The 60,948-nt window shown below is 49.5% G+C and overlaps 1 protein-coding gene across 4 annotated transcripts; it reads left to right on the plus strand.

Moving 5' to 3' along the window:
* The first annotated feature begins 24,258 nt into the window (after window positions 1-24,258).
* Window positions 24,259-60,637, plus strand: Piwil1 (piwi like RNA-mediated gene silencing 1). Of its 4 annotated transcripts, none has more exons than XM_052755502.1 (23): window positions 24,259-24,515; window positions 41,013-41,090; window positions 41,509-41,613; window positions 42,652-42,732; window positions 43,094-43,208; window positions 44,340-44,465; window positions 44,876-45,090; window positions 45,387-45,508; window positions 46,567-46,647; window positions 47,083-47,280; window positions 47,538-47,649; window positions 48,721-48,847; window positions 48,945-49,062; window positions 49,514-49,628; window positions 50,777-50,964; window positions 51,291-51,363; window positions 54,101-54,301; window positions 54,414-54,517; window positions 55,527-55,597; window positions 55,688-55,841; window positions 57,120-57,245; window positions 59,130-59,277; window positions 59,399-60,637. In XM_052755502.1, exons 4-23 carry the CDS (start codon window positions 42,655-42,657, stop codon window positions 59,513-59,515), a joined length of 2,589 nt encoding a protein of 862 aa, XP_052611462.1. In that variant the 5' UTR covers window positions 24,259-24,515; window positions 41,013-41,090; window positions 41,509-41,613; window positions 42,652-42,654; the 3' UTR covers window positions 59,516-60,637. The 4 variants fall into 4 exon arrangements, with proteins under 4 accessions (XP_052611462.1, XP_052611460.1, XP_052611461.1 ...); XM_052755501.1 differs by lacking the exon at window positions 24,259-24,515 and adding an exon at window positions 39,726-39,874; XM_052755500.1 differs by lacking the exon at window positions 41,509-41,613.
* The last annotated feature ends 311 nt before the right edge of the window (window positions 60,638-60,948 follow it).

A 60,948-nucleotide genomic window follows, 5' to 3' on the forward strand; every position in this document is an offset into this window, starting at 1 on the left:
AAGGCAGGGCTGGCACACCATGAGCTACCCTAAACTGGGAGGAGCTGACGGACCGCTTTTAAGAATCCATCTTTGGTAGCCAGCAGCACAGCAGCACAGGCCGGGGAGCTACAGAGACAAGAAACTCATGATGACACACAGGGTTAGAGGTTCGAGGTCAAGGGCTACATCTGGTGACAGCTTTTTGCTGGCCAAGTCCTGAGGCCAGCATGGGGTATCACGTAGAAAAAGAGTATGTGTGTGTTCTTGTGTCTCTCTGTTTGTATAAAGCCACCAGGATTCAAGCTAGTGACCTTTTCTAATCCTGGTCCCCTCCCCAAGGCCCAACCTCTACACGCTATAGTTGGATTAAGTTTCCACCCTCTTAATCGCTGGGAGTGGGGATTTAATTTGAACATGTGAACCCTTGGGGATATTTGGACCACACCAAACCAAAGCATCATCAGGCTGGGGAGCAAGGGGAGGGAGAGGAGGGTGAAAAGATTTGGGATACTTCTAGCTGGCTGGGAGGGAGCTGAGAAAAGATGCACAGCTTCGAATATGGAGCATGGGTACCAGACTCTATCTAGGTAAGGGGAGTGGGGGACCTGTTGTACAGGATTATCCTCTAAGCCAAACCACCTCTATCTTGGGGGGGTGGGGGAGGACTCAGTTGTACCCGCTTGCTTGCAAAAGATTCTCCCAGCTGGGCTTGTTGACTGCCATCAGAGAGGAGAAGGGAGGGTCGGGTGGTAAGACCTCACCTGAGCATCCAGCTGTTCCAGCATCCAGCTGTTCCCTACCACCTGTTGTGTGCAAGGCTGCCCCAATTGCGCATGGCCTCTATGAGGGGCTAGAGAATATAGGCAGGAAAAGATTGGGGGAGTGAGGTTCCATCTATGCAGCTATGGGGAATCATCAGCCCTGCTGGGTAAAGACTTCCCATTGTGACCTTTTCGAAGAGGAGCACACACACTCCTGTAAGAAGCCTCATGGAGGCTTGGTAAGGAAGGCCAATATACCAATGTATGCCCCAGAACTGGTGGAATTGTACCGTGGTTTGTCGTTGGGCCCTTTGGCAGAGGGGGTCTACCTCCCCATGGGGAGGAATTTTAGCAACAGTACTGTTTACATAAGGCCCGTAAGTATCAGACCCAGGTTCAAGACCAGTGCTGGGTGGACCTAGAGGATACACAGCACGGAAGTTGAGTGCTTCGTGGGAATGACCCATGAGCTGGCCCATCCTAGTCTGAGCTATCAAATCCCAATCTGCTCCAGCGGACCAGAAGGGGGAAATCGAGGTAATCCAAGAACCCTGAATTGTCCTAACATCTCAGTCATTTCAAGGGAATTCTACAGCTCCTGGGTCTTTTCTCGTCTTGGAGTCTTGATGTCTCTCCAGGGTTTCATCTAACATGGCTTTATTGTTCATCACTGACCCACTTACAGTCCTTTGTTTGATTTCTTATTATTTATTTATTTATTACTTATTTATTTATTTGGGGGGAGTGTCAGAGCGTGCATGTGGAGGTCAGAGGACAACTGGCAGGGGCTGGTTCTCTCCTTCTGCTATGTTGAGGTCCTGGGGCTTGAACTCAGATCCTCAGGCTTGACAGCAGGTGCCTTTCCTTGCTGAGCCATCTCACCAGCCTGGATGTAGGTTTATTGATCTTTTTTTTTCTCGATCCTATTCATTTACACACTTACTTTATACTCTTCCTCTGGAGCGTGGGGGTCCAGAAATTGAGCCCCTCCAAAATGGCATGTCCCGGGCAGATTGCAGCAGATTCACCTACTTCCATCTGAAAGTCCCATTTGTTGTCGTCTGGGGATGCACACCACTGATGCATGTAGGATCGGGATAGTGGGTACTATGCCCCCACGCCTCGCACGTGGTTTCCTCCGTCCTCATTGTAGTGTCCACTTGGCAGACAAACTCCCTGTGGGCAAGCTCCTCCATCTTCAGCTCCAAGGTCTCTCTGCCCTCACTTCCTGCCTGTGAAATGCTGTAATAAGTGCGGCTACAGCACAGAGGCTGTTAAAAGGACCTAATGCGTGTAAGTGTAGATGTACAGCCATTTTTCATCTAAAGTATAGGATGCTAAACAGCTCTGTCATAAGGCTTGTTTCAAAGTCACAAACTTGTATCCAGACCTGCCAATCCAGTTACTTAGGAGGTTGAGGCAGTGGCGGGGGTGTGTGTGTGTGATAAATTCAAGGTCTACTTGGGGCTACAGAGTAAGTTCAAGCTAGCCTGGGTAACTTAATACAGGAGTGCCCTATGTGAAAATAAAAAGTATAAAGGGGGATCCAGGATGTAGCTCAGCAGTAGAGCACTTCCTAGCAGGCTCAGGGTATTAGGTATTAGCAATCCCCAGCACAGCAAAAAACAAAAATAAAAATTTGCATCGAGCATGGCAAGATGACTCAGCAGGTGGAGGGGCTTGCTGCTAAGTCTTGATAACCTGAGAGTTGATTTTTTTTTAAGAGTTTATTCTTTTCATTTATGTGGGAGGGGCATGTGCTCATGTGTATAGGTGGCTGTGGAGGCTAGAGGTGTTGGAGCCCCTGGAGCTGGAGTTATAGGCGGTTGAGAGCTGCTCAGTTTGGGTGCTGGGACTCGAACTCTGATCCTCTGGAAGAGCAGTAAATGATTTTAACTGCTGAGCCAACTCTCTAGTCCTGAGATATCCTGAGTTTGTCTCTCGGGGACCCACCATGGAAGAATAAAATGAGCCAGGTAGTGGTGGCGCACACACCTTTAATCCCAGCACTGGAGAGGCAGAGGCAGGTGGATCTCTGTGAGTTGAAGACCAGCCTGGTTTACAGAGTGAGTTTCAGAACAGCCAAGGTATACAGAAAAAAAAAAAAGTCTTATCTCAAAAAACCAAAATAAAAAAAGGAATAAAATGAACTCCTGAACTTCCCTATGTGTGCCATGCACATGGACACACACACACACACACACACACACACACACACACACACACGCAATTTAAAAATTAAACAAAATAACTTGTTTAAATACAATTGATAGAGTGGGGCATATACATTCCAATTCAATACTAGACTCATGGCTGCTTCATCTGCAGTGGCCATGGAAAGCTGCAGACAGTTCAAGAGAGCTCAACACACATGTGTGAGTGTGCGTGTGTGTGTGTGTGTGTGTGTGTGTGTGTGTGAGTGTGCGTGGGTGTGTGTGTGCAAGCCTCAGGTATCCACTAGAGACCTAAGTCACAGGTTTCCACACCACCCTCAAAGTGTGTGAGCTTGCTTGGCTTCCAGCTTCCTGCTGTTCTATCATTTTCCCAGCAACTTTCAGGCCTCCATCTTTCCAAGGTCTACCTCAAAAGCATCCTCAGGTTTTCTTCAAGGTCAAATGTCATATCCACCGGAGTTACCTCATGCCCCTCCTCATCTCTGTGAAGTTTTATAGGCCCTGGTTCTGTTATCCCTAATATTTGGCATTTCTAATCTCCCTATAACCCGTGAATTTTATAAGAATGTAATGCCAAACATCTACAAAATTGAGAGAAAAGGCCCCATAACTTTATTTTTAAAAAATGAACAAGGCAGCATTTCCTGTGGAGTAAAGTGTTTGGAAATAATAATGACTTTTCAGTCTTTTTTTAAAGGTTTATTTATTTTTTAGTGTGTGTGTGTGTGTGTGTGTGTTGCCTGTATGTATGTATATATACCACAATGTGCAGTTCCCACAGAGGCAAGAAGAGGGTGTCTGGTCCCCTGGAACTGGAGTTACAGAGGGTTATGAGCCCCTATATGGGAGCTGGTAACGGAACCCAGGTCCTCGGCAAAAACAGCAAGTGCTCTTAATCACTGAGCCATCTCTCCGGCCCTTATTGTGTTTCATTATGTTTTTCTTTGAGACAAGTTTCCATGTGACCCAGGCTAGCCCTAAATCCACTATGTAGCTGAGGCTGGTGCTGAACTTCTGATCCTCTTGCTTCTACCCCTCAAGTTCTGGTTTTACAAGCGTGCTCTGCTGTCCTTGGTCTGTTCTGGAAATAAAACCCAGGGTCTTCCTTGTGGTAGGCAAGCACTGTGCCAACTCAGCCACACTGGCAGCCCTTAAGTAGGGTTGTGCAATAAGCTACTTGCAAACCCCTGCCTGAGGAGACTTCTGAGTCGCAGTCTTCCTCTAGGCGGGCTTGTACCTGAGATGGTACAAGTTCCTGGTGGCATCGTCCCATCCTGTCCCCTCTTGCTTCAAGGGTGAGTCAGCACGGGGGACTTTTAGACACACCCTTCACCAGATACTGTGAACAATTACCCACCACCTAGGAACAGCTTTCTCATTGCCAATACAAGCACCATAAACCAGGATGCACTCAGCCCCTCAGAGCAGTTCAGACGTCTTTGTTCGTCTTTGTGCAGAGCTGGCTACAACTTCGTGGGGCCCTTGAAGCTCAAAAGACCTTTAATTTTCCAGATGGGATGAAGCATCCGTGCTCTCCTGGCATGGCTCATAAAGATAAAACCTGGAACACCCCTAAAATCTACCCCCCCCCACACCCACTTCAGGCTTCAGCAGCAACTGCTCTGATTAATCCTAAGCTGGGGCCACCAGAGGCAGTTACATATGTATTTAGGCACTGTGCTTGTAAAGCACCTTGTATTAGCGGCTTGACAAACCCATTCATGCAGCTGGGTGATTTATTAATGAATTTAGTTCTCTGCTTGTTTATCTCTATGAAGGCTCTAGCTTGCATTACTTATTCATTTGTCTGAACGTTGGGTTGGAGGAGGTAACACACACACACACACACACACACACACACACACACACACACACACACACGCACCCACAGCACAGCACAGGAGGTGAGAGGCAGAGAGGGCACACGGGAGGAAATGACTTCCTATCTAGTTAGGCTATTGTGCTCAGGCTTCCTAGGACAGTCTACAAGTTCAAGGGTATGAGCATGGGTGACAAACGGTCACACAACTTTCCAGTCAGTCATTTTCAGCTTTTGAGTAGCATTGTATCCTTCGGCAACTCCTGGATACAATGTATCCTTCGGCAACTCCTGGATACAATGTTGCTCATTGCAATTAGGGCAGGGGTAGGGATTGGGGCTACAGGCTTGTGGTAGGCAGAGATCAGGACACTGCTCACAAAGAATTACCCTCTCTAAATGTCATGGTGCTGAGGTGAAGCAGGCATGGCTTTTGTTAGCTTTTTATTTTGTTTTGTTTCCAGATTTGCTTCTTACCTCATTGAGGCTGACATTCCTCAAACCACATATCCCCAGGTTTCCTTTGAATGTGGAGGTTTCAAGGTTTCCCACAAGCCAGAGAGCCACACCGCTTTGTGGTCCCTGGCACCTGTCGGCGAACAGGACGCAGAGCATGCCCCTGTCAAGATGCTGTGATAACAAAGGTCACCTATTACTTCTGGGTGAGACCTGTAAGTAAAATGAAACACACTGCCAGCCATCCCCACTTGCTTTTGCTCAAAACAGCCTCAGCTTTCAGAAACATGGATGACAAGGGGACCCAAGAGGCCTTGCGGGGCATGGCATCGCCGTTCTTTGGACCCGGAATAGGGTAACGTAGATTCTGGAAGAAAGACATCATCATTTTGGAAACAAACACTGAAATTAGCTCTGCCTCTCCTTAGTCTCTTCACCTAACCTCGGTAAAAGGCAAATTATTAAACATAAGCAGAAAGCTTGCCTGGGCCGCACAAGCGGGACCAGCCCAACACCCCGAATAAAAGACATCAAGTGTGTGCACATCGCTGAGAAGGTCAAAGGTGTCTTAACTTCATTAAAAAGCCTCAGAAAGGGTGGATCGCTTTGTATCTGATTTCAGAAGATAATTTTTTTTTTTACTTTAGGACTGATATTTGTTTTACATCAAGGGAGAGCAAAGCGAGTTCCCTTTGTAACACGCGTGGCAGGGTCGTAGTCTTGAGTTGACCTCCACAACTCTGGGCTGGACAGGGACATGACTGTGACAGAGGGAAGGGGGGGTGCGAAATAGATCCCTTTAATCAGTTTTAAAAAAAAAAAAACCCACAGTGAACAGTCACTTCTCTTATTGAAAAGTTTCAACTTCACCTTCATCAATTTATAATCAGAGTTCCTCTGGTATGTTTGATTCCCGACAAACAAGGATAAAAGTCTGGTGCCCCCATTGCTAATGAGATGATAAAACAGCAGGGATCGAGTTTTTAATTACTACAGACGAAGCGCTGGAGAGGTGCGGGTGATATTTTCTGTTGCATGTCTGAGTTGTAACTTCGGGCTCATGACAGTCCTGCTGAGCGCTGGAGCCTTTGATGATCACTCATTTTTTTTTGTCTCCGGAGAACATACAAAAATTTCTGAGCTTGTGTCCTGGGGGGCTGGCAATTATTGGCGTAACCTGGCCCAGGTTCACTTCTCCGAGCATCGCTGCGCGGTACGGATCCGGTTTCCTGACGCCGCTGCCATTCGGGTGAGAGGGAAATTGGACGATTCGGGATGTCTGTGAACTCCCCTGTTCTGACGGTGCCGGCCTTCCCGCTGTCCATGAATAATACAACGCTTCATTGAATTGGGAGCTTTCTAGTGTACACTTTTCCATTTCTTTTTCAAAGTCACGATGCTTGAAGTTTTGTTTTTAATCCTGATTTTTATGCACATTCATAGGCATATATCATACATATCACTCCAAGCCAGTCAAAAAATGTCTCCCAAGCTATTTTCTCTGTTACTGTGGAAAGTTGGTAGGTAGATTCTTTTGAAGGCGCCATCTTAGGTCAAATGTAAAAGTCATGTTCTTGCCCTGCTTTAATGGAAACTGGGAGTAGACTCCATTATACTTGTATTCATCCCCCCTCTCCACACACACACCCCTCGTTGGATGGCTGAGAACACTCAGTCATTAAGGTTTCGTCCAAAGTCATGTTTTAGCTCTGAAAACCTGAGTGCAGAATGAGTCAACTGTGTTAGTCCGCTGTCACTGTGACAAAATCCTTGAGGATAATAACCTAAAATGAGAGATTTTATTTCAGCTCACGGTTTCAGAGATTTCCATCAATGATCTATTGGCTCCTTGCTTCTGGGCCATGGTGAGATAGAACATGATGGAGGGTAGGTTGTCGTGGGGCAGAGCTGTTCACTTCATGGTGGACAGGAGACTGAGAGAGATAGAGGAAGGGGACAGGAACAAGTTATATCCTTCACCACCCACCCTTCCAACTTCTCCATCCAATTCTGCCTCCTATAGTTTCCACCACTTCCCAACAGTCACCCAGCTACAACCCTGTCAGTGGGTTACTCACTGAAGAGATCAGAACCCTCCCGATCACTCACTTCCCACCTCTGAACACAGAAGTCCCTAGAGACAGGGCCTTCGATACCTAAGCTGTTGGAAGGACATTTCAAATCCAAACTATAATAATTCATCTGCGGGCAATGACCGCACCAATCTAAATTCAGCTACCCAGCTACCTAGCCAGCTTGTCACCGCTTTTAACACTCAAAGCATTTCTAAATGTTAGCCTGAGACCTTCCACTCAGAGGTACAAGTATAGACTCAGTCTGCATAAAAATTCTAAGACTTTGGGTCCAAAACTTGAAGATAGACTCTTAGCGTTTTATAAATAGAGAGATTTACACATGGTAAGCGTCAACAGACCCTGCTTTGCCCGATCCCCCTCCCTGCAGAATCCTAGCTTGTTAGATATTTGCACCTTTACCAGTTATGATTTGAATGAGACTGTCTCCCATTGATTGGCTCATGGATTTGAACATGTGGTCTCCAGTTGGTGGTGCTGTTTGGAGGGAGGCTTAGGAGGTATGACCTTACAGAAACATGTCCCTGAGGTGGGCTTCGAGAGTTTAAAGACCATGTCATTTCCTCTCTGCTTTGGGCTTTTGGTTTGAGACAAGCGCTGTCAGCTTACTGCTGCAGCCATCTTCCCTTCCAGCTGCCACCGCTCCCCACTCTGATGGTGATGGACTCTAACCACACTGGAACTGTAAGTCTGCATCAGCCCTTTCTCCTAGAAGTTACCTTGGTCGTGGTATTCTATTGCGTTAGTGGAAAAGTAATAAAACAGCAATGTGAATTGTCTGGTCTCTAACAGACTGCCATGTGCGGCTGACAGAGGGTTCTTGACAGAGGAAGTTGGGAGGATTTGAATGGTGGCTCTAGAACATTCTGCTTGCATGAAGAGTCAGTGTGGACAATTCAGACCCCCCGTGCTGACGGTGGTATTTGTGGGATTCTGGCTCGCAGAGTCTGGTGGGCACAGACAAAGGGGTGTGCTGCCAGCTGCTGTCCTTGGGAATCAGTTCCCTGTGATCTGGGATTCCCTGGCTCAGTGAAAGACCCATGGTTCCACCAGGCTCTGGGCAACAGAGGAATCGCCCCTTAGGAGAGCCTCCTAGAGGTCTGGCCAGCCTCTCCAGGAAGTGGCCTGCTTGCCTTGTCCATGTTTCCTTGTGTGGAAGCAGTCACCAGGTCTCATTAGCTGCAGGGCCAGGAAGGAAATGGACCAGCATGCCCTTGACTGTCCTGTGTTCTCACAGTAGTTCCTTTACCATGGAAAGCTTTAATTACAACTTTGAAACTCAGAGAAAGGTTCTTGTTGACAGACAGGGAAACTGAGGCTCACTCGTGACAACGGCATGGCTGGAGGTCAAACAACTGTTAAGAGCTAAAAGGGAATTCTGGCTTTCTCTCTCCCTTCTCTGGTCTCTATCATGCTCTTCAACGGCCTTGACTCATGAAGACCCTCGAAAGTTATTTGAAGGTCACCTTCGTGGTGGATACCTGGTACCAAAAGACATTTAGGGGCTGGGGCGATGGCTTTGTCACTAAAGGGCTTGCCAGACAAGCGTGAGGACCTGAGTTTGGACTCCTAGGCAAAAAGCCAGGCATGACAGAGAGCACCCATGATCTCAGCACTAGGAGGTAGAAACGGGTAGACCCCTGAGGCTGGCCTGCAGCTAGTCTAGCTGAATGGAAGAGCTCCATGGGGAGGGCTGGCGAGATGGCTCGGTCGGTAGAGGTGATTGTTACCAAGGCTAGCAGCCTGAGTTTGATTCCCGGAACTCCCACAGTGGAAGGCAAGAACCAACTTTTGTAATTATCTTCTGACCTACGCTCATCCGCCGGGGCTCAGGCCTGCACACAAACATGCGTGCATACACCACCTACAAAAATAATTTTAAGGACATTTAATTTGCATAATGTAAGTGGCTATGGAGATGATTGTAAAATACTGTAGTATAAGTCACAGGAAGCAACCCGGGCACTCACAGACACAACGTAAAATCTCTGTAAGACTGGGTAAAGTGTAGGCACCAAGAGAGTGAGAGTCTTCAGCTTTTGAAGTGATGTGTCTTGAAATTTGTTTACACTAAAGGGTGCAGGGTGGGGTGGCAGACCTGTAGCCCCAGCCCTCAGGAGAATACAGGAGAACCACAAGTTCAAGGTCATCTTCATCTCCATTGTGAGCTCAAGTCCAGCCTGGGATACGTGAGACCCTATCTCAGAAAACAAAAATCCGTGGTATTCACGTCATCCCTCTCCCCTCCTTTTACATAGTATTTTTATTAATTTAAAATTTTCATATAATGTATTTTGATCTTATTCATTCCTCCTCCCCTGCTCCCCCCAGACCCACCTTCCTCTACCCTTACCTTCCATCCACCTAGCTTTCTCTACCACATCATCATCATCATCATCGTCTTCCTCCTCCCCATCTTCCTCCTCTTTCTCCTTCTTTCTAGTTTGTGTTACCCAACTGCCCCTGGGAGTGGGACCTTCCCTGGAGTGTGTTTCGACTATCAGGGGTTACACCATTAAAGAAAACTGACTCTCCCTCTCCTAGGCAGCTATCAGTTGCCAATAGCTAGCTCCTCAGCTGGGGTGGGGGGCGGGACTTCCTGCTGCCAATAGCTAGCTCCTCAGCTGGGGTGGGGGGCGGGACTTCCTGCCCACTCCCCCGCCACACCCCCATGCTGAGATTTTATCTGGCTTGAGCTTGCAAGGTCTTGTATATGCTGTCATAACCAATGTGAGTTCATACGTGCAACTGCCTTTTATCCAGGAAAACAGCTTCCTTGTAGTTATCCACTGCCTCTGGCTCTTATAATTTCCACAAAGATCTCTGAGTCTTGGGCGGGGGCAGGTGTTGTGATATGAACATCCCATTTAGGGCAATGCATTCTGTAGCCTCTTATGCTCTGCATGTTGACCAGCTGAGGATCTCTGTGTTCATTGCCATCTACTACAAGAAGCTTCTCGAAAGAGAGCTGAAAGACGCACTGATCTCTGGGTGTAGCGATGAGTCATTGGGAGTTGTTTTAATACCATGTCCATTTAGCAGAATAATAGTGCCACCACCACAGCCTGATTCTTAATAAAAACACATGGAAATGAAAGGTCATACAGAGCCTCACTTAAACTCAGATGTGGCTAATTCAGAATTCTCAAAAATAAACATAGAGTATAATCTGTTCTCTGTGTTTTCTCTTTAGTAGAGTTTTCAGAGCAGTTTTTTTTTTTTAACAGAGAAATTAAAAAGAAAGTACAGAGGAGTCTAATATCCTCCATGCCTTGTCCACACTCAGCCTCCCAGGCTGTCAACATCCACAAATAGTATGAAAACATCCACAGTACTTTCCACCCGAACACCGTTGTTCATTTGGACGTTCTGAATGTCGTGGATCCGTCACCACTGCATTATACACGGAGGTTTCAATGCCTTGAAATCCCTGTCTGCTTTGCTCATCCATCTTCCCCCACCCCCAACTCCTGGCAACCCGGGATGATTCTCTGTCCTCATAGTTTTGCTTCCCTGGAATATCGTGAGATTTTTTCAGAGTGGCTTCTTTCCCTTGGTAATGGCCATGTAAGTTTCTCGCACATCTGTGTGTGGCTCTGTGACTTCCCCCACTACACAATGGTACTGTCTGGTTGGGCTACCATCTATTCACTCACTGCAGGACAAATCAGTTGCCATCAAGTTTGGACTTTCTGTCGCTAGTAGAATCGCTACAGACCATCTGCGTTGAGCTTTTATGTAAACATTTAAATCTGGGTAGACACCAGACTAGACACAAACTAGAGTCACCTGGGAAGAAAAGACCTCAACGGAGGCCTTGCCTCCATCAGGTTGGCCTGTGGGCCAGTCTGTGGAGCATTTTCTTGATTGCTCACTGATGGAGGAGCTCTCAGCCCACTGTGGTTGGTACCATCCCTGGGCAGGTGATCACGGCTTGTATAAGAAAGCAGGTTGAGCAAGGCATGGGGAGCAAGCCTTAAGCCATGACTCCCCATGCCCTCTGCTTCAGGTCCTGCCTCAAGGTTCCGGCTTGATTTTCTGTCCTGACTTCCCATGGTGATGGACTGTGATGTGGAAGTGTAAGTCAAAGAAATCCGGGCCTCCCTTGCTTTTGGCTTATCAGGGCAATAGAAAGCCTGCTAGAACAGGATTATTTAAGCCTGCGGTGAAAGTGTGTTGAGTTTTGCAAGAAACTCCTCTTTGAGACGGCTGTAGCGCTTAACATCCTCACCACAGTGGATGAGTTCCTGCTTTCTACGCCCTCCTCAGCAACCTTCTGTCAGTTTGGGATGTTTTTAATAGTTGCACAATGTATCTCACTGTTTTAATTTGCAATTCCCAGGGTTGAAAGATGATTAAAAGTGCATGCTGCTCTTTCAGAGGAGCAGAGTTCAAGCTGTAATGCTCTTGTTGTATAGCTCAGGCACTTGTACATATATGTGCATACGTACACAGACACGCACATATACATAACATTTGATAATAAAAAAATCATTTTTACTTCCAGTCCCCTAATGACTTGATGTTAAATGGCTATCCCTGGATGACCTTGCCATTTCTAAGAGAATTTAAATATTTGCTTCTCAGACTAGTCAAAGGCTAGGACACAGACCTGATGGACTTTCTCTTTCCCGCATACCTGGAATGGACCATTCCACTCCTCTGTGACTCAGATAGACCACTCTGGCCCTCATTCCTTACAGAAAATGAAGACCTGAGCTTCTGCTTGGATGAATGGGACTTGGGACAGAGGCTTAGTGGGTGCCATTCTGACTCTTGGAGCAGAAAGAGCATGCATCACTTAAAAAGGAATTATCTTGTGTCAATATTAAAAAAAAAAAAGACACTATAACCCCGGCCCCCCTAAATCTTCTGCAAAGAAGAAATGGGTTGAAGTGAAGACAAATAAAATCTTGACTTCTCTCTATGGACAAGCATCAGGGGTTTGTACAACAGTGGCACGTTCCAAAAGGCAAATTGTTCGACAGATTAAAAAAAAACAATTAAATTACGTAGTTAGTGAAAGATCTGACTGATGCCCAGAGTGGTCCCATGCCCTGGCACCAGGAGATAAAGACACTTACTGGCCATATGTGGTGGTGTTAATACATTTGTCCTGTCCGTCCCTGCCCAAAGACCCGTCACACCCTGGAAAGCCCCCGGAGACAGACGCGGGAAGCCCTGCGCCATCCCCCTGCTATGTTAAAAATGTGCGCCTATTTTCCCAAGCATGCTTCGATTAAAGAGAGCACATCTGTTTTAAGTCCCCCTTTTATGAAAATTACTGTGCTTCCTCTGCATGCTTATCTTTTAATTTTGAAATTCTTTGTAGCAATAACTCAAGATAATAACCAACCATATTTCTGGCCCCTTTAAAAAATAAAGGAGGGGGGATGGGAGGGAGAAAGAAAGAGGCAGTGTGTCATTTTTGAGCTTTGAACTCCAGGTTCCGATCCTCCCCCTTTGGGCTCAGGGCCTCTTCATTTGCGTTTAGAAAGGAGAAGCCCCCTGGATTATGCTGCCAGCCTCCGGGCCGCGGCAGACAGGCCCAGCTTGAGACTTGGGACTATTCATCACGCCCCCGGCAGGGGGGAGCCTTCCTCTCTTCCCTAGCTCATCAGAGCCGCTCCGCTTCCTTTTCCAGACGCTCTGCCCCACCCCCAGCCCTTCCCACAAGTCTCTCACTGGAGGGATGACTGCTTCAACGCGGGGCACCTCATGCCTCCAGGCCGGCACACACCCCACACCACACCAGATCACAGCTTGACACCCCAAAGCTCTCACCCAGCTAGCATCTTTGTTTTGAGTAATTCAATGAAGGCAGAGTTTGTTTACAAACTGTTCTTTGATTTTTCAACAATTTTTGTTTTTATTTAATGTGTGTGGGGTTTGCCTGCTTGTCCGCATGGACCACACATGACATGCAGTGCCCACAGAGTCCAGAAGGGGGCATCAGATTCCCCTGAAACTGGCATTACAGCTCATTGTGAGTCTCCATGTGGGTGCTGGGAATGAAACCCCGGTCCTCTGCAAGAGGAGCAAGTGCTCTTAGCCCCTGAGTCATCTCTCCAGTTCCATATCTTTCTGCTTTTTAAGCGTGTGTTCTGAGAAACTTTTGAAGTGTGTGTGTGTGTGTGTGTGTGTGTGTGTGTGTGTGTGTGTGTGTGATGTGTGCATATAGATGTGTGCATGCCATAGTGTGGACATCAGCATCAGCAGACACCTTTGTGGAGTGGGTTCCCTCCTTCCATCTTTACGCTGGTTACAGGGATCGAACTCAGGTCCTCAGGTGTGTATGGCCAGGGCCTTTTCCACTGAGTCATTGTGCCAGCCCTGAACTGTTGCTTAAATCCCAGGCAGTTCTCAGGGTGAATTTACCCTGCCTGACTTCTTGCTCTAATTTGTTATCTCCAAATAGCATGGAATGACAGGGAGGTGCTCAGCGGGTGGGGTGGGTGGGTGTGCACGGCTGTAGTTCCAGAACTTGAGAGCTGAGGTACAAGGAAAGCCAAGAGACCTAGGCTAGCCTGGGCTATGGTGTGGGATGCTGTTTTCATTTCCCAAAGAGAGATGGCTAAAGGAGAAGGGAGCACACTGGGAAACTGTCTAGAAATGTTTGTCAGGAATGGAAAGAGCTGGGGTCCTGGAAGACTCAAGTAGATGAATGCTCTGGCCAACCCACCTCCTGGTAGCCAGAGCCACGTTCCAGGCCCCACCTCTCCCACTCTGGGAATGAAGACAGAGACATTTTCTACAGTGCTCATGATATCTACCACATCCAATCTCTCTCTCTCTCTCTCTCTCTCTCTCTCTCTCTCTCTCCTCTGTCTCCCTAGCTCCCTCTCCCCCTCCCCACCATTACCTCTTTGGGCACCAGGCATGCACCTGGTAAACATAGATACATGCAGGCAAAACACTCACATATGTAAAATAAATATTTAAGAAAATCGAAAACTTCGAATGTTCTTGTACACCCAAATGACAAAGGCCTTGTCTCCTGTCAATCATCTTTGCCATCCAGAAGAGAAAAGATTATTTGGATTCTCATGGCTGTTGGATGAGAAAGAGAAGCAGAGCACGTGCAAATTTTTACAAAGTATTAGGCCACTTCAGCGTGAATCCTCCCACGGTTTCCCACCAGCCACTTGGGTGAATGTTACTCATCACACACGGCACTTCCCACAGTCCCTCAGCTGTGCCTACAGAAGTCCTCGGCTGCTCTGCCCACCTCACCCCACCCCCATGCAGAATGGTGTCCTATGTGAAGAGTCTCCAGCCTTTCTGAGTCACATCTTGAAACAGGGTAGAGAGATGGAAAACTCAGAGGACAGAGGAAGGAAAAGGAGCCCTCACCTGGAGTCTAGCTGAAGCCACAGAAGGATCACGATTCCAGCACAATGGACAAAAATTGCTGCTGTTTGCCAACGTGGAGAAATATTCCTTTCATGTGGAGATGTTTCAAATAAGAACATGAAAGCAAGGGGCTGGAGGTACGGTTCAGTGGGTAAAAGCACTAGCCGCTCTCCCAGAAGACTTGAGTTCTAGCCCCAGCACCCACACAATGGCTCACGATCATCTGTAACTCCAGTTCCAGGGGAACTTTAGCGCCCTCTTCTGGCCTCCATAGGCACTGCACACAGATGGTGCATAAAGAGACATGCATGCAGGCAAAACCCATAAAACAAAAATAAAGTTTGAAAAATAGAAAGGGGCTGGAGATGACCCAGTGGTTAAAAGCACTTGCCGCTCTTTCAGAGGACATGGGTTTGGTTCCTAGCACCCGTATTGGGTGGCTTACACCTTAACTGCAGCTCCAGGGGATCCAATGCCCTCTTCTGGCCTCTGAGGCTACTACACACACACAGCATCCACTCACACAAACACATGTGCATACACATAAAAATAATTTTTTTAAAAAGAATATTAAAATAGTAATGGATGCTCATGAAGGCCTCAGTGTCCATGACAAAGTGTGGCTTTTCTCTCTTCTCAGATATAAACCTGGGATTTCCAACACAGGAACCCACATTTACAAAGGAAAATAATGTCCTTAAGGGTTTATTTTTCTTTATGCATATGAGTGTTTCATCTGCATGCACGTGTACCGTGTGTATGCCTGGTGCATGAGGACAGAAGAGGGCACCAGACATCCTGGAATTGGAGTTATCATGTCTTTGAGCCGGCATGTGGGTGCTGGGAACCGATTTCAGATCCTCAGCAAAAGCAGATAGATAGATAGATAGATAGATAGATATAGATATAGATATAGATAAATATCTATATCTATATCTATATATTGGTTTTTCGAGACAGGGTTTCTCTGTGTGGTTTTGGTGCCTGTCCTGGCTCTCACTCTGTAGCCCAGGCTGGCCTTGAACTCACAGAGATCCGCCTGGTTCTGCCTCCCTCCCGAGTGCTGGGATTAAAGGCATGTGCCACCACCGCCCGGCAAAAAAAAAAAAAAAAAAAAAAAAATTTAATTAAATTTCAGCTCTGCTTCATGCTAGCCAGGCCTGAAATTCTTCTCTGCGGTGAAGTCTCTTGAGAGAACTTCTCTCTCAGGCTATCACAAGCAGCACACAACAGGAATAGAGAGCCCTGTCTCTACACTGCGCTCCTGCCGCTGATATTCCCTGATAAGTAAAAATAATGCCCCGGTAGTGAGTAACTCCACTGATGCAGTAAGTCAGATCAGGCCAAATTAATAAGTCCAGGTTTTAATCTGAGCAAGGAAGGCATTCCCGGGCGGGCTCAGAGGAAGAGGGGGAACCACAAGGCAAGTCTATGGGCAGGAAACCACGAAGAGGAGAAACCAAGGAGCAAGGCGGACCTTAATTGCTCTGTAGGCGTGGTCTTTGAGCAGCTCTCAGGGAGGAGCCACCGATTAGCGTGCTGAGGGCGGGGTTTGGAATAGGTCCCCAGCTGGAGTTACCCAACATCCCTGTCTCTGGATCACATCGAATACAAAGGTAGGCACTCCATAGGTTGCGTTGCTTAGAGGATGATCCCAAAGATGAAGCGTGGGCTCATTCCATGTAGACAAGACATCACGTATCACGTACGTGTGTGTGTGTGTGTGTGTGTGTGTGTGTGTGTGTGTGTGTGTGTGTAGGTCAGATGACACCGGGTGTCCTTCCTCAGGAGACATTCATCTTGCTTTTTGAGACAGTATCTCACCGGCCTAGGGTTCAACAGATAGCTTAAACTAGCCAGCCAGTGAGCCATGGGAGTTCTTGCAAGTGTGTACCACCATGCCCGGCTTTTTACACTGGTTCTGGGGGATCATCCTCAGGTTCTCATGTCCGAGTGGCAAGCACTTTACCAGAGGAGCCGTCTCCCAGCTCCAGGAAGTAAGAGTGCACTGAGGTAAAGAGAAAGGCTTGTGTGTGTTTCAGCGTGGCCATCTTCATCCCTTACCTGCTTGCTCTTTCTTATCTTGCTCCTTGGCTCCCAGAAGCTGAGGCAGCTGGCTCCAGATCCCCTCGTGGCTCCACAGTCTTCAGTGTGTTCCCTTTCCTATGGACACAGCCCTGTGTTTCTGTTACTGCACCCACCTCCCGGTTCTGCCCCACTGTGCCAAGCTCCGGCTCATCTGGAACAGTGATGTTGCACTCTCGTCTCAACCCTCCCTGGTCCCACTGTGCCCACACAGGCTCATCTGGGACAACGTTGTGGCACTCAAACCTGGATCTTCCCGTCAGAGGACAATGACCCTCAGAGCAAAACGACCTCCGTCTTCATCAAATCAGCTGTGCCCTGAGTGGGCTTGTGGGCAGTTGATATCCCCTCAGAGGAGGTCACTGGGCCCTCGCCTAAGGTTCCAGCTGCTCTCTCGTGTTCCTCTCAGCCATTCATGTCTGCCTTAACTGTTTCAGGCTTCAGGTCTCAGGAGGTATGAGAATACACAGAAGGTTAACGGAAGGGGGCGTGTCTGCTCCATCCCTGCAGTTACGGGACATCATCATGATCCACACGCAGGACTTATTGCGGTTGCTTTAGGGTCCCCCACATTCCTGTCCATAAGTCTTCCCCAAGCTCTGTGAGTGAGCCCAGTAAGCTCGATGGTTCCCCAGGGTGATCTTCGGTGGGATGGTGCTTAGGTTTATTGGTAGGATTTTATGGGGGGAGGGAAGTGATGTTATATACGTCTCCCCAGGGATGGAATTCTCCAGACACTTCCTCGTCCTGTGTGCCCCGTGATGATAAAACGGCGCTGGTTGGTCGACGGAAAAGTCACGGGCCGCGGCAGAACCCAATGTTAGTTTTTGGAGCTTTATTAGAAGGGAAAATGGGTGTGGGGAAGGGGACCAGGCCTGGTGAGAGAGAGAGAGAGATATGGGAGGGAGCAGAGCAGAGCAGAGAGGAAACAGAAAGAGAGGGGTGGGGGTCTGAGGCACAGCGGGGGTACACAGTTGCCCACGCCCACTGATGATGTAAGGCATTAGACCCAGAAGAGGGAGGGCAGGATCCTAACACCCTGGCCATGCTGGCCTCCTGTAGCTCTGCAGCACGGTGGCTAGCCTCTCTGCACAGAGATGGCCTTCCTCCATACCCAATCACTGTCCTTGCTTTCCTCGTCCATAATCAGTCAGATCTCCCCTTTTCAAAACGTTATGATCATCCTGGATGGCCAGAAAACCGTTCACGTGATGACTGTGTACGTAGTAGGTTCTGTGCACACTGTGCTGTTTTGCCTCAGGTTTGGTGAAACCTGCTGGTTGTCATTCAATGAATTAACGTCCTGCCTCCCTCCGTGTGAATTAACTGAGGCCACTGAGATCACCAGAGCCCACCCACTCACTCTCCAAGAGGCCCGCAGCATCTCTACAAATTGGGTTCAGTCATCTGTTGGGACAGTCCGCTTCCTAGCATTGCTCTTTGCTGTTTGTGGCATTTTCTGGCTGCCCGTGACTCTTTTCACACATGACTTCACCCAGCAGGTGGCTCGCTGTGTAGGAGACAGCCTGTGCCTTTCTCAGCAGGTCCTCAGACCACGCACACAACACACATACCATCCCCTATGCCACCTTAGGTCACCATGGAGATCCCCGGAGTCTTCCCCTGGGGCATCCATTGACCCTGTTTGTCCTAGGTGCCATGGACCAGAGCCTGTGCCTCCCTTTCTTGATGCTGCTATGTGACGTGTGACAGCCTCAGCCTTGCACACCTAGCCCCACCTGGTTCCATCCTCAGGTTCACCTCTGTTACTGGAGCATACCACTCCTTCATGGGTTCTGGCCCTGGAAGGACCAGTCAGGCATATCGAGGGAGACTGGGGTGTCCATGGCCTGCCATTTCCAGGCTGTTGCTACAGAGAAGGAGCAGGGAAAGTTGTGGCAGCAGAGTCAGGTGACAGAAATACTCTAGGGATGCTGTCATGTCATAGTCACTGTGGGCAGATGTGACATGGTGTTGGGGACCTCACCTGAGTCAGGGACTAGCAGGAAGTGACAGAGGGCTTCAGGGTCAGGAAACGACCTGCAGAGTAAAGGCAGAGAGGTCCAGGGAGGGACATGGGCTGCTAGTGCCCTTTGGGACACATCTCCACACACACCAACTTTCCCGGATCTTTTTCCAAACCCCCACCCCAAGTCCTTGGCATTCTCAGCCTCCCTCTCCTGAAACTAATACAGTGATCCTCAGTCCTCATAGCACAGCTCCAGTGTCTCCCCGACTCCTGAATACATTGAACACTTTGACCTGCATTGAAGTATAAATCTAATTAATCTTATCAATAAAAACCAGGAGTCAGATATTGAGGTAAAAACCTGAAAGATCAGAGAAGCAGGGGAACAGCCATCAGTGACTTCCTACCTCTTCCATTCCTCCAACCAAAAGGGCCAAGAGCCTGTCTCAGCCCCGCCGTAACACTTCCTGTCCCTCTCTCTACAGTCCTCCAAACCTCTATGGTTAACTAGTGACTAGCTCCGCCCTCTGAGCTCCAGGCAAGCTTTATCTGTCAGAACACAAACAAAATATCACACAACACTGCATGTCTTGGTTGTTGCTCTTTTCCCTTCCTGGGCCACTGGCTCATCCCTCTCACAGCCACAGAGTGGCCTGAATCCCTTTAGGCTTCCCTCAGACATCACCTTCTCAGCAGGAACATATACATACTCTGATGACACTTCCGACTCACAGCACCCTGTCCTTGGTCCCCTCCCTACCACTTTCCTCCTTTTTCTACTGTCCCACTTCCCTGGCTGGGGTCAGAACTTTGAACAGCAGCTCCTGCTCACCAAGGACCCTCATGAGGCCTATGAACCAAGGAGCTACCCCACAGTGGGCCAGGACACAGGTAGCACCAGCTCCGACCACCTAGAGAACAGAGCTGAGAAAGTATGTCTGCTCCCACTGAGGCCAGACCCACTCTGGAAAGACCATGCCCCTTCTCACTGAGGCCTCTGCAAAGTGATTGGCAGATGGAACCCCAGGTGGGCACTTGCTACCTGCTCCTGGGACTTCTAAGTACCAAAGTCTGACTCCCAAGGCAACAAATACAGCTGAAGATTGAGGCTTGCAGAAAGAGGCTTGCAGAAAGATGACATATTCTTAACCAAAAACCACCCACAGACACTTTCAAATTTTAATCACCGTGATGAACTAAACAAGTGTCTTCGGTTGGAAGAAGAAAAAAAGTCTCATCATGGTGACTACTCTCTGCTCAGAAATGAGGTATGTCCCAGGAGGCATTTGGAGGTCTCATTCCTAATTTAGCTATTCTGATGAGTACCTGTCTTGTGAAGATGAATTATCCTTTCCTATAGAACCTCTGAAATCAAATGTTTTTTAAATTTTATTTTATTTATTTATTTTTTTGGTTTTTCGAGACAGGGTTTCTCTGTGTAGCTTTGCGCCTTTCCTGGAACTCACTTGGCAGCCCAGGCTGGCCTCGAACTCACAGAGATCCGCCTGGCTCTGCCTCCCGAGTGCTGGGATTAAAGGCGTGTGCCACCACCGCCCGGCTAAATTTTATTTTTTATATGAGTGCTCTCTGTATGTCTCTCTCTGCCTCTCTCTGTTCCTCCCCTGCTGTGTGTGTGTGTGTGTGTGTGTGTGTGTGTGTGTACTTGCACACATACATATACCTCATGCATGCAGTATCCTCAAAGGTCAGAAGAGGGCGCCAGATAGCCTACAGTTGGAGGTTGTAAGCCACTATGTGGGTTCTGGGATTGAACCAAGGTCCTCTACAAGAGGCTTACTTGCTCATAACTGCTGAGCCATCTCTTCAGCTCTGAGATCAAATCTTTATTGTATATAATGTGGTTTAATTCATTTGTTTATGTGTATATGAGTGTATGTGCACATGTGTGCAGGTACTCAAGGAGGCCAGAAGAGGGCATCAGATCCCCTGGAGCTGGAGTTTCAGGCAGTTGTGAACCACCAAAAGCAGATGCTGAGAACTGAAACCTGGGTCCTCTGCAAGAGTAACAAGTGCTCGTAACCACTAAGCAATTTTTCCTTCCTTTGTAATGTGATATAACGAGTCACATTGACAGGATGATTAATTCTGGACCAGAGTTATTTTTTTAAAATTTACAGAACATGAGTGGTATACATTTAAAAACATTCTTTGATGTTTACAAACAAAAAAAATATATTTTATTTCATCGCCTGAGAGGTGATAAAATATTTAGATGTGAGGACTTCAATCAGAGGGTGAAGAGACTCAATGCTACTGTTTTCAAAGGGAATGCTCGGGGCCTGAGATGTACAACTAGTACAACTTACTGCTCACTTGCAGAGGACCTGAGTCCTCCCAGCTCATAGCTCAGTGTAATTCCAGCTCCAGGTAATCCAAGGCCCTCTTCTGGCCCATGTCGTACTGAACTCACATGTACATATTCCCCCTATACACATAGTTAAAAAGAAAACAAATCTTAAACAAACAAAAAAGGGAGTGTCTGGTGCCTAGGGAGAGGGCTTGGCTAATAAAATTCTAGCTACATAATGATAGGGACCTGAGTTTGGACCCTGAGCACCCAGGTAGAAAGCTGGACACAATAGCATGTATCAGTAACCCCAGTTGTTGCAGGGGCGGAGACAGGGGCATCACAGGAGCTCACTGACCAGCCCGTCGAGGCAATCAGTGAGGTCCAGGCTCAGTGAGAGACTCTCTCCAACAGTAAGGTGGAGAGTGATTGAGGAAGCCATCCAGTGTTGATCTCTGGCATACTTACACACATAAGAACACACACACAAGCGTCGCCATAGAATAAAACATTATATATAGTCTCCTCCCTGCCCTGCCGAGGACTCTGCATGGGAAAGCAAACACAAATGACCCGACTCAGAAGAGCATAAATCATACAGCCACCCATGGTAACGACCTGACTCTTGTGGGAAATGCCAAATCTTTGAAGAGATTTCAACAAATACCTTTTTAACAAAGATCTTGGCAGGCTGCATGTAAGGAAATGCATTATTTCCAAGAGGCTGGAGTTTTTCCAATATTTTCATTCATACTCCACGTTCAAAATTTAAGGTTGTCAAGTCTGCACTCTGATGAGTGTTCGTGTATTCGTGTCACGGCGGGGCCTGTCATCAGTGTAGGATTTTAGAACAGTTTTAGCCCCACACGAAGCTAGCACGTGTTGGTGAGCCATACCCGCCCATTCTCCCTTCCCCAGATATCTACCAGGACGAGTTTGCCTCTAAAATGGGCTCAACTCAGCTAGCTAGAGGTTTTCAAAGTTCGCCCACCCTATGGCATGTGTATTACATTCCTTTTCCTGGCTGAAGAATGATCCACCATCTTGTTTAGCCTATTGCCCACGGAAGAATGCATGGGTTGTTTCCACTTTATAGACATGAGGAAAAACGTTCAAGCACAAGCCTTTAAGTAGCCAAAGCACTGTCAGTTCCCTTGGATATATACCTACAAGTCTAATTGCTGGGTCTCACGGGAATGCCATGCTTTAAAGTTTGGAATGAACTCATAAAGTGTCTTCCAGCGTAACCACCCCGTTTCACAATCAAACTAGTGATGGATAAAGGTCCCAGTGTCGCTTTGCTCCTTGCAAGGAGACTGTGCATGCTGCTGTCTGTGAACCTCTTTCCCACCCCACTCCACCTTCTGGGAGGGTGATGGGACCATTGCTTCAGATCCTAGTGTGATGAATGACCCAAAGCGGGAGGCTTTGTGTGTGAGCTGGGGGTTTGAACTCCCTCAGGTTTTCATGAGTGCCGAGCAGGAGCTCTCACACAGTGAACATCTCCTGAGCCTCTTACATTGGTTTCGATGTGCACTTCTTTTTTTTTTTTTGTTTTTTTTCGAGACAGGGTTTCTCTGTGTAGCTTTGCGCCTTTCCTGGATCTTGCGCTGTAGACCAGGCTGGCCTCGAACTCACAGAGATCCGCCTGCCTCTGCCTCCCGAGTGCTGGGATTAAAGGCGTGCGCCACCACCGCCCGGCTTCGATGTGCACTTCTTAATGACTAATTAGGTTGCTTGATTTAATCTGTTTAAGCCTCTGCCCATCGCCCATTTTCAAAAGCTGGGTACATTTGTTCTTTCCTGTGAATGTTACAGAAACTTAGAGGCCAGGTTCAAGGCTCCTGTCACATATGCGGCTTCAAAATGCATTCTGGGATTCTGAGAATTCACTTTCTAGATACACACACACACACACACACACACACACACACACACACATTAGTGTTTTGCCTGCATGTATGTCTGTATGAGAGTAGAGTATGATCCCCCCAGAGTTACAGATTGTTGCAAACTGCTATTCAGATACTGAGAATTGAACTTGGGTCCTCTGGAAGAGCATCCAGTGCTCTTATCCGCTGAACCATCTCTCCAGCCCCATTTCTAGCTTTTTGATAGTATATTTTGATGTACCGATACTTTTTTTTTTTTTTTTTTTTTTTTTGTAATTTTACTGGGACTCACTTTGTCTTGTTTCTTATCTTCTGCGCTCCCCATGTCAGACCTATGAAACCAGGATCTAATCCAAGGCCGGGGGGGCGGGGGGGGGGGCCCGCTGGGATGTTTACCTCTTTAATCCTTAGCTGGCATCTTTGCTCCATTTTGGTGTTTGTGGTTGTTAGGGTTAGCACGCTATAGTGTGAGGTTGGGCTGCACCTCCATTTTGTTGATTGTGGGGTTGCTGCTCACTGGGTATTGAAAGGATTAGTCCCCACCCCATTGTGGCACCCTTGAGTATCACGACGCCAGGTCCTATCTGGGCCTCGCCCTCAAGCATCCTCCTCATCCATGAGCCCCTTTCCCTGTAACTGGTTGGAGATAGCCTGTTGCCCATGTAGCAAGCTGTTTGCCACATGCATGGAAGCTGTGCATGCTATTGTCTGGGAACACATAACTCCCCTTCCTGCCCGCTCTTCAGGGTCCCACTCCGTGTCCTGGGAGGTGGCTGGGGCACTTGCATCTCCTCCTAAGGCTAATGTGACAAATGGCCACAGACCAGGCTTGGAATAGCAGAAATTCACCCTTCCACAATACTGGGGGTCCGAGAACCGTGGTATCAGCAAAGGCCCTGGAAAACTCTGGGTTTCCTGCTTTTTTACAGACTGTCGGGGAACGGGTGTCCTGGAAATTCAAGGTGTCCTTCTCCCATAAGTTTCCACACTCCAACCTTCATCTCCGTCTGCACGTGACCTTTTCCTCGGTGTGTCTGTCGGTGACTTCTCCTTTTAAGTCCGTCCGCTTCAGGGCCTGCCTGAAGATAGTTGTTAGTAATTACACCTACGAAGATCGGTTCTGACTAAGGCCGGCCACCCTGAGAGTGTGTGTGTGTGTGTGTGTGTGTGTGTGTGTGTGTGTGTGTGTGTGTGTGGACATGAATGGAGGCGGGGAGAGGCTCCCGATCAGGCCCCACCCAGGCTCTTTGGTAGAACTGAGTCCAGCTGTGCTCATCTATTACCGGCAGCTGCTGGGACCAGGGACGGAGCCCATTTGGGAGGGTTTCTCCCTACCCCTATCAACTGTGGCATCCACAAGGTTTGGCTGTGACCTGGTGGGCCAGCTCCGTGCCTTCCTCTTCTTCCCCAGATCTGGGGACAGTGACAAACCCATTGTTATTTGTCCCCAGATGCTCACTCAGCTCCCTCTTGCTGTCTCCCTGACCTCTGTGAGGAAAACCCTTATTAAAAGACAACCGCGGAACCACCTGAAGGGAGTCTGTTTTCCCACTGGGCTTCTGATTGAGTCAGTGATTGCGGCTGCTTTGCTATGTACGAGAGATAAAGGTGATCTCAGCCGGGGTGAGTGGCTTTTGCATTTTATCTACACACCAGCAAAAAGGGGATCTGTGGGGCTGCGCCGCGCGCTCTCGTAACACGGCTAAATTAAAATTCCCTTTAAAACCAGGAGTGGGGAAGGATAGCTGTCCCGGCTAAGTCAGCAAGCCTGACGTTCTTGCTTCCTGCAGTGCCTAGATTCTCCAGGGTCTCTCCCGCCCCGGCCCCTATCTTCCTACTGTGCCTGGTGGTTTTGATTACCAAGCGCGGCTGGTGTCCCGTTTGATAATATTCCTCTGAGGGACCAATCCGCAAACCCTCGCATGCGCTGTTGCGTCCCGCCACGCTCATTGAGGCCTGGAAAGGCAGGCGCCCTGTGATCCTGGCTGCAAGGTCTGGCTGCCAGAGATAGGAGCGTGCCCATACTGGGGCTGGGGGCGGGGAGGGGGGAGGCCGTCGTTTCTGAGGGAAGAGGGGCTCACATCTGTGCCCCCACATGGGGCATAGGCAAGAGGGTAACCTCAGCCGGCGCTAACAGATGGTGACGTCATCCCCCCAGAAAAGCCATCTTTAGGGACAAGCTCAAACCAGAGTCTTAGATGCTTTCTCTGTTCCATCTACGCTGACTGTTGGACCAAGGGCCCTCGAATAAGTAGGAATCTGTGTCCTGTAAGAGTATGTGATTTGTGTGCACAAGGGGAGTGTTTTTGCGTGCTGCCAAGGGTTCTTCTATAGCTACCAATAATTAACTGCGTAGATTCACACTCTGAGCCCCTTAAAGGTTGCTTTAGCCATTGGCATCAGGCTTGTTCAAGATTTTAGTGTTATCGGCAACATCACTATGAGGATCTTTGTTTCAGCTCTCGGTGTTTTTTGTTTTGTTTTGTTTTGTTTTTCTGGCCATCTCCTTGCGCCGAGTTCTTCGTAAGAGAATTCAGATGTCAAAGGTCCCCCATTTCGAAGAACTTTCATGTGCATCGTCAAGGGATCCCACAGAAAAATGGTGGTTGTCTGTCCCACCAGCATGCTGCTGCTACCCTCTCCTTTTAAATTTTTATTTATTATTGTGTGTGTGCACGCGGAAGTCAGATGACAATTTTCAAAAACTGGTTTCCACCTTCCACCTTTACATATGTTCCAAGACTCGAACTCAGGTCATTGGACTTGCCCGTCTGTCATTGTTTAGTGCTGAGTTATCTTGTTGGCCCACTACTGCCTCTTAGACTTGGTGATGAGGTAAGACGGTCTGATGATAGTGTTCTACTTTGCCTCCAACTGAGTGGCACCATACATACATACATATTTTTTTTCCAGTCATATGCGTGACTATCATCCCCATCCATTTATTCTTTATAGGTGCTTGCTAGAGTGATAGGAAGTCTTCCTATTTTGAAATTAACCTTTGTCAAAAGCAGTGTTCCTAGTTTGTCATCAATGCCTTCAATTTGCTTTTGAAACTCTTTAGGTTGATGGAAATTCTAAAAGTGTGTGTACAGCCATGCTCATCAGGCTTTTCTTTAATACTCTTTAATGGATCATCCTTTTTCATCCTAAGAAAGATTTACTTACATATGTATGTGTTTATATGTATGTATCTATGTCAGTGCATGGGCAGAAGCCAGAAGAGGGCATTGGGTCACTCTATGCTGGAGTTAGAGATATTTGCAGGATATCTGCCATGTGGGTGGGTGCTGGGATGTGGACTCTGGTCCTCAGGATTGTGTAGTAATCATTCTTAACCACTGAGCCATCTCTCCAGCCCTTCCTTCTTCATCCTTAGAGGGATTTGTCACCATAGATCTAAAGATTTATTTATTTTATTTTATGTGTATGAGTGTTTTGCTTGCATATATGTACATACACCATGTGTATGCAGTGCTTGAGGAGACCAGAAGAGGGCGCCAAATCCCCTGGAACTAGAGTTACAGACAGTTATGAGTCACTATGTGGGTGCTGGGAATTGAACCCAGGTCCTCTGCAAGGGCAGCCAGTGCTCTTAATCTCTCCAGCCTCTGTTTTTTTTTGTTTTTGTTTCTGTTTTTTTGTTTTTGTTTTTTTTCTCTCTGCTACCTCTTTAAACCACTTTAGATGTACTTCCTAGATGAAGTTATACATTAGGGATTTTGACGAGCTTGCACTTAGTCTGAAAACAAGTTATTGAATGCTTTGGCCTCTGCCTTTGATCTGACATGTTGTGTGTATTAATCGGTCTTGGTCTTGCTGTCTTGTTCTAAAAATGACCTGTTTGATCCTTGCCAGGGACCTTTGCCTTAATAGTTGCATGTGTACAATTTATAGATGTACAGTGTGGCTCCAGGCGCTAAAGGCACCTTATTTAAGTGCATTGTGTGCAGGCACGTGTATGATTTGTGTTATAAGTTTTTCTCTTACGTCCTTCTTCCGAGATGGCCACCTGCTATGCTAGTCAGGGTCCAGTCAAGACGCAGGGGCTACAGATCAATGAAAACAGAGAAGTTTAATACAAAGCGTAAGAGATTAACTACTAAACACAGAGCATCCTAGGAACTGGGTGGGGCGGGGCGGGGGCGGCGACACTCAGCTCTGCTCAGAATTCATGGGCGATGTCTTTGCAGTGCCCTGTGGGACAAAGAAACACTGGTCTTCTCACGTCACGGGGATTCTCAGACACTGGGCCAGCAGGCAGCCCCCTTGGGTGCAGGTGTGAGCTACTAGCAGTACCCAGGTGGTGCATGGCTTATAGAGAGAAGCTTGTCGGGCCCTCAGACCATTCCTGCCAGAGGACCAAGGAAAAGTAGGCTCAGATAGGGTCAGCATATGGAGGTCAAGGGAAACCAGGTGTTCTGCTTGAAGCATCCCTGCTTCCCTACACCTGTGCTACTGTTCCTCCGTCTGCAAGTTAGAACCAGCTCACCTGACGGCATTCCTGTCTTCAGTATCCCCATCCTTGGCCAGGGATGGACGGACATTCATTCACCTCCATGTTCCCATCGCCATCAGCAAAGCTTTAAGTATTTTCTGTTCATTTCCCCTGCCCCTGGCATTTACCCCCACAGTGTTGACTCCTTTACTCATTCACCAGCTAGATGATCAGATCTGAGCACAGATGCCCAAAGTCCAGATTTCCATCTCTGTGAGCACTCATCTCCTCCTCCCTGTAGGTGACACTATCTGGGTAAAGGGAGTGTCCTCTCCCAGATGGGGTTGTTCTTCCATGCAAACAAGACATAGAACTGTCTGAGTCTTTGTCAAATAGCTCCAGGCCCTCATCCAGCTAATCCTGTGGCCGCCCCTTTAGTAGATTCACTTGAGGAGCTCTGTTATTTAGTATCTAAAGAATGAGCGAACTGTCCCACATTACCAAAGTCAGCCTTATTGGCCGTGACATGTTGTCTAAGCAGTATGGCTTTGAGCTTGATTTTTCTAGCATTTTGTTAGGATTTACAGCCTTTTAGATGGGGAAGGAGAGTGTCTTTGTTTTCTCTCTTGAACTGTTTGGGGAGGTGGATTAGACTGACATCAGAAATTATACTGTGGCTGGGCGGTGGTGGCACATGTCTTTAATCCCAGCACCCAGGAGGCAGAGGCAGGTAGATCTCTGTGAGCTTGAGGCCAGCCTGGTCTACAGAACAAGTTCCAGAACAGCCAGGGCCACACAGAAAAACTTTGTTTTAAAAAACAAAACAAAACAGTAACAACAAAAAGAAAGAAAGAGAAAGAGAGAGAGGAAGGAAGGAAGGAAGGAAGAGAAGAAGAAAGAAATCACATTGTGGCACTTTCTATCTCTTCCCGAGTGTCTAAAGTGAGTGGTTTTCAAGGCTTGCTGTGTTCTGAGATCCTCCTCAGTGCCTCTATCTAGCCCCACATCACCCTCTCTTCTGCCTTAACCCCTGACTCAGCATGCGGTCTCTGCCCTGGGACCCTCCTTGACAACTACAGCTACTGGGTTCTCAGGTGCTCCCAGCCACTGGCCTGTGTCAGCTTCTCTGGTGTTCAGGAGAGGCCTCCTACTGCTTCGGGCCACATCCTGGCCCTCCCACATGCTGTGTGACCCAAAGCAAGCACCTGTGTCCTCTCTGTGCCTATCAGAGAACACGGACGATCTCATATTCAGATCTCAGGACTGTGGGGATAAACTTTCCCAAACTTAACTTCCCCAATGAGAGTGTGTATCTCTAGGTTCCACAGGATAAAAGTGTTCGAAATACTGGTTCCTTTTGAGGTTTGACGGGAAAAATCTATCCCAGGCCTCACTCCTGACTTTTAGTGACTGTTGGTCATCCTTGGTGTACCTTGGTTTGCAGCGATGTCCTTCGATCTTGCCTCTGTCTCCATACCCTCACTGAATTCTTGTCTGTGCCCTAATTTGATTTGATTTTTATTTTGAGACAGGTCTAATGTATCCCAGGCTGGCCTTGAACCTGACAGTACTGCTTCAGGGTAACTGTGGACAAGGGGCCATCCTTATGACCCCACAGCAACAATGACATCTCCAAAGGCAGTTTCCAAATGAGCCACCAGCCTGAGCTCTTGGGGGCTAGGCTAGCAGAGGACATAGCTCGTCTATACCACCTCTTAATGGGGCTTTGGGGAAATCAGACAGGGTCATATGTGTATGATATCAAGAGTGGCTGGTGCCTGGGTGGTCTTGGACACCGCCAGCTGCTGTTGCTTTTGTTGGTAGCAGAACCCTAGACCAGAAGCCTATTCTGATACACACCCACTGCTGCCCCAGCTTGGAAGGAGTTCTCCCTTTCCCCTCCAGGGTCTTGTTGCCTTTGGCTTTGGCAGATAAATACACAACTTGACCTCTTACTACGGTTTCATGCCTCCTTCTGAGCTAGCACTCTGTCCCTCAGTCCCCGACAGATACTGATCTAATCATCATAAACTCCTGTGTGAGTGTTCCTTCTGTTCCCTCCTTCCTTACCCTACATCCCTTCCCTCCTCCCCCCCCACCCACCCGCCACTTCCAAGAAAGCAATACCTAGAGCTGGGCCTAGAGCACAGACCTGTCACTCCAGCTGCTCAGAAGGCTGAGGCAGGAGGGTTGCAAGTTCAGTATCTGCCTGGCCTACAGAATGAGGCTAACCCAGAGTACATAGTGAAACTCTGTTTTAAAATAAAAAGTGGGAAGGTCTGGGGATGTAGCTCAGTGGAAGTGTGTTTGCCTATGTGTGAGAACCCAGGTTCCAGTCCAATACTGAGGGTGGGGGAGGGGAGGGAAGGGAAGAGCCAATCACCAACAAACCATTGAAATCACTTGTGACCAAAGCACCAGGATCTTGATGGGCAGAACAATCGCCTTTTCTAAGCCTCCTGTAAGGAGCACATGCCACCCTTCCGCATTTCAAGAAACTACTGAGTGTAGTCCAAATGTCCTTTGTCTTAGATAGGCAGCTTTCTCGGCCGTGGCAGACGGAATGTCCCCTGGTGCTGGCGGATGAAGGGTGAGCATTTCTGAGCCCAGGAAAACATACGCCAGCAGTTGAGTTTCCTTGTCCGAGTGAGCAGACTGACTGCAAGTTGAACCTGAGAGCCGAGATCTAATGACGTAGATCCTTTCATCCTGGCTGTGACTCTGGGCTTCTCCCTGTTCTTTATGAATGGGGGTGCGGGGTCCAGTCAGCAGCTGTCTGCAGGCATCAGGAGGGACTCTGCTGACTAGGAATGAAGGGCTGCAGCCAGGAAAGGGTTAAGCTCAGGGCTTTGCAAACCGGGGCTTCCCCGACACACTCCACCCTTCGCTCTCCTGGGCACTTCTTGTCAGGTGAAATAACCAGGGAGACATGTGGCATCTGATACCCTTTTTGTCAGCTAGCTGGGGAAAAAAAATGTCATCCCAAGAATACCCAACACTTCCGGTCTTAATTTGATACGTCTCCTCCCTTTGGATGAATGGCTAGGATCACTTCAGTTGGGTTCTATAATCCCTAGATTAAAATAACAGGATGGTAGCTGGGCATGGAGACCCATGCCTGTAATCTCAACACTTTGGGAGGCTGAGGCAGAAGAGTATTGCAAATTGGAGGTGAGGCTAGCCTGAGCTATATGCTGAGATCCTGTCTCCAAAAAGCAATCAATATGTGGGCTGGAGAAGTGGGTCTGTGGTTAAGAGCACTTGCTGCTTCTCCAAAAGACCCAAGTTGGGTGCCCAGAATCCATGCTGGGTGACTCACAACCACTTGAAAGTCCAGCACCACAGGACTGTAGGCCCTCTATGACCTCCATGGGCAATGTACTCAATTGTACAAATGCTTGCACACACACACACACACACACACACACACACACACACACACACACACACGTACACACACACTTAAAAATAAAATCCTATTAAAAATCAATAAATAGGGGTAAGAGCTATGAATTAGTAGTTTAGAGTGTTTTCTGCTCTTATAGAGGCCCCAGGTCAGTTCCCAGCACCCACATAATGACTCACAACTGTAACTCCAGTTCCAGGAGATCTGGTGCTCTCTTCTGACCTCCACAGGCACTACACATGCACGTGGTACACATACACGCATGCCGAGCAAACACTCATACACATAAAATAAATACATTTTAAAAAAAAAATCAAGAAGTAGTTTCAGAGGAAGAATCCAGAAAACACTGTTAGCACAGATAGTGCTGGTTCCCTTTAGAACTCTCATAAAATATAAACTGTAGATCTGTAACTCACCGGTGTGTGGGACCTCACTTAGCTCTATGTTACCAGTCACTGACTCGTCACAAGACTCCTTGGGCTGCAGTCTGTGAAACTGAGCTGCTGAGATGTGTGATGTTAGTCTCATGGCCTTGGCGTGACTTAGAATAAGCTGGGAAGAGAGTCTTAGCGATGTATTATTTCCATCAGCTTGGCCCATGGGTGTGTCTATGGAGGTTGTCTTGACTCTGTTAATTGATGTAGGAGGACTCAGCCTGAAAGGAGGTTCCCTGAGTTTGGATCCTGCACTCTATAAGAGAAGAGAAATCAAGTGGAATGTTAAGTATGACTGTATTTATTCTCTCTCCTGCTTGACCTTGGATGTGACCAGCTGTTTCCAGCTCTGGCCCTCACTTCCTCACACAGCCAGCCAGCAACTTGGAGTTGTAAAAGCTTAATGAGACCCCTCTCTCTTGAAGTTGCTGATGTCGCAGCAAAAGGAAATGGAGCTGAGACAAATGGGGACAGTTAAGTGTCCTGCAGCACCCAGTTGATAAAGTTACACCATTCTTGTGGGGTTCACGTTGAACATACTGATTTTATTGTTAATTAAGTGGAGCAGGAGGGGATGGTTCTTGGGAGAAATAAAGGCTTGCATAGTCTCAGCCTGTTAGGAGAATAATGGCTTCCACTTTAGGAAGTGAGAGCTGATCTTGGGGAAAGAGAGATGCCAGTTTCAATCACTTGAGCCAAAAGAGAGTGGAAACCCAAGTTCAAGGCAGAGAGAGGATGCTCCCCCCTCCCCCCACACACACTTCCTATACCTTTGCCCTCCCTAGTAATGTTTGTTTCTTGCTCAAAATCTTTTAATGTGTTTAATGCCACTCCGGAGACACTGCCCTTTCCCAAGGAAAACTGAGTGTATGAAGAATTACAGTCACTTGTGTCTGCCAATGACATTCCAGTGCCACCCTTGGCCCTGTGATGGGCCCCAGCTTTCTTAAATGGGGCCAGGCTGTGTCAAAATTACATGACTCCAGCAACATGGAAAGACCCTGAAAGCCCAAATAATAGTTCACCCAGCCCGGAGCATCTGGGGATGCCATCCTCTTCCATACCTGTAGCGATGGACCCAGAAAAAGCATCCAATACTGCCAGGGATGTTGAGTATTCCAGATACCTGCCCAATTCTGCTGGTGCCAAGAGGGCTCAGAAGGGTGTACTGCCATCACGAGTGATTATTGGGAAGGGAACAGGAGGAGGAGGAGGAGGAGGAGGAGGAGGAGGAGGAGGAGGAGGAAGGGGAGATGGTGGTGATTGTCAAACCAGAAAACCACTGGCCCTGGAAAGCAAATCTGAAACCCAGGTGTTTTCAAGTCCCCTCTGGTCCTGACTCCAACATAGAACCTGACTGCTGGAAGAGGAGCTCCGTGGGGGAAATTGTTAGATTGTGTGTGCGCATGCAAGTGCACTTGCCTGTGTGTGTGCACTTGTGGAAACCAATCACTCTCCACCTTACCTTTTGAGATCAGATCTCTCACTGAATCCCAAGTTCCTCCATTTTGGCTAGCCAGGATGAGCAGAAGACTTCAGGGATCCACGCACCGCGTCTTCCTCGGCGCTGGGATTACAGATGCGCCCTGCACCCAGCTTTTCCAAGGGTGCTGGGGATTCCATTTCAGGTCCTCAGGCCTGTCCACCTTATGGACTGAGCCATCTCCTCAACTCCCTCCCCAGGGTCGGGGGGGGGGAGCTCTTAACAAAACAGCGCTTTCCCAGACCTTCACCAGGTGTCCCCTACTGTCAAGCGGTTAATGAAAGGATAGACTTCAGGTTTTCTCAGGAGCTGCCACAGGAGGACAGGTGAGTGTTTGTGTCACGTACACAGCAGAGGGGCACCTGACAAAGGGCTGTGGCAGAGGTAGAGGTATATTGCCACCCAAGCCATCATAGAGCCTGAAACAAGTCACATGGTCCCCAACCCTCAGAACGACATAGCCCTGTCATAGAGCTCTGTGGCAAATACGGTACCTGAAAGCAGTCCCCCGCGTTCTGCCTGCACCCCCAGGGATGTCTTCCACCCCACGATGTAGAATGGAGTCAAGAAGGCCACGAGAAGACAGCTTTGAATCTTCTCAACTCAGAGTTCTCATACTTTAGCCTTGACTTTAGGGAGCAGGGGTAGGTACATTCCAACCTGTTTTTTCTGGACTTTGACCCTGTGCTGGCAAGGCTTGCTTCTGACTTCCCTTTCTCCTCTTGGCCCGCCCCCTCACGAGCCATTTAAATAACATTGTTCAAAGGCTTTGATGATCTCACTGTTTATCTTTCCAAAGAAGCTGAGCACAGACGACTCTCATCATATTTATGTAGCTTTAACCCCAGCGACCCACCAGAGAGCCCAGCAGGTTCCCGCTTCACAAACGTCCCCCCTGTAGGGAAACAGCCCAGGGCCAGCACAGCCCGCCTCTGGAAGCTGTGCCTGAACCTATGAAGCTTTTATCCTGCACGGATGGGCACAGGAGCTGTGAAACCCTGGGAAGAGTGGTTCCACAGCCTCTTTCAAAGCTCAGCCTCAGTGGGCTGAATGCCTGGCTTCCAAGGGTCGCCAGGAACTTGATTTGGTGGGACATGTTCGTAACCTTAACAGTGAACTTGACATGTCAGTGGGGCCTCTAATACACCATAGTTGATGTCTGTGTTCTGTAGTACTTACTGGCTTTAAAGTGGAAATAAGCTCCAAGTTTTGAATCACACCTCAAAATTCAAAAGGCATTTAAAAAAAAAAAACGCATAGTGTGAGTAGCAAAAATGATTGCCATTGCCTCAGTCCAGGGTATCGGTTTTTCTAGAACTACAGATTCCAATGCAATGTGCATAACGCACATGCACTATGTCTCTAAGTTCATGGCTAAAGAGAGGCGCGCGTGAGAAAAAAAGAAGATGGTCCAAAAAGCAGGCAAGAGAGAGGAAGAGAGAATAGAATAGTCCTCTGATAGGATGGGAGGGAAGGATTGAGAGAAGTTTGCCAAAGAGGTCATTTAGCACAAAGCAATATGCAATTGCTCAACTGTGTACTGTTTCATGATAAAGACGCACCTACATGTAGTTTTTTTAATGACTGAAAATTGCCGTGGCGCATACCATAACTTACACTAACTTGCATACTACCCACACAGCTGGGTATTTCTGTGGTTGCCACACAGTCTGTTCTCCTGACACTTGCTTTTTCATAATTCAGTCTTTTTCCTTAGGGGCTGATGGGCAGAGTCGCCCTTAAAGTGCATTAATGAAAGCCAAATTTGAACTGCACTCACAGGTACCGTGATTTGAATAAGAAATGCCCCCCCCCCCCACAGGCTCATGTGCTCAGACACACAGTCGCCAGTAGGTGGCACTGTTTGGGAAGGTGACGGAACCTTTAGGGGGTAGAGCCTTGTTGGAGGAAGTATGTCACTGGGAGTGGGCTTTGGGGATTTATAGTCCGGCAATGCTGAACTTCCTGTTCTCTCTCTCTCTACTTCCTGTATGCAGATAAAAATGTGGCCAGGCAGTACTGCCCGGTGCTTTTGCTGCCTGTTGCCATGTCTTGCCCTCCAGGAGGACTCTCTCTCTCTCTGAAACCATAAGCCCAAATAAACCATTTCTTCCTAAGTTGCTTTTGGTTATAGTGTCGTAGGACGGCAACAGAAGAGTCACCAATCTAGACATCTAATGGCATCAACTCAGCTCGTCAGGGTGTTTTTCCTTCATTTGAAATAGCAAGTGTCCAGTGAGGAAGGAAGAGTAGTTGGTGCAGAAAAGAAGTAAGAAGAATAATGAGAACAAGGCCATATCTAAGGAAACATTTTAAAAGCCTCATAGCATTCATAAATGTACTTGTGATAACGTTCAACTATATCTGTGAAAATATCATCATTTGTTTTTAAGGGTCTCTCTTGATGGGCAACTCATTCTCTATCCCAGTCACACCCCTATGTGTGACTAGGTGTCTAGGGTCTTTTTCCATCTCTGCTGGTCTATCCTGGGATGCCCATGTCCCCCATCTTTTGTCTGTCTTGAACTCCTGGCAGGGCTTCTCACAGTAGGGTCTCTGCACCTTCAGCATCACCCAGAACCTGCTGGAAATACACAATGTGGTCCAGGCCTGACATGCTGAATTCATACTATGGGGCAGGGCTGGTACATCAGCATGTAGCCAGCCACGGTTGTTCAGATGTTTTTTCCTGGAGGAATCACTGAGCTCTGAGGCTCAGCTTACTACCTCCTCATTCTCAGGGTGACTCACTTAAGGCCATGATCTTCAATGGCCTTAGTGTAGTAGTCTTGAGGTCTGTACCTAGCTTGAGCACCATACATGTGGGTATGTCCCTCAGCAGTCACTGTACCTGACTGAGGCCTGTCCCCTTTTGGTTTGGGCAGAAATGCTCAATTGGGGATGTCCAAAGTAAAAGTAGATACAGGTAGGATGTATGACTAAAATTATTTTTTTTAAGCAAAGAGAACAAATTGAGCTCGCTCTCTCTCTCTCTCTCTCTCTCTCTCTCTCTCTCTCTCTCTCTCTCTCTCTCTGTGTGTGTGTGTGTGTGTGTGATGTTGGAAATGGAATCCAGAGTCTCTCACATGCTAAGCAAACATTCTACTATTGAAGTACACCCCAGTTCAAGATTAAGCTTTAACCATACAATGAGCCCTTAGTATCCAATGGAGGTTGGTTCTGTGTGGGAGCCCATTTTCAGGTTTCCTAGCAGCTTTACCCAGCAGGTCCACATAGTGAGGATGATTGGACCACGGGCCTGAGTGCAGGTGTCTGAGATGGTCTACACTGGGCTGGGCTGAGGGGAGGTCTTTTGCTCCTCCCTTGGTGTCTCTATAAATACCCTAGGGCAGAGACAGTCAGGGCCCAATGGAATAGGTTCCAGGCCCTCTCGAGGCTGTTCTGTGTTTTCTGTGTCTCCCCCCTCTAAATCCTTTTATCTAATATTTCCTGCTGCTCCTACTCAAAAGCACTCTGGGGAAATGTAGGGGTGGTGCGTAGCCCCCACCCCACAGTTCTGAAACTCTTCATGAATACGAAAATCCTCAGATTCTCAGGTCCTTGTGGGAATGGTGTCTCACGTGCCTTATGGGATTGACGTTCATCTATAGATTGCTTAGTAATCTATAGATTACTTAATATGATGTAATTCTATGTGATCAGCTGCACTGTATGATCATGGAGTAACAAGGAAAAAGACAGCAGTGCTCAAAATTATTCTAAGATTGGTTGCATCCATAGGTGTAGAGCCCATGAGTGACAAGGAATATTAGTTGATTGTTCTTTCACTATGATGAATTACTATCATTAAAAGGGCTTACTCTGACCTACAGTTTGAGTGACAGAGCCCATCACGGCAGGGATGGCACAGCAGCTGGGGCAGGAAGTGAACAGATCGCCCTACACCACCCACAGGAAGCACAGAGTGAGAGCAGGAAGTGGGTTGAGGCTATAAACTCTCAAAGCCCACCCCCAGTGATACGCTTCCTCTAGCAAAGCTCCGCCTCCTAAAGGTTCCATAACCTCCCCCCAAACAGCACCACCTACTGGGGATCAAGTGTTCAAACACCTGAGCCTGTAGGGGACATTTCTCATTTCAAAGCACCACAGGAGGACTGGCTGGATTAGAGTGTGTTTGAGTCACAGCACCCCAGAGGCTATGGTCAGCCATCTGAATGCTTATTCCTGCTGTGAGAATCTCAGACAGATCCCGAAACATGATATATATGCCTACTCCAACCTTGGAGCTTGGTCTATGCAGGATACCTGCAGGTGGCCTGCAGAATCCCAGCATCCCTCAGGACTTGCACATTGTGGTATCATGCCACCCTCCTACCCCCCAGCTAGCCAACTTCTTACACTTACAGGTTAAGTAGCAGCCCCTCTGCTTGCCAGCTTCCAGAACAAGAATCCATTTTGTTATTATTACTGTTTTGGACCTGGAACTTACTATGTCGACCAAGGTTGGCTTTGAACTCACAGAGATCCACTTGCCTCTGCCTCCCAAGTGCTGGGATTAAAGGCGTGTGCCACCATACCATGCTTGTTTCCTGTTTTGTGTTGTTTTGTTTAACAAGCTCTTGCTAGGTAGCCCCTGGCTTGCCTGGAACTGCCAATCCTCCTGCCTTAGCTTTCCAAGTGCTGAGGTGCTACCATACACGCGAAGGTATAGTTGTACCTAATAACTGATGCGTTTAGGGTTCTGGTCAGCCGTTGATATAGAAAAAGATTTAAAATCACAATGCTTCCCTAGGTCCTGTCTGGGTATTTCTAAAACTTGAGCTTCGTGGCATCAGACGCACACGTCATTGGGAGAACTAAGGCATTGCCCGGCCGCTTGTGGTAACACTTCCCGGGTATTTAGAACTGGCCGTTTGGTGCTTCGTGTACCAAGGCGTTCCACCCTCCACACGGGTGCTGTCATTACTTCCTTCTATGGCCGTCCGTTCAGGACCAGATTGTTCCTGGAGGAGCTGGAAGTATCAGTTTCTTGCTTTATTGCACCATCTGCTGGCACCCTTGTGGAACAGCTTGTCACCCGTGGAAAGTTGTCAGAGCTGTTTTTTCAAATTATGACTTCTAGTGTTAAAAAAAAGTGAAAGTGCTGGGCACAGGTCTATAATCCCAGAATTTGGGGGGCAGAGGCTGGAGGATCACTGCAGGTTCGAGGCCAACCTGGTCTTCATAGTGAGGTCAAAGCCAACCAGAGCTATATAGGGAGACCCTATCTCAAAAAAAAGAAAAGAAAAGAAAGAAAGAAAGCCATTATGAAGCTATTCCATTCTTAAAACTGCTCTTTGCTCCAAGTGTCTTGGCATTTCTTACTTTCTAAGAGTGAGTGAGATTGCCTTTTTCCCCCTTCCCCTACATTCGCCAGGTTAGTTTTGCCCCCCTGGCCCCCCAGTCTCAGCATCCAGAATGATGTTATAACTGGCATTCTCCCTCATACCCGAAATATGCCAACACTTTTAAAAAGTGCCAACACTTTTAAAAACTCCTTTCTCCCTTACCACGTTTACTGAATCTGGGATGTATGGAAATCTCTGGTTTTTAGAAGTTCCTCCAATGGCTCTTTGCACTCAGGCTAGCATGGGAAACCCTGAATCTAGCCTATCCCCTTCACTCAATAGGAGACTACAGGGCTGCAGAACCATCACCTAGCCCCTCCCAGCTCCTGGCAAGTATACGCTCTCAATAATAAATGTAAGATGGCAATCTGCTTTGTAAGTGGAACTTTTAAGTAAACCCGAGAGAAAGAACTCTATATGCCTACAGGTTGAATATTCCTACTCTGTAAACCCCGAGTCTAAAGTGCTCCAAAAATTTAAAAAAAAAAAAAAAACTCGAGACACTGACCTGATGCTGCTGTTGGGGAATCCCACAGATGATCTCCCGAAATGGCCCAGAGTGCAGGTGCACTAAAAACCTGGCACAAAATCACCTTTAGGCTGTGTCTAAAGTGAGCTTGAAACATGAGTGAATTTCATGGCTTGACTTTGTTCCCACCTCCAAGATAACCAACCTTGGTTTGTATATGCAAGTATTTTATTAGTAAAAATTTATCCCAAATCCCAAACAGATGCCAAGCACACTGGAGAAGAAACGTCCATGTCCCTTCTGTATTTAGCTAACTCAACACAACATGTCAGGAGCCATCTTGATTCTCGGGTTGGCAGGTTCCTGCTGGAGCTAGCTTGCCATTGTGGGGAGGTCAGTCATTATTGTATATCCCAATCATGTTGCTTGAATGACACTGCTATATTTTATTTATTTTTTAATAATTTATTGATTTTATATGCATTGGCGTTTTGCCTGCATGTCTGTGTGAGGGTGCCGGGTCCCCTAGAACTGAAGTTATAGACATTTGTGAGTGCTGCCATGTGGGTGCGGGGAAATTGAACCCAGGTTCTCTGGAAGAGCAGTCAGTGCTCTTAACCACTGAGCCATCTCTCCAGCCCGGTATTTTATAATGTTCCCATTGGTTTTAACTGGAATGGGCATTGACTCCCTGAGGAAACAGGCTGGTAACGAGAGCACCTAGCTCAGGCTGGACCCAGAACAGCTGCTTATGGATCACGTGCAAATGCTTAGAACAGAGGGTCCCACCTGATTGTGCCAACTCAATTGCATCTGTAGGGGGTGGGGCACAGGGTGACTCTTGACCTGTCCTGTGGTGATACTGCAATCAAGTGGCGAACCTGCCCCCTCTTAGCGGGCATGCACCGGCCACCTACTTAAAGAATTTGGAAAATTAAGCTATTGACTTATCCTTTAGGCTTTAATTCAAATTTCACATTTCTAAGGGGGTGAGATGACTTGTGTTTTTTTTTGTTTTGTTTTGTTTTGTTTTTTTAAGGCTCAGCCAAAGCTGGTAGTCCATCTCTTTGCAGGACGCTGGAAGGCCACCTGAGTACAATCTCATCCATTGAGTGAGGATTCTCACCTGGAGCAAGGACCAGAGGGTGGGGTGGGGGGGGAGCGGGACTTGGGTGGGATCTCGAGGCCCCGCCCCATGCAAAACCGCCGCCTGTGTGGCAGCCAATCAGGGCGCAGCACGTGTCTGCCTCGCCGTTAACCCAGAAGTCTCGGGCGGCAGCTCACCGAGGCCTGTGCCGAGGGGCGGAAGGATCTGGCAGTTGGGGCTGTTGGCTGGTGCTGCGGCCGGTGCATCAGCAGTGCGAGGTGGTGGCAGTCGGGAGCCCGCGAGAAGCCTACGAGGTCAGGGGCTGGGGACCTAGGTGTGCTGAGCACGGGGGCAGGAGAGGACCGGACGCTACTGGACCACAACTCTCAGGGTCTGGAACTGAGCTGTGTCCACCTGTGCCCAGGCCTGATCCCCACTGGTTCCTGGGCTTGGTCCCCATGTCGCTCTGGTGTCTGTGTCTCTGGTTCCTACCTCTCTCTGTGCCTGGATCTTGTCCTCTCCTCTCGCTGTTCCGGGTCTATTTCCCACTTATCCTAGTTCCCAGGCCTTAACTTCCTCCCACTGCCCAAGCCTGGCCCATATCCCTCCTCCTGCTTGTCCTTACCTTTCCTTGTTCCTGGACCTCCTCCCACATATATGTGAGCCTGGTCCCTAACTCTCCATGACCAAGCACATAATAGCATTTCTGCCTGTATCCCTACCTGCTGCGGTCTCCAACCCTTTCTGTCTATAACTGGTTTTCCCACCTGCCTACCGGTCCTTACCCATTAGAACTCCAGTAGTTACCGCTGCTGGTGTTAGCACATCCAGAGAGAGCTGGCTAGCTTACATGGTGGGCTCTGGGTTCATAGGGTGCCTTTGAGACCAGGTTACGGGGTCTTTTCTTACCCAAATATCCAACTCCATGTGGGATCCAGACCTCTGGGGGTAAAAGAATCCTTTCTAGGAAAGGTGATGCCTCTTGGAGTTAGCACTATGGGGATAAGAGCCAGGGGGCCACGAAATAAGTGAGCAGATGGCTTAGCATCATAAAGCTAGCTGGGAGGTGTTGAAGTGAGTAGCCTGGTAGTTTGGGGACACAGCCCTTTAGGCAAGAATTTGAGGGCTCCAGATATGGGGGGGGGGGGTTGTGCTGGTGGAGAAGTGGCGGGGGAGGTCTTTGGGATGGAAGGAAATTGGCACCTTGAATTATTGCCATCCTTCATGGGTCCTCTGGTGGTGGGGTCTGAAGCCAGGCAGAACAGTGTGCAGCCTCCTCTCTGTTTTCTTTTGCTACAAATTTACCCACATACCACCAAGTTAGCGTTTTGTTTTGTTTTGTTTTGCTAGCCGGAGCATCAGAGCTGCATTGCTGGGTATAGCGAAGCCGTGCTTTGAAGCTGTGTTTTTAGCCGTTCTAACTTGGCTAGGCCTGTGGCTCTTTTCCTGTAGGAGGGACCACACCAGCATCCGGACTTGGGACACTTCGGGGACTGGAAGAAGGCCAAGCTGAAGACCCGAGCTCACTAGGTGAGGCCAGGGCAGAGTTCTTACGGGAACGACCTCTGCATGCTGCTCAGACAGCCGCAGAGTCAGCGGCCCTGACTCTGACAGGGGTCTGGGGCAGTGGAGGAGGAGACAGAAGTCTCCATAGAGCTTGCATCACCAACATGCACTAGACACTGCCAGTCCGAGGCAGCTCTGAGAACATCCCCTGTAGGTGGCCGCCGTTGATCCCCTTGCTGGCGCACTTTGGGATCCTTTAACTGTCACATCAGGTAGTCATTGCCAGCATGCCCAGCACTGGACCCAGTGCAAAGGAACAAACGGATGAGAGCCGGGGTGGAGTTTAATGTGCCAGGTAGGAGCAGCTGTGGGGAAAAGAATGGGAAGAGACGGTCGTTGGCCTGGCCCTTAAAGGATGAGATAGATTTCTTCTGGTTCACAGAGTGGGAGGCACCTCAGCTGAGGCATCGTGACAGCCCCCAAGTCACGAGGTTGGCAGGAAGGGAGTTATTTTTGCTAGACTCTTCCTCCTCCTACCGAGAAAAAGGTATGACCCAGGAATTGACACAGACATGTTGTAGGTACCTGTGCTTAGCGTGATGCTTGACACTGGCTATAGCATGCTGCACCTGACAGATAACCATGTATGATGACGCGCTTTGAAAATGGCTGACCCGCGTGGCACTTGCTCGCAGTTCAGGCTCTGGAGCCCAAATGACCCCACTTTCATCTTCTTCCCTGTGGTGGGTGATGGGCTGAGCTTACAGCAGAATGATGGAGAGACATGGGTGCAGTTTAGAGAGAGACAGCCCCGTGGCTTCTCCTCACAGACCATGGCTAGGCATGCACGTGTGGGAACGGGAATCTGAGAGAGACAGGAGGTGGGGTGGCTTGGGTTTGGGTATATTCCTTTCAAGCTGCGGTTGGAACTGAGGAAGTGTTTGGAGGGCACCACGGGTCTGAGGAAGGGCTCTCTGAGGCCACCTGGAAATGAGCTACAAATGCCACTCTTCACTGTGGGTTATACTTGGTTGTGTGACACATAGACCCACCTGGGAAGGAATCCATCCCAACACTGTAATCCTCTACACACTGGCTCCCTAAGTCTTATCATAATCAAAATCTTTTATTATTATGTAGGTATTATATTTCATTATGATTTATATGTATGTGTAAGGTGCCGGCCTACCTGCATGCATGTATGTGTACCGTGTGTGTGCGCCTGGTGCCTGTGGAAGTCAGAAGACCATCAGATCCCTTGGAACTGGTGGTTGTGAGCCATGCTGGTAATCAAGCCCGTATCCACCGCAAGAGCAGAGCCACCTCTAGCCCCCTTGAAAACAAAGTGTTTTATTACAGTACATTTATACTTAAGCCCTGCCATCTAGCACAGTGGACAGTCCCCAGTGAATATCCGGTTTCCCTAAGAAAGCTGTGTTGGGATGCACGAGACAAGTCCTCAGTAGGAAAGATTCAAGCATACATAATTTGGGGCTTATTTTAGCACCTTCAAATACTGGTGACAGAATGATTGAATACACGTGGGCCCATTGAGTGCTAGCCACAGTTTTTTCCTCTCTGGCAGAAAATGACGGGCCGAGCCCGAGCCAGGGCCCGTGGCAGGGCCCGTGGTCAGGAGACGGTGCAGCATGTTGGGGCTGCTGCGGTGAGTACCCACCTTTTCCAGATCATCAGTATCTTGACACCCAGCCAGTGGGACCTGTGGCAGGGAATTAAAAGATTTGTCTCAGTGGTAGAGCACTTACCCAACATGCCGGAAGCTCTGGGGTCCTTCCCCAGGACCTCAACCCAGCAGGTGTAACCTGGGTGCTGGGAGGAGCCGAGACCCCGTGTGGTGAGAGGAGCTGAGTCGGCCTTTTGGTGGCTCTCACTTCAGATCCCTTCTTAACGATCACATGCTTAATGACTAAGTTTCTGAATGCTGGGAACCAGTTTAGGACTAATTAGTTCTCCATGGTGCCCACCCTGTGGCATAAGGGAATTCAGTTCTGTTTGTGCCTGAGCAGAGCCAGCAGCCTGGGCACATCCCTCCCAGACCTCAGCAGTCACCCACAGAGGGGGACCTGGTTGGCCGAGGACGACAGAGAGGGATGGTAGTTGGAGCCACAGCCAAGTCACAAGGTAAGCAGTCAGGATAGCGGGGAGGGGGGATGGGGAGGGGACGACACAGGACATGGCATTGAAGGGCTGCCATGTGCAGGGTGCTGGGTGCTTCTGTGAGGGCCCAGCACACGCTGCAGACCCCACGCAGCCTGGAAATGACAGAGTGCAGCTTGCCAAGGCCATCTCAGCAACACGCAATTAAACTATAGATGTGGCCTCAGTTTGCCTGCTCTGTGTTAATAAGACATTTTTAGAATGTTGTCTTGGCATCTGTAGTGATTTCCTTACAGCCTTACTATAGGTTTGACTTAGTGTGTCTTCACTTGTGTGCGGCTGGGCAGAGAATCGGCACAGACAGCTGCCAGCTCTCAGGCACTTTGCCAAAGTGTGCCTGGCTGCCAGGAGCATGGGAAGTCTTGTCTTGGAGGGACATTGCTCCCCACATACATCTTTTTCCTCTGAAGGAAGGGAGACTGGTTTCTGGGAAGTCCACTAGAAGGGTGCTGCCTTAAGAGCCGCGCCCATAACTCTGGCTAGAATGCCACCACCAGAGCACAAAGCCAAGGTTGGCCTGTGGCCCGCTCTTGCTGTTGCGCTCAGGTGCCTGGCTGTATACACACCACACATGGAATGGCTTAGTAACTTCAGACGCCTAGGACTGTTTTCAGAATAGGCAAAAACTGATGGGTTAGTATTGTTCATGTGCAGTGTGACCCAGTACAGAAGTGTACGTGCCCCTGTGGCTGATTGTAAGCAGGACTGAGAAGTCAGGAGGCTACTATCACACTCACGTCACGTCCTCACCCAGGTTGTAGAGTTAAGACCCTACCCCTGGCTCCCTGCAGCCATAATCATAGCATGTAAGGCTACAGAGGACACAGGCCATTGAGACTTAGACTATGAAAACCTTATTTCCCAATCAACAAATTCATGCATCGGGTCCTGGCACCATAGCCCAGGCACCGGGCCTGTTAGAGGGAAGGATTCACGTAAGGAGTGGCCAGAGATAGGGTAGAGATCGCTCTGCCAAGGATGAGGTCACGAGATGGACACAAATGGGCTGCATCTGCCACCTTGAGCCACCGTGGGGATGCGGCCGTCCTCTGATCCACTCACCGTCATCAGTGAGTTGCTTTCCTTCTCCCCAAGAACTGCAGATCTCAGCTGGCTTTCAGGAGCTGTCCTTGGCAGAGAGAGGAGGGCGTCGCCGGGACTTCCATGACCTTGGTGTGAACACCAGACAGAACCTTGACCATGTCAAAGAGTCGAAGACAGGTGGGCTCACAGAAACACCTCTTCAGGGGCACTTTTCATGGAACCGGGCTGTCATGCTTCTCTGGCTCTGCTCAGCAGCTGCAGCCTCTCAGCCCCTACCCCTATGTCTGTCTGTCTCTCTCTGTCTCTGTCACACACACACACACACAGAGCTGTGGCCACCCAGCTGGTACATGTCTTAGCGGTGTTTTCTGGCAGATTTTGTTAAACATTTCAGAAACCCCTTCTAAAGAGATCAGTTGTTTTTTCAGTGGGTCTGTCATTTCCCCTGAAGTAGTAGGGCAATAGTCCCCAGGGCCAGCTGTCTTGAAGGCAAGTGCTGACCAATGGCCTCAGCTCTGCTGTGTCTGAAGGAACGCTCTTATAGCGCATAACCATCCTGGGGCTGACTGTGTGTGGTGGCCCCTCAGGCTCCTCGGGCATCATCGTGAAGCTAAGCACCAACCACTTCCGGCTCACCTCGCGCCCGCAGTGGGCCCTGTACCAGTACCACATCGACTACAATCCCCTGATGGAGGCCCGAAGGCTGCGTTCAGCACTGCTCTTCCAGCACGAAGACCTTATTGGAAGGTGTCATGCTTTCGATGGGACAATACTGTTTTTACCTAAGAGGCTACAGCACAAGGTATTTCAGATGTCTCCACTGGCAGAAGGGGCTGGGGATGTCTACCCCAAGCTCAGAAAGGGTCTCCTGGTAGGAGACATAGGGCGCCCAGAGGCCCTTTGTGACTCACTCTGTCCTTGGAGTCAGACAGAAGGGCTGTGGAGAGTTACATGAGGGCTCTCAGCTACTCGGCCAACATCTTAGTCTCAGTTCACTTGTCTGTGCTCAGGGGGGCTTATCTTAGTGCAGGGGCCCCGGGAGCCTGGGCGTGCTTTTCTACACAGGTGAGAGCTGGGTTCTCACCTCTCTGGCTTTAGGTCACAGAAGTTTTCAGTCAGACTCGGAATGGGGAGCACGTGAGGATCACCATCACCCTGACCAATGAGCTACCGCCTACCTCACCCACCTGCCTGCAGTTCTACAACATCATATTCAGGAGGTGCATGCCGCGGCGGGGTGCATGCACTGTGGTTTGTGTCTGGGGATGGGGGGTTGTTAGCCGTACATGGCCATTTTTAAACGTAGTTTTCTGACAGGGAATTAATTTCTCTGCCTCCAGGATTCTGCCCCATCCCCCAGAGGTGCTGTCAATATGCCTTTGAAATACTGTTTGAGCTTTTAGAAAGCATCTTGACTGCTCCTTCCCCAGGGTGGGTGGGAGGCTGCTGGGGCAAGTGGCAACCACATGGGGAGCACATAGTGCACTTTCCAAATACGGACATGCTCTAGGCATTGGCGAGATGGCTATGTAGGCGTGAGGACCTGGATTCAAATCCCCAGTACCCACAAGAAGCCTGGCATGGGGTGCCTGGGATGGGGCAAGACAGGAGAGTCACTGGGCCTACTGGCTACCAGTCTAGCTCCAGGTTCACTGAAGACCCTGTCTCAAGGGAGTGAATGAGGTGTAGAGTGATATCATAGAATATCTGATGCCCTCCTCACTCGTGCGTGGGCACACACACCTGCACATACCCCACACATATAACACACACACACACACACACACACACACACACACACACACACACACACACACACACACACACACGGTCTACAGAAGACTCCTCCCTGTGAAGAACCATTTAAATGAGGCAGCACTTGGGTTCATGACTTCCTCCACTCATAGATGGCTGGCTTACTGTGAGGGACATTTGGCCCGAGGGGATGCATTTTCCTGGTGCATTTTTCTTCAAAGGAAAGCTACCTGGGGAGCATTAGGCAGCTGGTCACCCCTGCTTTTGCCAGTAGACACAGCCACAGACAGCATGCAAGTGGGTTATCCGGGTGGGTTATCACAACAAAATGGAATCGATGCAATTCAAATGTATCTTAAAACATTTTTTCGAACTTTTAGACATTTTAAGAATGTTAACTCCTAGGCAGTGTAGAAATGACTGGCCTGGCTATGGTGACAGCCTGCCAGCCCTGCTGACTATATGTGGTTCCAGGTTGTCCCTACAATTTGCTGTTCTTACTGTCCCGACTTTCAATTTGTAGGCTCTTGAAAATCATGAATTTGCAACAGATTGGACGGAATTATTACAACCCAAGCGACCCAATTGATATTCCGAATCACAGGTTTGTATGCTGTGGAACGTCTGCCATCCCATGGGCTGCACAGACTCTGCAACAATCTATAAACCAGAAACAGCCTGTTGCTGGCACTAAAGGGTTAAGGGAGCATGTAACCTGGCTTACACGGTACAGAGTCATACCTGACGACTTACGTTAAAAATCAGTCCCATCCTAGCTAGCAGCATAGACCGCATGCGCTGCTGCTGGTCCTCGGTGTCACTGAGGGTGCTGAGACATGGTAGCTCATGCTAGATGGCCCAAAGTGATGATGTAAAGTTTAATCAGGTCAGTGTATGCTTAGCAAATGCTGCTGAAGCCGTGGGAAAGACAGGGCTCTGTCTAGAATCTTGTACTAGGAAGTGAGCTGGCTCAGTACTTTCAGCTTCAGACACAGGGAACGGAACATAAGGCTTCCCCTGACCCACCTTGCGTTGGCAGGTTGGTGATCTGGCCTGGCTTCACTACTTCCATCCTTCAGTATGAGAACAACATCATGCTCTGTACAGACGTCAGCCACAAGGTCCTCCGAAGCGAGACTGTTCTGGACTTCATGTTCAATCTGTACCAGCAGACGGAGGAGCACAAGTTCCAGGAGCAAGTGTCGAAGGAGCTTATAGGCCTCATTGTCCTCACCAAGTATGGTTTCATCTCGAGAGCCCAGGGCTAGAGAGCAGTGGGGCTCGGGGAGTCAGGCGGGGTGAACGAAAGTGAGCCGGATGGGTCAGATGTGTGGTGTGGCGTGTGTTGCCTTTCCTGTGCCCTCCTGCTCTCCACCCTTGTCCATTCCCTTGTTTCCAGCCATTGTTCAGTCCCCTCCCCTTCCCTTCCCCCCATCACACATCTCCAGGGGACTGGGAATATGAGTTGGAGCCTCATGTCCCAGATGCCCACAGGTACAACAATAAGACCTACAGGGTGGATGACATTGACTGGGACCAGAATCCCAAGAGCACTTTCAAGAAGGCCGACGGCTCAGAGGTCAGCTTCCTGGAGTACTACAGGAAGGTAGGTTGTCCGTGGGTGCTGTGCAGGAGCACGCGAGCCCTGCTCGGTCTCGCCTGCGTCACTGAGAAATCCCCCACCTGTCAGAAGCGCCCTGCCCCAGCAGCTCTGTCCACAGAGAACGGTTGCATTTGGCAGAGTCAGTGCATCACGGGGACAGACAGGTACCGGCAGTGGTGGCAAGCAGCTTGCCGTGGCCCCTTGCTCTGTGGCTTTGCCGTGGCCCCTGCTGGCCAGCTCTGCTGCAGCTGGGTCTCTTTGTCCAGTTCTCAGAGGTCTCAGTAAGGCAGTGCTTGCCCCTGGCAGATGATCGAGGCGAAGGGTCATCCCAGCACCTGTGGACCCCAGCCCTACCCACCTGGATACTGAGGCCAGGACTCTAAAGAGATGGGGAGAGGGATACCCCAAATTCCTGCCATACTAGTCATACATGTTCAGTGATGTGTGAGGACCATGTCTGAGGGAACGTTAACTTTTTTTTTGAACTCTGATGGTTGGTTCCTTAAGGCACAAACTAAAAAAAAGACATGGATCATATTCTTTAATGCCATGGCCAGCTGGTGACATCTTGCCCTAAGGTGGGCATTAAGAGTAGACTGGTACAACTTGGCTTACTGATGTGATGACATTCCTTTTATGCTCAGTGGAAATTTTTTAAATCCAAATTAAAAATAGAAATGGTTGTATAATGAGCAGCTTCTGGATCTATAGATGACTGGAAAGAGCCGTCACACCCTGGCGTTGGGAGCACCCTGGCGTTGGGAGCACCATGACAGTAACCTGAGGAGTCTGTTCTGTGTCGCCATGGTCAGATCTCTATAGCTAAATCCTGAGGACTTGGCTACATAGAGCTCATCCACCTAGGAGAGCTGGGTCAGACCCGTCCTTCTCCTGGACCCTCAGTGGATGGAAAAAACTGCTCCTGGAGTATACACATCACCCCTCAGGACAGGTTGACACTGTCTAGCCCAGTTTGGTACTCAGCTTCCGTTGTTAATTAGGTATCTACTGCACCCACCATTGGGCCACACTCCCTGGTTGGTGTGTAGCATGTCTTCCTTTCCTCTTGAGCAGCAGTACAACCAGGAGATCACAGACTTGAAGCAGCCAGTGCTGGTGAGCCAGCCCAAACGGAGGAGAGGCCCCGGCGGCACACTGCCTGGCCCAGCCATGCTCATCCCGGAGCTCTGCTACCTCACAGGTATGTAGCGCTCCCTTCTCCACTCATCCCTACCCAACCCCGCTGGGGGCCATGCAGCCTTGCTGACTGGCTCTCACTGGCACTGCTCTGGTTGCAGGTCTGACTGATAAAATGCGCAATGATTTCAATGTGATGAAGGACCTGGCGGTGCACACGCGACTGACCCCTGAGCAGCGGCAGCGGGAGGTGGGCCGCCTCATCGAGTACATCCACAAGTAGGCCGGCTCAGCCCTCTGAGCTTCTGTTTCGGGGTCCCCTGTGGGTCTGGGAGGGCTCTTGGAAGCAGGAAGTGTGGCCTCCTGTGTCGGTGGGGCTGTGGAGGGCTGTCCTGAGTTCCTGATACCAGTTCTTCTCAGGGAGTTAAGAAGTGAAACTTCATATGCAGATGTGTCCTTTCCTAGCCTGTCAGGAAAAGGGAGGGGGAGGAGCAAGCAGTTCTCAGACACATATTTCCCTGTTTGTGTAGACTCTGGGTCACTCATTGGGGCTGTGTTCTGGGCACTGAGACTCTTCAAGAGGTGGAGAAAAGCTTATCCGTGTGTTCTAGGCCCAGGGTGGCCTTGAAGTGTGCTGCAAGCCATGGTGACACTCTGTCCACCCGAATACGGGTCGCCAGCCTGGCTGCTGCCTCCTCAGCAGTGCTGGGCACATGTGTTAACCTCACAGGGATGACAATGTGCAGAGGGAGCTTCGTGACTGGGGCCTGAGCTTCGACTCGAACTTGCTGTCCTTCTCAGGAAGAATCTTACAATCTGAGAAGATCCACCAGGGCGGGAAGTCGGTAAGGCTGAGGGGTGATGTCTGGGCTGACTCTCAAGGAGACAGACAGCCCACCTTGCACCAGGCTGCTCTTCCCCATCCCCTGATCCTGCTCTCTGCCACCTCTGGAAAAGCAGCAGAGCCACCTGACAGGGTCATTCTGCAAGAGGCAGTCTGTGACTCTAGCACATGTGGCACCTGAAGCCCAGCCCTTGGAACAAGTAAAGGTCTGCTTACGACAGACTGAAGAGCTGGGCGGTGGTGGTGCACACCTTTAATCCCAGCACTCGGGAGGCAGAGGCAGGAGGATCTCTGTGAGTTCAAGGCCAGCCTGGTCTACAGAGCTATTCTAGAACAGCCAAGTCTACACAAAGAAACCCTGTCTCGAGAAAGAGAGAAACTGAAGTCAGCAACCCAATTTAGAGGAGCCCCACTGAATTGGCTCTGCCTGGGCCATGCGTCTCTCAGGAGTCGTGCTAAATATTAGAGTGCTTTTATGTTTCCTCTTCAGGAAAAGGAAAAACAGGATTTCTCAAAACTAGTTTAAGAAATCAAATGCCGAAGATACCTACTCTTTTCAACTGTTTCTAGCAAGCCATGCCTTCCTGCCCTAGGCAGGACTGGAAGATACAGTCCAGCCTGGTGAAGGGACAGAAGACTCACAGGGACCTTAGAAGCTCTGGGGATTTGCTGTGACGGTGACCACATGTGGCTCTTCCCTGAAACTTGCTATCTGCACAGGACACCACTGTCAAGGGGCTTAGCTCTCTTCACTGCCCCAGACAGGATTTCACTGTGTAGACCAGGCTGGCCTCTACCACATGGAGAGCTGCCTGCCTCTCCCTCCTGAGTGTTGGGATTAAAAACATGAGCCACCACCCCCAGCCCGAGCCTTATTTTTTAACACTTTTGTCATGAGGAAAAAGGTACTTGAGTGTCAATGAGTCTTTAGGAGGAAGGATGGAGAGCTTGTCCTGGGCACTCAGAAGGGTATGCTATAGGAAGAGTCCTCCAGACGCATCTGGTGTCTTCTCTCCACTGGGGACTTTTGATCTGTCACTGTGATTCAAACTTAAGTGTGGTAGTCTGTGATTCCAGATGCGTGATGGGATTGTGCAAGACCAGTGGCTTCATCATAGCTGACAGTAGCATCTCTGCCCTTTATTCTAGTTTGATTACAACCCGCAGTATGCAGACTGGTCCAAAGAAACAAGAGGCGCGCCGCTGATCAGCGTGAAGCCGCTGGATAACTGGCTGCTGATCTATACCCGCAGGAATTATGAAGCAGCCAACTCCCTGATACAGAACCTGTTCAAAGTGACTCCGGCCATGGGCATCCAGATGAAAAAGGCTATCATGTGAGTGTCTGCAGAGTGATTGGCACTTGTCAGGAGGGTGTGCATGCTCCAAAGTGATGCACCAGTGGGCTCGTGACAGCTTTAAGAGCTTCCATGGCTCCGTGTAACACAGAGGGACTGGATGGGAGAGAAGAGCAGGCAGGGATGCTCTAGGGATAGACTCTTAAACTAGGATGGTAGTGCTGCTTGTTAGCCACGCCCTTCACGGAGTGGTGCTCCTGTATCTGTGCTTTGTACCATTTGGGATTGGTGCAGGGGTGCAGGGGTGCAGGGTGCAGGTTAAGGTCTGAGGGTTGCGTACCGCCCATCTTTATTGTCGATGCTAGGATCGAGGTGGACGACAGAACAGAAGCTTACCTGAGAGCCTTGCAGCAGAAGGTGACGTCAGACACTCAGATAGTGAGTAGCTGTTGGGTGCAGGCTGTGCTGGGGCCTGGGGGTGTCTCAGAGGACATGGGACTAAGGTTTTGAAGCCTCCTTTTGGGTGGTTTGACCTCAGTAAGGCTGCTGAGCAGGTGCCTGTGTGGGTGTGTGCCTTGCACAAGGTGAGGAGAAGCCAGGGAGAGGAAGGCCACATTCTGCCTTGAGGCTCTGGTTCTAGAAGCTATGGAGATCACAGGCCCTGGTCAGCAGCCAGACTGCAGCCCCCAGGGTGAGGTCCATATGCACAGGCTGCTGAGCACAGAGCATGCTGCCATGGGCATCTCTCCTGAGCTGGGATGCCTTGACATTGGTGAGCACCACCTTTCTGTCGTGTGAGGCTTGGCACCCAGGAGAGGAATGGAGAGGACAAGGTAAATTGGTGACAGTCGTCCCATGTGTGCTTGTGGGAGTCCTCATGTGACAGTGTGAAGCACGTCTACTGAGAACATGGAGGCTGAGGTGCTTTAGGTTGCTACTGAGGAGAGCATCACCCCATTCTCACACTCCCTACTACCTCTGACTTCGCCACAGTTTTAAGCTGGCTCTTGGAAGTGCAGCCAGCCACCTGGGCCACCTATTCTGGCCATGCTGTCTGTGGCATCACTGTACTGGGGGCCCATGATCCCATCACCTGGTGCCCCTCTTCACACCAGGCACACGTCTAAGCTTGTGTGTGTCCTACAAAGGCTTCTGACTCTGCTCGAAGGCTGATCCACCTTGAGCTGTGATCATGCTGCTCTTAATCCTGCTGCTGCTCGATTAGGCCTTTACAAACAGTAGGAGAGGGCCACCGAGCACCGCAGCAGTGTGGGGTCAGGGCTCGGGGCAGCAACCAGCCTGGTGTAACTTGTTACTGCCCTCTGCCCACGAAGCCATGGCAGGCTAAAGATGGGAGACTGTCTGCAAGGGAACCACACTGGGAAATTCATTCCTCCCACTCCCCCAATTCTCACATCCTCAAGCATGTGAGGAAGGGGGCCCTGAATACTTGGACTCAGAAATTAGCCAGTTAATTGATATATTCAAGTTTCCCATGAACATGCCCCCCATTTTGATGTTTTTTGCTGATCTCTGCCTCCTCAAATCCTGAGGCCACCACTGCAGACCTCATTAGCCTGGGAGTTGAGAGCAATCACTTATAAAGTCATTGGCCTCCAAGAATGAAACAAAGCCCCCAAGAGCAGATTCTGTGAGTCCAGTGACTGTTTAGGCTTAAAGCTGTGATGATGATGACCTGAAGCAAGTGGTGTGGAGCGCCACAGACCCCCATTGTCTCTGTGTCTTAGTGGGGACCTGTGAGTTTCACAGGAGAATGGACCTCCAGTGAAGGCGACACAGTCCTCTGTGACGTGGTAAAAAGTTCATGAGTGAGGATGTACCATGCTGGCTTCCAGCTGGCTGCTGATGGGAGTCTGCCGAGTCATACTAGTCAGACTTTGACCAGAGGCTTATCTTAGTGGGGAAAGATTGATTGTAGCTCATGGCTCAGTTTCTGCCCAGGATTCCTTGGCTCCCTGGTCTCTGGACTGTGGTGCAGCAGAGCATCCCGGCAGGAAGGATGGGGAGACGCACAGCTGCTCATACCACAGTGGTCCAAGAGCAGAGAGGAAAGGGACCAGAGGTATCCTTCAGTGGTGACCTGACCTACTTCCACCCAGCCTCAGCTCTTACCATTTCCACCATCTCCCACTGTCACCAAGGCATGGCTCAGTAGGCAGAGTAACTACCAACAAGGCCAGAGCCCTGATGTCCAGTCACGTGCCCAGAGCCTACCTCTGAACACTGATGCATCGGAGTCCAAATCTTCAACAAGCCAAAGCAAGCAGCCTTAAATCCAGTTAGAAGCTTACGTCTGGTTCATGCAGAAGCAGTGATGAGTACAGGAATGCCCCATATCCTCAGTGTGTTCCTTCTAGCTCAGGAGGCCACATAACCATGAGGAGCAGGAGCAGGTTGCCCGTGTGGCTGGAGACCTGAACAGTGGCCTGCCATGGACAGTGGCCTGCCATGCCCCATCCACTATTCTTCTCTGCCTTCATGTCTTTCTCCAAGGCTGCAGGCAGATAGCAAGCTGCCATGCTATCTAGAGTAACGGAGACAGCAGGTGGAGCCTAATTTGTTGGGGACCAGAGAGAATTGAAAAACCAAGAGTCTGGGTGCACATTGGGGGCTGGAATTGTGACGAGTCACAAGCTAGAATTGGTTTTAGGAACTTGAATGTGGACCCTCAGAGTTCGGGCAGGGGGAACACTGATCAGGGACTCCATCTTGTCCTCAGAATTGTCACCTTCTTCCTGGGACAGTTCACATTCTGACCAGATTCCCAAGCTAGAGCTTTTAGGGTTTAAAAGCCATGGTTCTCGGGGCGCTGTGAGTGAAGGCTCAGAGGGCTGCATGTCTGTCCACCTATGAGGCAAAGCTGTGCTTGCATTCCCTGTGTTAGCCTGACCCACTCAAGCTGGTCGTGCGCCATGCTCGGGTCTCAGGTTGCAAACGGCTTTGTTTTACTGCCCAGGTTTGTTATGTGCAGCACCTCTCGTGTAAGCGCCTGCCACTGAAACTATAACAAGCAACATTGAAACATTACTCCTGCCCCACTGACGGGTGACATGAGTGACAAGTATCCTTTGCCCCACAGGGCTCAGGTCTGTCCCCTTGCTCTTGGCCTTCCACACCCTGGTTCTCTGTAATGAGGTGCTTGGCTTGTTTTCAGGTTGTCTGTCTGTTGTCAAGTAATCGGAAGGACAAATACGATGCCATCAAAAAGTACCTGTGCACAGACTGCCCTACCCCAAGTCAGTGTGTGGTAGCACGGACCCTGGGCAAGCAGCAAACCGTCATGGCCATTGCCACCAAGATCGCCTTGCAGATGAACTGCAAGATGGGTGGTGAACTCTGGCGGGTGGACATGCCCGTGAGTCTGCTTTCATCGGCGACAGGGTGGTTATGTGGGCATTTAGGGAAAGGAGCCTGGCTCATGGCTGCCAAAACCCTGCCACAGCTAAATGACACTGTTTTCACTAAAGCTGAAGCTGGCGATGATCGTGGGCATCGACTGTTACCATGACACCACAGCTGGGCGGAGGTCCATCGCAGGATTCGTTGCCAGCATCAATGAAGGGATGACACGGTGAGCCAGGGAGCAGCAGTGATACCACAAAGCCTGGGACTGGCCCTCATGTCCCTGTCCTGCCACACTCAGAGCATCACCGTTCTGTTCTCTTCTGTGTTCCTTATGGCTCGTTAAATGGCCAACTCGGAAAGTGCCTTGGTTTGATAGCTGTTCCCGGCCCCTGAACTGTGACTCATGCTTTCTGTATAACAGCCCGGTTCACTCAGTTCTCTGCTGTTCAGTGTTAACTTTGAGTGTGTTTATAGAATGAGGGACTAGCCCACAGCAGCAGAGCACTTGCTCTTTGTAGGTGTCAGTGGCTGTGGCCTTGGTCTTGGGGAGCAAAGGGGAAGTGTGGAAGACATGATCTGTCAGAAACAGAGTGGAGAGCACTTGCTTGGTAGAAAGGAGCTCCCTGGTGACCCATCTGGTCACTCAGTTGTCCCCTGCTGAAGAAAATAATTGCTGAGATAGAAATTGGGACACTCATGGGTAACTTGAGAACAGTTGCTTGTTCTTCTGCTTAGCTGAGGCCTCCTGGGGATATGGGGAAGGTGGCATGAATCTTCATAGGAAGCCCAGAGCAGCTGAGCCTTCTAGCTGGAGTTTTCTCCAGTCCCAATTAGGCCCGTAGCCACTCAGACCCAAGTAAACACATAGAGAATTCTATTACTTATAAACTATATGGCCATGGCAGGCTTCTTGCTATCTAGTTCTTATATCTTAAATTAACCCATTTCTCTATTAATTTATAAGTTGCTACGTGGCTTGTGGCTTACCAGTACTTTACATCTTACTTCTCAAGGTGGCGGGTGGCAGCTGGCAGTGTCTCCTGACTCAGCCTTCCACTTCCCAGACTTCTCCTCTCTGCTTATCCTGCCTATACTATACTTCCTGCGTGGCTACTGGCCAATCAGTGTTTTATTTATCTATCAATCAGAGCAACACATTCACAGCATACAGAAAGACATCCCCAGCAGAGCCTGGTGGACCCGAGTCCTCATCACCCTGCTTTTTTTCTGAACAGCTGGTTCTCCCGCTGCGTCTTTCAGGACCGTGGACAGGAACTGGTGGATGGGCTCAAGGTGTGCTTGCAAGGTGTGTCTGTGTGCCCTTGTGATCTGACTGGGGCCCTCGGGCTGCTCCTGATGGTGGCTGGGAACTCAAAAGCTGCCCCACTTTTTGCAGCTGCTCTGAGGGCTTGGAGTGGCTGCAATGAATATATGCCCAGCCGTGTCATTGTGTACCGAGACGGCGTAGGGGATGGACAGCTGAAGACCCTGGTCAATTATGAGGTCCCACAGTTTCTGGACTGTCTCAAGTCAGTCGGGAGAGGTTACAAGTAAGTACATGGGTCTGACATGGCTGCCCATGCTGAAGTAAGTGTCACTCGTGGCAAGGAGAAGAGTGCAGAGGCTTCATAGGAATTGGGTTGAATGTAGTGATGGGTGAGGGAGGCAGGGATGAGCAGGCAGCCAGGGCAGCCTTCCTGTTTTATGAAACTGGGTCTAGTTAAGTTATATCTCAGCTCTCTGCTCATCTCCTGTGGTTCCCTCAAGGTAGGGCCCTTCCTGTGGTCCTCAGCAGCCGCTGCCAACACACCATCCCACACCTCCCAATCTGAGCCCAGTCTAGGCAAGCGGAGACATTTGAAAACAGAGCCCTGTGGCTCACAGCACATGGACCCAGGACCCAGCTATGTTCTGTGTTCTACCCAGAGCTGCAAGCAGCTGGCAGGCCTTGCAAACAGCAAAGCTTCCCGGGCAGCTGGTGACATTTCTAGCAGGGCTCTGCTTCTCCCAGAAGTCTTTGCCTGCTCATGGCCACCACGTTGTGAAAGAGAAGCCCACAGTGTGGGCCCCAAGGGCCTCACTCCCAAGGCCTCAGGAGTTGCTGATCACTGAAGAATGAGCAGTTTACTGAGTGACGTGTTCTTAGGACCCCACTCTGCCTGAGAATGGGGGTCAGCCATGTCTGAGCTTGGGAGAAACTGGTATTATCTGGATCAGGACTGCCAGTCGTGTTAGATGCAGCCTCATTCTGAGGTCTGATTCACTGGCTTCCATGTGGATTGTGTATGCACAAAGGACTTTCCCAAGGAATTTAAGAGGAGCATCTCAAGAGGTTGGAGGGTGAGGTGGGGAGTCTCCTGGAAGACTACTTACTGCCCTTCGGGTGAAGAACTGTCTACAGGCCACACGTTCTGGCTGTGCATCCCTTTAGTGTGAGCAATGCTGAGGGAGCTGTGGGGATGTGTATATGCCTTTGAACCAGCTCTCTAGACAGATTTCAGAGTAGAAAATGCCCCCTTGTAGTGTAACACCAAATGCTTTGGAAGCCTGCCGAAGGCAGTGTTCCGATGTGACAGGTGTAGTAGATTTGGTCTATGCCCACACTTGAGGAGCTTGTCATGGGGCCCACAGGAGACACATGGTTGTCCACCTTCAGGTCACTCCTGGCCTTTGGTCTGTGCTGGAGGAAGGTGCTGACCCTCCTCCAGCGGGCAGTGAGCTGATGTGTTGAGGGGTTGGGGGCTCTTCCCTGAGAGATGCATGAGCCCGTGACTTCTTAACTAGACAGGCCACCAACTCAGCGTGGCCGTGTTCCTCTGTGTCCTTAGCCCGAGACTGACTGTGATTGTGGTGAAGAAGCGGGTCAATGCCAGGTTTTTTGCTCAGTCGGGTGGAAGACTCCAGAACCCTCTTCCGGGGACAGTCATCGACGTGGAGGTCACTAGGCCAGAGTGGTGAGTTCTGGGGCCTCGTGACTATACATATTAGCTTGTTTGTTTTCCAGTTCCTAACACTGTCTTTTTTTAGAAGTCCTAATTCTTCAGCTAAGCTGGTCTGATATGCTCCCTAGGGCCAGGATTCTCAGTGTTGAGACCCCGGGAGGCACCACCCTCGGCTGGCCCCCTGATCGTAGAGAAGTTTCTCTTGTGTGGCATTTGTGACTCTAGGAACAGCTTCAGCAGGCAGCCGCTATACTTTGACATATATAACCCATCCATAGATTGTGCAGTCCTCCAGGGGTCAAGGTGATGAGAGGGTCTACATGTCAGCAGATCTATCTATAGCTTGTAGCTGACTCCAAAGTAAGAAAGCAAGAGGGAGCTAGGCGGTCACAGCACGCAGGTTCAACTGTATAGTTAGGCAGATACACATCTCTGGTCATCTCCTCACCAGCTGTCTTCCGGGGTTGAGTTGGGTGTCTGAGGAGGTAAGCTTTGTCCCTGGGGGCAGCAATTCACCACCTAGTCTGAAGGCCAGAGTGTAGGGCTAGAGAGGGCTTCCAGAATTGCAAGTGAGGGCTGGGAACCTCCATAATGCCCCCACATTCCCTGACTCGAGTGGGCGAGCTGCCGCTAACAGCGGAGGATCATGGACCTGAAAACGTAAATTGAGTGCTTAACTGACCAGGGTTAGGTACATGCTCCAGACCCTGAAGTTTGTGGGCCCTGACGTCTCAGAGACAGGAATGGCTACAAAGTGTTTTGGTGCTGTCTTTCAGCTATGTGATTGAATAGGAAGTTTATTTTGAAATACGCAATTTTTTAGTTAAGTTTTGTTTTGTTTTTGCTCAGAGGTTGCCTATGGAATTAGTTCTGGCAGAGAGTTCTGTCACTTAAGGATCAAAGAGGGCCAAACAGATGAGGCTGATACCCAGGAAGGGCCAGTCTTCATCTGAGGCCTCTCTCACCCTTCACAGAACCTGGTGCTGTTAGAGTTCGGGGCACTAGTCAAGAAGAGGGTTGGTAGCCCGTGAGCTCAGGGACAACACCCCCGTGAGCTGAAGGGTAGAAGGCGTGTGTTCTCACCAGATGCCATTCAAGCTCTGGAGCTGTGAGAGCCACTCAGACCCTGGGAGCCAACAGCAGGGACCTTTGAAGGTGGCAGTCTGGATGTTACACACATAGATCTCCCTCGCTTGGTCAGAGCTCGTCTGATCCCGGGGCACATCACTGAACGTCTCTGACTCGTTCTTTCTCAGACAGACTCCAGTGTAGAGCACTTCTGATTTCCGGGTTGCTGGTTAGGTAACATTGGGATTGCAGGGTTAGTTTCCTTTGGCTGATAGGGTCCGATCACAGGAGCCTCCTGACTGGCATTCATTGGTGGGTGCCGGGAAACGAAGAACTCCGATGGATGTCCAGTTATTTCCTGGTGTGCTGCTTAGCCTTAGCTAGAGTTCTCTACTAGCCCTGTACAGCTGCCCTACCTCTGGCTCTCGCACGTTTGTTCTGAGTCCTTAGCGATTAAATGTGTTGCTTTGCTGTTATGAAGATGGCGGCAGCAGGGAGGTAACCGGTTTTACCCTACTCTGTGCCACTGCTGTGCGCCTATGTGTTCGAGTCTCCTCCCTCCCTCCCTCCCTCCAGCATGCAGGGGACACGAGGTCCAGGGGTTTGGCCAGCACGCTCTGTGTGGCATTGGCATGGTGACGAGTATGGAGACCGTCTTACCTTCAGTCTCCCGTGCACGCCGCCACAGTAGCTCATGAAGAGCCTGTTCTGGACATCGCAGACAATCCTGGGGCTGGAGGGAAAATGAGCTTGTTTAGAACACAAAGTTTTTCCTCATTAAAAAAAAGTGTGTGCCTTTGCCTTGCCTGGCTCTTCCTGCCTTTGCAGGTATGACTTTTTCATCGTGAGCCAGGCAGTGAGGAGTGGAAGTGTGTCCCCAACACACTACAATGTCATCTATGACAGCAGCGGCCTCAAGCCCGACCACATCCAGCGGCTGACCTACAAGCTCTGCCATGTGTACTACAATTGGCCAGTGAGTGCGCCGCTGTTCGGGGCCCCATTCAGGACCACCCGCCCTGCCGAGGCTGCTGTGGTAGGGACCCTGGGCGTCTCACCCAGCTCAACCCAGTGACTGGCCCTCTTTCCCCCCACAGGGAGTCATCCGAGTTCCTGCACCCTGCCAGTATGCCCATAAGCTGGCCTTCCTTGTGGGCCAGAGCATCCACAGAGAACCAAACCTCTCCCTGTCCAATCGCCTCTACTACCTCTAGCCAACAGCGAGGGCCTGCGTGCTGGCTTGCTTCCCGAACTCTGCCAATCCTTCCATTTCTACTTTTCATGTGATTGTCCTTCTATTGGGATGTTGGGGAGGGGGTCAGGGAGCCACAGTTTGGTTTTGCGTGTGGGTATGTAGCAGCTAGAGATTTCGCTAAGGTTTGACGTTTGCTTTGTTTCTCACGGTGTATTGTGACAGTTTCCTCGGCAGAGTGGGGGCAAGGCCCTTTGGTACCACAGATAGACTTTCCTAAAGCAGCCGTGTCGGCGGGTTCTCGGAGGTGCTCCCGGGAGCACCTCTACTGTACACTGCTAACTTTGTTCTTTTGCATGTTTGAGTTTAAAGGAGGAAAAGGCATAAGGCAAGAATGCCCGCAGCAGCGTAGGCCGGTGCTGTGTCTCTGACACCCCAGGTTTGAAAGATAAAGGCTGGGGTGCATTTTGGTATTTCTTTTAAGAGTTAGGCCGTAAGGATTGAAAAGAATTGTTGAAAAGCTTTACACTTTTCTCCATGGAAGTGTTTTGGGACTGACGAGGCTGATGGTAAAGTAGTGGACGTTGTTATTTGTTTTGCGATTTTCTTATCGAGTAAAATTAGTGACCATCACTTTACTTAAAGAGGGTAGTTTTGAGTTTTTGAAAGCCTGTGTTTTCTTTGTTTTTAAACTACTGGAGACCACTCAGGGATAAAATTCTACCCCTGAAAGTAAGTGTGTCAGGTGTGGTGGCACATGCCTGTGATCTCAGCACTCGGGAGGTGAAGCCGGGATATAACCCCAAGTTCACGGTCAGCCTAGGCTACATAGTGAGACCTTGTCTTAACAAAAAGAAGAAAAGAAAAAGAGTAGAGTGAGTTATGGAGGCCAGGGTCTGCATGAACCTTTGGGAGTATAAGCTGCCTCTGTCCCTAGGGTCTGGAGGGCTGTGGCTGGTGGGGCAGTGCAGGTACCCCATGAGGTGGGACCACATCCATTTGTCTGGCTCTTGTGCAAAGAGGAGGCTTGGAGTTCTGTATGTCATGAGAGCAGCTTGCAGTGGGGCTACGGTGTGATGAGTTCCACTCATTGGTGATGTGTGTGCCTTCGGCACGGCTCAATAAAGTTTCCATCTCACTAGACTGTTGTGGGCTTCTCTGCGATGCCTTTTGGATCTGGTCTTGTTGATGCACTGTAAATGAAAAGCATTTCGTTTCCCTGAGCTCCTGAGCCACCATATGGGCTCACGGCATGTGACCCTTAACCCATCCTGTGCCTGACGTCAGAGGGAGACCCCCCCCCCACCCCACCCCACCCCCGGCTGCCAGGCCCTAGAAGGGAAGACAGCATTAGAGTTTCAGACTCAGATCTGGGTCCTGACGGGCCAGCACAGCTTCATTCTGGAATGCTCCAGTGTCTTGAGAGCTACAACATACCTCTGATTGCCATTTCCA

Source organism: Peromyscus californicus, unplaced genomic scaffold, assembly GCF_007827085.1.
Source record: "Peromyscus californicus insignis strain IS unplaced genomic scaffold, ASM782708v3 Scaffold_2__1_contigs__length_46816999, whole genome shotgun sequence".
Classification (NCBI taxonomy): domain Eukaryota; kingdom Metazoa; phylum Chordata; class Mammalia; order Rodentia; family Cricetidae; genus Peromyscus; species Peromyscus californicus.

What these genes read in the sequence shown, in the direction of transcription:
- Piwil1 (XM_052755502.1), top strand. Translation starts at nt 42,655, where the DNA reads ATGACGGGCCGAGCCCGAGCCAGGGCCCGTGGCAGGGCCCGTGGTCAG. An exon ending in TACAACATCATATTCAGGAG is followed by an intron (nt 45,509 to 46,566) that starts GTGCATGCCGCG and finishes TTCAATTTGTAG; the next exon opens with GCTCTTGAAAATCATGAATT. An exon ending in TCCACCAGGGCGGGAAGTCG is followed by an intron (nt 49,629 to 50,776) that starts GTAAGGCTGAGG and finishes CCTTTATTCTAG; the next exon opens with TTTGATTACAACCCGCAGTA.